We start from the raw sequence: 71,516 nt of genomic DNA, 5'->3' as shown, positions 1-71,516 counted from the left end.
GCCCGTGGGCCAGCACTGTGCTCCTCGCAGTGGGTGTGTAATGGGTTGGTGGGGGACAGAGGGAGGTTTGCAGGGACAGAGCTTGAATTCTAGAGCTCCCACTGCATCCTACCTGCTTTAAAAGCAGGAGTTGTTTCTAAGGTAAATGGCATGGGGCATCTCAGGAAGGTGGTTGTGGATAATGATGCATGTTGGAATGATTCCAGCTGTCTGCACCACGCTGGGTACCAGTAGGAGTGTCCCCCACTGCAGCCATCCTTATCAGTCTCTCAGGACACAGGGCATGCTCATCCTCATCTGTATCCGTAATTCTCCAGGCTAGGAGCACTGGAATATGGTACAGAGACACTGACTCCATCACTCCTGTGCCACTGGCAGCCTGGGAATTGCCTCACTGCTTGATGAGGGCTGTCTTTGCTACAGCTGCATGTTTTGGTAAATCTCTTGGTAAAGCAGTTTCAGTGGGCTGCTCAAGGAAACAAACTTCCCACATCCATGGAGGATACCACATAAGGAAAAAATTCTCATTTTTTTTTTCAAGATTCATTGGGGATATTAGGAAATTCTACCGAGAAAGTTCAGAGCTAAGAAAAAAAAATCCTAACAGCTCCTTCCTGCAAATGTATCAAAGACAGCAATAGCACTTGCCAAATGTTAGATACATGTGCCTTCCTAACAGAAAATAAAAGACTGGCTTTTCTGTAACATGCCTTAAGTGCTTTGCCCTGATCCTTCTCCCAGAGATGTGCAGGGAAGCTTTTAGACCCTTGAAGTCTGTCAAAACTGTTGTAAAACTCCAGTTTAGGCTACAATTCAGTAACAAATTGTACCAGTTTCAACAATTTTTCACTGCAACCAAACCTCAGTAGTCTTCTTGTACTGGACCTTCCCTTCATAAATTCAACAGCAATGCTCCAGTTGAATCCAGAGCCCACAGACTAAGCCTCAGCAACTAATGCTCACTGATTTATTCACATATTAACCACAAGGGTACAGAACCCTCAGCAGACACTATGCAAATAACATATAGTAATAAATGCAAATGCCTCACACGAATTTACAGCATCAATATTCATACTCTGAACATTAAGGCTTTCTGTAGTCTGTTAGCATGAAGTTATTAATGGCCAGTAAAAAGGGCTGCATCTGTATACAAACAAACATTTACCTTCTCAGGAAACCAGCAGCAGCAGTGCACAGAAACTGCTGCTCCCTGAAAGAAAACTGAGCTTTGGAAAACCTGCAGGGAGCATATTTTGTGTGCAAGTACAGAATGCATGATCTTGAAATATGTAATTATCTGGGGAAACCACCTCATTATTATGATGATGATGATGATTATTTGGTTTTTCGTGTATGAACTTTTTATTTTTAGACAAACCTTTTTTTTTTCATGAGAAATTTGGCCTGAAAGCCAATAGGGCTGGATCTCCTTTGCAATCCCAGCTCCTGGGCTTTCTAGAGTGTCCAAGAGCTGCAGTCTCATGTGTCCATAATCAGGTGAGCAGTTGTCCCCAGCAAGGTGAGATGCTGCCCTAGATTTTTTGGCAGAGTTGTTATTTCTCGTTGACAAGCTCACTGCCTGTTAAGCCTCCCGGCCAAATCAGACAGTGTCACTGCTCCCTGGAGGCTGGGAAACTCAAATCCCTTGGAAATGTTCATTTACGGGATTGAGGTATGGAGGGTCCTCCAAAAAGGGCCCATTGACATCACCACCACCAAGGGACAAGGAAAGAAGAGCAACGGTGGTTGGAAAACATAATTTTCTCTAGGGGGGTTAAAAAAATTCTTAAAGTCTGAGGTGCATCAATACTAGGACATGTGAGCAGGCTGACTTCTGCTCAGTTTGTTTCCTTTCCCCTTTTTGACACCAAACAAGAAAGCCAAAGGTTTTGCAACCTTATTTATTTGGTTGCTACTGTGAAATGCAGAATGCCAGGACATGTCCTGGACCTGAGACTTTGCACCTCTGGGAATATCCGGCCTGTTAGCAGGGAATGAACTCTTCCTAATACCCCAAATTAGCTGGGATGAGCCCTGGTGCCATCTTCATCTGCTCAGTCTCCAGATAGTGGAGAAGCTGACTCCTCATTCACATCTCCCTCCAGATTTTTAACCCAGTGGGCAGTCAGGTTGATCCAACATGGTTTACCTTTCTTCAATCCATGCTGGCTGATCCCAATCATCCTCTTTTACTTCCTGTGTCCAGAAAATGTTCCAAGGTATCTCAGTCCCTGAGTTTCCTCACTCCTGATTTTCCTAGGGATTGGCATGAGGCTGACTGGGCTGCAGTCTCCTGGATTGTCCTTCTACCCTCTGCTGAAGATGGGTACAATGTTTGCCTTTCTCCAGTTGTTGGGGTACCCCCTGATCTCCATGACCTTTCAAACATGATAGAGAGCAGCCTTGTGAGGACAACAGCCTCCTCCCTCAGCACCTTTGTGGGGAGCCTGGTGGGTCCCATGTCCAGGACACTCTCCAAGCTTGATCCTCATCCACTGCTGGTTGTTCTCCTTGCCCTTCAACCCTGTCCCTAAAAGGCCTGGGAGACCTCGCTGTGGAAGACTGAGGCAAATAAGGCCACAAATGCCTCAGCCTTACCTGTCTCTGCTGTCACTGAATCACCTGCTGACACTGGGGGCCCCTGTTTTCCTTATTCAGCCTTTTACTACTAATGTTGGGTCAGAGACTCTTCTTGTTGCCCTTGACGCCTCTTGCAAGTGTCAGCTCTAGGTGAGCTTTGCCTTTCCTAGCACCATCCTACACACCTGGGCAGTGTTTCTAAACCTCTAAAGTCAAGCCCAGCCTTGCTTATACCTCCTGTTACTGCCTTTTGTCATTGAAGGCCAGAGGTGAGTTCCCAGCTCTTTATCCACAGACATCATTCTGCTGTGCACAGGGTGGATCCAACAGCTGCCTTCTAATGGAAGAGAGGGAGAGATGGATAACTTGCATAAATGAGCTGCTAAATTAAATTGTAGCCTCGTAAAGTACGACTGAAGCACATAGTTAACTTTTACAGCCTGGTGAAACCCAGACAGAAAGCAAGCCAAGAATGGCATGTGAAAAGGGCATTGAAGGAGCAAGATTAGCTCAGTGCTGCTCTTCTGCCCACGGCTGGAGGCAGAGATCTCTGACAGGGAGCACTGTAAGATGAGATGTAAAAGTGCGCTCGCAGCTAATTTACAGCAACGGGAAAAAAGCACATTACATCCGATCCAAAATGCTGACTCTGCCTGCCCTGTAGACCCTCTCTGGCTACATAATTACAGATCAAATATCATGTTCATTCAGATCTTAGTGGATCAATAGCCTACAGCCTCCCTCTGCAGCTTCACTGCTCCCCACCTGAGCCTAAAACAAGCTGATCAGTCCTTCTCCTGTGACCTGCAGCAGTGAAGGGTCCCGAAGGAGGATCAAAGGAAGGGCATAACAGCTCAGAGGCAAAAGGACGACCATCATCCGGGGATAAAAATCCATTTGCTAAAATGTCCTGTTAAAAAAATACAGCCTCAGACAAAAACACCGAGCAAAAAGCAAGCAATGACCCTTTTCCCTCGCCCCTGAGCAATGAACTTTCAGATCCTCCAGACTCTTCTCTGGCGGGCAGTTTCTCTCTCACACCACAGCACAGCTTTTGTTACAGCAGAGAAAAATCTCCCAGGTGATTTTGTAATGCAGAGGAGTCTGAGCTTAGGACGTTTTCCCATTGCCCTTTATTCTGCAAGCAGATTACTTGAGGGAATAAACCTGGCTGAGTGAACAGGCGGGACTACCTGCAAAGGCAGCTCTGCGTCAATGGTGTTCCTGTGCTCGCTGGCTGGGGGGGAAATTTCGGAGCCAAAGTTTTTGGACCTCCAAGTGTGATGATACAGGTTTGGAAAGGAGTTGTTGAACCTGTCATAGTCTAGCAAGTGAGGTGAGCCCAAGTATGCAGGGAGAGGTGCCACTGATGGGGTTGGGATAAGGTGGCTTGCTGGGGGAAGCCAAGGGGAAAATCACTGTCTGCCCTTTGAAAGCAGCATGTCAGGTGAACCACAACTTTTTAAATATCCAGTAGAGACAGGAGAAAATGAAGCCATTTCATGTGGGGTTTCCAAAAGCTCCGAAGCAGAGCCACTCCAGGCCTTGAGGAGCAGGTGTAGGGCTGATGGACTTGCCTGGAGCCTGTGAGGGAGGCAACTGAGGAAGAGCTTGCTGTGAATTAAGGCATGTAAGAGACTTTCCCAGCTCAAAATTAACCATGAGTTTTGGCTCCAGCCCTTCGTGGGGACACATCAGTGGGTTTAAACAGGTATCTAAGGGTCCCCTCTGGGTGCAATCCTGGTTTAGCAATGAGACCCAGGGGAGTCAGGCATTGGTGAAGGCTTGCCAGGGCCACATTCTACTGAGGCATGTAATGGAGCTCCAGGAAGTGAAACCAACTAAAAAAAAAACCCAAACCAAAACTGGCAAATAAAAGTGCTATCAGTTCTCTGATCTGGTTCAGGGTGCAGCCCAAAAGGTGTTGGTGGGGTGACCCCTCTCAGAACAGGAGGGAGAACTGCAGCACTTGAGATCGGTGTGGTGATTGCTCTCCTGGCCCCTATCACCGGTGAATGCTTTGCTTTGCAAAACCCTGGCCAGAGGGTCTAATGTGGCCAGCTGCTCTTCCATTATAGGTGATAAAGCAGGGGATGGAATGATCCCAGATTGCCTGTCGGAGCCCAGGGCGGGTTTGCCAAGCCGGCAGCAAGAGCTAAGCCTCTCTTCCTTGCATGCTGCCTTCTCCTTGGGGCAAGCTGAGTGAGTCTGGGAGCCAGGGAAATAACCATGGCTTTGGAGGCCCTCCCGTGCTATGGTCCCCTCACTGGCAGCACCATTTTTGCCACAGAAAACTGCATGTTCACTGGTCATCTTTTACACCAAGACAGTGTTTCAGAAATATTTTTTCTTTTCATGTACGACTTGCAGAGAAGCGTTCTGGCTTGGAGGGCAATGGAGCAGCATCCCTTCGGTGTCTGGTTCCTACGTTTCCTCCAGCAGTGTCACCCAACCCTGCTCAAAACATGGCTCTGGAGAGATTATGTGGCGACGGACGTCATCGCTGCTCACAATTGCGCACTCTGCTTTGTGCTTATTCCCCTCCTCTTTTTTTTTTTTTCTCTCTGCCAAGTTATCCTAAGAGAGGCAGTTTCTGACTGGCGATGTGAAATGTTACCTTTATCACTTCTCCACAGCACCAGCAGTATTATAGGTTGTCAGTCTAAAAAAAGCAGCTTTGTTTGACTGTGCAGAGCAGCAGCAGCGGCGCAGGCTCCGCACATCAGCATCCAGAGGTGGAAAAGGGCCCCATTAGGTGTTGACACAAAGCTTCGCTGGAGAAAGCTCTCGTAAATCTGAGCCCATTCAGGTGTTCTGTACAAATATAGATCCATGCAAAGGCAGTGCTGTTCATCCAAGACCCACATGCACTGCCCCCCTCCTCCAAGGATACGAGCAGAAAAGTGGAGGGAGATTGCTCAGTGCTGAAACACCGCCGGTGACGCAGATCTCCTAAGTGGGTCAGATGGAAAAGTGATGTTAATGAGTTTACGTGTGAAGTTTGGAAAAAACCCCATCCAGTGATGAAGGTGAGGTGAAGACAAAACCAAGGGTTTTTAATATGCTGGGTTAGTGAGTGAGGAGCAGGGTACGAGCCTTCCTCCCCTTTCTCCTACGTGGGCTTTTTTATTTCCTTGCTACAGATATGAAACAGATGGGGGTGAAAGGGAAGACAGGCCCAGTTGGGGATTATTTAAAAGCAGCAACAAGTAAAAAGTTTCCATAATGAAATTTGATTCTTGCAGAGAGTGTGTGAGCACTGGCTCTTGACTATCTCAGGGCAACCAGCCGAGTGCACGGTGCTCCTGTTATCTCCACACAAAGCTTCCCTTTGCTGAGATGCCATTGCAGAGAGACTCACAATTCAAGGAGCACCACAGAAGGCATATCTGGATTTATGGCTGCCATATTTCAGGGCTCTGTGAGAGGTGTTTGCAGTTTCAAACGATTTCTCTGCAAAATGAAGCAAACCAAAGGCACTGATGTTAGTATTCCCATCTGTCATCTTAAAAAGACAGAGCTACTGCCCGCCCGCCTTCTTTTCAGCAAGAGGCCACACTGAATACTGTCAAAAGCAATCATTTTCTCTGCTAAATCTTTCCTTTGGGCTACAACGTTTTCTGTCTGCAAGGAATACGGGAGAAACTAAAATAAACCATATGGCAATAAAGAATCCCGCTATTAGAAGTGTAGAGATCATCTAGTCCACCTCCATTCCTCCCTGAAAACAGGGATACAGCCAACATGAGGCCAGCTCAGCCATGGTTACTGGAGTCTTTAAACCTTTAAGGAAACTCTGCCTCCTCTGGGCAACTTGCTTGAGTAAGGCACAAGACACAGAAATGGGTCAACTTGTTTGGTGGACCAGGAGGGTGTTTGTCTTTCTAGACTGAGGGAGAGGTGATGCTATGGCCAGTGAACCTTGGTGGGAATTGTCGGGCTTGTCACGTTTTGTGAGACCTGTGTCACTTGGTTATCCCTGGGGTGCAGGGGTGCCTGATGCCCTCAGGGTCTGGCCAAGGTGCAGTGGCCCTGTAAGCAGTCTGGTCTCTGTTGCAGCTCTGTGTGCTCTGGCTGTTCCCCATCTCCACACCCTGAGCAGCTGGGCTTAGTGATGCACAGGTATCAGGGGTGATGTCTGGGGGCAGAAAGTGAAAGAGAGGCCATGCACTGAGCTGCAAATAAAGCAGCCACAGCTCTGAGGGAGCAGGAGGCAGGGCAGAAGTACAGGTCTTGAGGTCGCCGAGTGGGAATTTGCAGTTCTGCAGAGGGAGGAATGGGCAGCATCATTCTCAAAGGACAGCCCTGACACTAATGGGAAAGGGACAAAGAGGAGGAGGACTGGAGGCAATGCTAACTGCAGCCTGACATCAACCCAGAGAACAAATCCTGCTCCCAGGGAAGAAGCATGTCCCCCCAAGAAGAGGATTTCATCAGAGGAAGACTGTTCCAGAACCCACACGACTGTGCTACCTTGTCCTCCCTGGACTGGACACAGCATGCAAAGTGCTGCCAAGTCCCAGCTATGCCTTTGCAGACAGCAATGTGTGAGTGCAGAGTCCCCCTGGGCTGTGCCAGTCAACTCCAAAGGCTTCACTGCTGCATCTTCCCCCTTAGCCATCCCTCAGTGACCTAGCTTTGCCCCTCTCATGCACACCCATGGGTTGCTGTGGTCTGTGTGGATGTACCCCATCTGTAACTGTGCTGCCTAGTGACTTTTGCCATGCTGTGTGTATACACAAGCACTTCCTGGAGCTGGGGAAGAGCTGCTCAGGGAGCCTGGAATATGCCTGCAGTTTTGTGCAAACCCTGAAAATGCCGTCTGAAAAGCAAATGAAATCGTGGCCTTTCTGAAGGGGAGAGTGCTGACTCACCCAGTGAGTTTCCTTCTGCTCTGGGTCCTCTTCACCTCCTCTGCCTGTCTGCAGGTGCATGAGCACATCATTCCTCTTTTCACAGTGCTCCTCAGTGATGGGGTAGCCCACACCTCGGAGCTGGAGCTGGTTCACTTATATAGTTTCTGGGCCTCTGGCACCTGCTTCCAGTGCCATCATTGCAGGGGAGCTGAGGGGGACAAGCACCCTCTGTGCTAAGCTTGGACCACTCGAGCCTTGTGGACATACAGTCAAAGGTCACTGCCCAGTCTTGGACTGAAACACCACGTGGGACGCTGAGAGAGCCATTTGCAGTGATGTCTCTGAGGGGTAAATTCATCAGTTGACTAGAAAAAAAACAAACAAACCATGGTTAAATTTCAAGAGACCTTTGGGAGCAGACACTCTTAAGTAGCTCTGGTGGCAGGTGCCCCAGTAAGAAGCTCATTATGTCCAATAAGTTACTCTTTGAAAAGCTCCCAAAGCTCTTATTATCTCTGGAGTGATATGCAGAAGTGGCCTAATCTCTTGTAGAGCTTACAGAAGGATTCAGTTTTTTGTTTCAGACTAATTACCTTTCCAAAAAGAAAATTCCTATCAGAAGATTGGAAAAAAAAAAAAAAGAGGGTAAATACTCAATGGAAGTGGTGTGAAATTAGGGTGAAATCCTGTCACACCACTGTTTGCAGCAGCAGAACTCTAGACTTATGCTGCCTGAAATGAGGGGAAAATTCTCTATCTCACCTCACAGGGAAAGACCCCCCTCCAGCAGACACCTTGTCTGGATTAAAATTGTGACTAAGAACATTTTCTGAGGAAGGAGAATAATAGTTTTGTAAATGTATGTACCTTACATATGAAATCTCATTGACTTTGAATTAACCATGCATTCGCAGGCCATTTTGGTCTGCTAGTCTTTTGTGTGAGAATATTTATTTTATTCCTATTTCTAAGAAGCTTTGTGTAATAAGGTGTTAAGCTCAAGACAGTTTAAACTAATTTTTGATTGTGGGAAAGAGTAGTATCCCTGAATAACGTTAAAAGTGGGTGCTTAAAAAATTAAAAAATTGTTCCCGTTCTGCTTTGGCAGATTAGACCTGTAAAACTATAATAGGATTTATATCTCTCTCCCTGTGTCTCTCTCTGGCTTTAGCTTTTCCTGGGGAGGAGCAGAGACAGGTGACAGACGAAATACTCAGCCTGATGTCCAAACACCGGGGAGCTGCATGTCAGGCTTTGGATCAGAAATCCCTCACGATGGGTTACAGCTTTGGCTGTAAAGGGCAAAAAAGTGGGAGCTGCAGCAAAGCTTGCAAATTAAAGCACTAAGGCCTGAGCACCCCTGTAAAGAGCAGGGAGCTGTAGGGAGCACCACGGCCTGCCCAGATGTGCCTGCTGAAGGGAATAACGGCTTCCAAACGCTCCGGTTGAGCACGAGCCACGATGTAAGTGAAAACTTGGATGGTTATTGAGAGACTGTTGTTTCTGAGAGCCAAAGCCCTGGCTGGGAACACAGGAGTGATTTGCTCCCCCAAGCACAATTACCTGCTTGCCTCCCTTCTCTCCCCCAGCAGCTGTCCAGCGAGTGCTGCTCAGAAGAGAGATGCTACTCCTGGTTTGGAGCGAGCCCGGGGGAGGCCACCAGGTTGATTAGAGGGATGGAGCAGCTCTCCTACGAGGGAAGGATGAGAGAACTTGGGTTGTTCAGCCTGAAAAAGAGAAGGCTTCAGGGTAATCTAATTAAAACCTCCCAGTACCTGAAGGGAGCCTACAGGAAAGATGGAGAGAGACTATTTATGAGGATCTGGAGTGACAGGACAAGGGGAGGTGGCTTCAAACTGGAAGAGAGTAGGTTTTGGTTAGATATTAGAAAAAATTCTTTACTGTGGGGGTGGTGAGGCACTGGAACAGGTTGGCCAGAGAAGCTGTAGATGCCTCATCCCTAGAAGTGTTCAAGGCCAGGCTGGATGGAGCTCTGAGCAACCTGGGCTAGTAGAAGGTGTCCCTGTCCACGGCAGTGGGTTTTGGAACTCCATGATTTTAAGGTCCTTTCCAACCCAAAACATTCTCTTATTCTATGATTCTATGATTTCTCCTGCAGCGTCTGTGCCAGGGAAACAGCCCCTGGCCCCTTGCCCAGTACAGGCTGGTCCCCTGCACCATGCCCAGCTGGCTTTGGACAGCCAGCACTCCATCCCTGGCCATGGAGGGGGAGTGGGGAGCAGCAGGGGAGTTGGGAGTTTGAATCCCATTTCGCATGACAAAGCACATGAGGTCAGAGAAGTGACTTTCCTGTGTGTGGCCACCTCTGGACTGCATTTTAGTCAGCCCAGCCTGTTAAATTTATTTCACAATGAAAAAATAAAGAGTGATTCTAAACCAAAATCAGTGCTGAGGTGGCAGCAGCGGCTCTGGGTGCAAGCACACCCCCCCTATGCCCAGTGGCTCCAGTCTGTGCCCCAGAGCAGCATTTTTTCCTGTGAAAGGAAACCACATCTCACTTTTTTGGAACCCTGAATGCCTCAAACCTCTGCCTCTTGTAGCCTTTCCACAGAGTCCCTTTTTGCTGTAGAGGCTGTAGCCAAACGTTAATAGTATTCAAGGTGGTGGGCAGGACTTCAGGATCCTGCCTTCACAGCTCACCTTGTGCCATCCAAAGCTCCCCCTGGAAGGCGGCTCCTCTCACCATTACTCACAGATGCTTTGAGTACTGTTTTTAACACACTGATGTGTGTGTGAGGGGCAGTTAAGAGAAAACAACATTTTCTTACCAGAAGATGGGGTGACCTCTTCACCCTGAGACACAATGGCAGAAAAAAGGGACAATCTTCTGGCTTGCCACAAAAAGGTGTCAAGGAACCTCCCTTCCTCTGTGGCAGGATTGTCATGGAGCAGCTCAGGAGCTTGAGCTCTGCCTTCACTTGCCAGAGCAGAAGAGCAAGAAGAAGCAGGGCCTTCACCCAGGGGCAGGGCAGGTGGGGGTGCAAGTGGGATGGCCATGGCCTGAAGAGACTGTAACCATCCCTTAGCTTGTTAGTGGCAGGTTGAATTTTAGTGTGGGGTAACAATAACTTAAGCCATTCACAAAGGTGAGTGGCTGAGAATGATTATTCCTGTTCTGTAGGAAGTGAAGGATCAGAAGAACAAAGTGACTTGCTGACAGCCATGCAGCTCACCCATGGCAGAGCTGGGTTAGCATGCAGGTCCCCATTGGTGTCCTCAGCCTTCATCACATTCCTCTTGGCCTTGTGGCATTTCCAAATTGAAACTGGAATAATGAGGGGGAGAGTGGCAGGGAAACAAATGGAGAAACTCAGTGCTGCTGCCCCAGCCTTGAAGTACTGGTAAAAGATGTGATGCTCATGGGCATCTGCACCCCACTGCTGCAAGAAGAACCCGGTTGGGATAGACTCAGTCTGCCTCCACCCCAAAAAACAGCCTCCTCATGCCTCTGGTGATCCCCTCTGCAAGAGGAGGGGAACAGCCCAAGAGGAATACGGGAAGTGACAAGATAATATCATCCCTGCTTCAGCACCGTATCAAGGCAAAACAAGCCCTTTCCAGAGAAATGAGATCAGGTGCTTATTTTGTGAGAAGACAGCACTCAGAGTTCAAACTGAGTGGTGCAGAGCCTTAATAGACTCCTTCTACCGTGTTGTTTGCCTGCACAGTTCTAGCCAGTGAAAATAAACTGAGATTTTTGGTACTGCCTGGACATGTTTTTTCCGAAGAGAATCAGTCCAGCAAGTGCGACTCCCCATTTCAAAGGCACCCACAGCGGTCAGTGAGAAGGCAGGCAGGCTGTCTGCCTTCTTGAAGCACCTTCCTGTCTCAAGTACCTCCCAGTGCCTAGTGGTGTTACTGTGTCCCCAGGGACAGCTCCCTGATAAGGACAGCAGGAGACGAGCAGCCTGACACGGAGCCCAGAGCGAGGTCTGTGTGCCCGCGGGTGACTGACCCACTTTCAGCGGTCAGAGCAGGCAGAGCTGGTGCTGAGGGCTCAGAGGCCACGTCAGGGAGTAGTGCAGGAGAACAATTTGGCTGTGCAGGTCCTGAGCAGCGAATGCAGCTTGTTTGCACAGCAGATATCATCGTTGTGCAACGCCTTTGAAGTCACAGGCAGTATAATGGGACAGGTGATGCAATCCCTCCTATTAGCAAAGTCCAGAGGGAATGACCAGCATTAAAGTCTCCAGGTAATGCTCTGGTTTTTGTTTCCTCCTCAGATATCTGATTATTGAGATTCAGTAGAAAGGCCTGGAAGGCATTAAGGTGACTGCTGCTCCTGGCTCCTTAGCCTGCAGACATGTGCCAGGCAGAGCAAGAGGTCTGGATGACAAGGGGCAGGCAGGCAGGGCTGCCTGATGCACTCTGGGCATCACCAGGCCTTGCCTCAGCTCAGTTTTCAGTAAGTGCCACCCATAACAACCAACAACTCCCGAAGCCCAGGGAGGGTTAAAAGGAAGCCTGACCCCAAAAGTTCTCCCTTTGGAAAGGAGTGACCTGCAGTGAATAACACCAGTGGAAAGACGTGCAGGCAACGTCAAGAGAAATGTGATATAAAAAAAATTATGACAGCTGAGAAGGGTCCAGAACAGGCAAGTGCTGAAGATATTAAAGCAAACAAGAACATTTCAGGCGCACAGGAAGCATGAAGCTTGCCAGAGGGTTGCTGAACTACAGGTCTGTAAATGAGCTGACAGGGCAATTTAAAAGGCTAAGGACATTACAGAGGATGTTTGGAAAGGTGTTTGCATGACAGGTATACAATTTTCAGGCTAAAGAGAGCTAAGATTTCATCAGGAATTGAGGTACGAAAGGAATGGAACTGGCCCAAACCAGTATAAGTAATAACAAGTTGCAAGAACCCAACTTTTTAAAAGTTTCCCCCTGGAACTAGATTCCATGTTATACCTATAAATTGTACCTATGACAAAACAATACGTGGTTAAGTTTTTGCAAAGGGATACAGAAATGTAATAGCTAAACTGGCAACAAAATATGTGATCTTTCCTTAAAGTGTGTTATTTTATCAGAGAACCAAAAAAATAATTAAAATCTTGCACTCATCTGTAGCAAGAATTCCAGTGTGGCTGCACAGAATCTTACTGCAGGCTCAGGAAAACTGGGTGAAAGGGTAATACAGTTATTAACAGTACATACTAGTTCAATATAAATCACAGAATCACAGGATGGTTTGGATTAGAAGGGATTTTAAAGATCATCTCGTTCCAACCTCCTGCCGTGGGCGGGGACACCTTCCATTCAACCACGTTGCTCCAACCCCCATCCAGCCTGGCCTTGAACACTTCCAGAGATGGGGCATCCACATCTCCTCTGGCCAACCTGTTCCAGTACCTTGCTACCCTCACAATAAGGAATTTCTTCCTAATATCTAATTTAAACCTACTGTCTTTGTTTAAAACAATTACCCTTTGTCCTGTCACTACCTGCCTGTTTGAAAAGTCTCTCTCCATAAACAGGCAGAGGTTCAGTACATTTGGATTCTTTCACCAGACAAAGCATGAATAGATAAAGTCTGTGACAACACCAAGATATTGGTGAGGTGAAAGGTGTGGCAATAATACAGACCAGAAGTGATTTGATGGGTTGTGTGGCAAAGGCATGAAGGGATGGTCAGTATGGAGGGGCACTGACATCTGAGGAGTCAGAAGAAATCTATGAATCCAGATGGCCAGTATTTCCACCCCAAACAATTAGGAAAGAAGGCACATGACATTATCTGCCTGACAACCAGACTTTTGGATCAGTCTCTGAAAGAAAGCAGGGGCCATGATTCTGGAAAACTGCTGAGGCTGCGAGGGTAGGGAAATTAATCCAGGTAATAATTGATCTGTTAGCTTAACCTTGGGAATGTGACAGGCATTTGACTAATTTTGAAGAGAGCAATAACACAAGACATAGAGTTTAATGCAAAATGGTATGAAATGCAGCAAGGAGGTTACCAAAAATAGATCTGACCTGACTAACTCAATGTATTTACAGCAAAAATAGCTGAGGCTCCAGACAAGAAAATGCCATGGGTCTCATCTATCTGGCCCCCTCTCCAGTAATAAGTGGAGGAGTGGATTACCAGGAATGAAGAGGGTAAGGAGTAGGCCAAGGATGAGATGCCTACAGATTGTGCTGAAAACCCTCTCCATCAGCAATGGCAGCTTTTACAGTCCAAACAAAGACCCAGACACCTCTGTGTGGATGCTTATGTCGGGGGGAATTGGATGTGCTGCTTTGTATCTGACTGTGTGGCCGCCTGCCTGTCGTGGACTCCTACCCTGTCACATCCCCACCTGTGACACCACGGACCTCCACAGCCACCTGGTGGGACCTCAGGCAGCCTTTGGCCTGTAGGAGGAATTGCTTCACAGACAGCACATTATCACTGGGAAAGAAAATATCCGATGGATAATCAAAATTTCCTAAATCCACAACGGCCCCTCTTCAGTTGTCCCACTGGTTATCAATTAATTGCACCACTACCATGGCAGGGCTTTGGTCGCTGCCTCTTTGCCAGGTTTCCCTGTGCACACGAGCAGGATCCAACTCTCTGCCCTGCACTGGGATTGATTATTTCTCTCTCTCTCTGGCCCCATCCACTAGTGACGCATGTTGACTCAAATGCCGTTGGTTTTTACTTCTCACCCTCCGTCTCTCTTTTTTTTTTTTTCCCCTGTTCCCCCTATTTTTATGACGCACGAAGTCAAGGTTGTCATTATTCTATATTTGCATGGATTAGGCTGCCTTCATCATCTATTAGCTTCCAAGTGATAAGAGCCCACATGCAGGCTCCCTCGTTATGGATGCTCCCTCTGCCCGCCGTCCCTGATTGCTTCTGGCCCATATTCCAGCTCTGGGAGCCAAACGTCTGTCTCATGCAGAAACGCCTCAAAAATTATTATTTTTTTTTTTTTTAAGACGTCCTTTTCAGAAAAGGAGATGTGTTTTCTTCCACATATTTTTCTGTCTTGGCTGCATCTTTCTGCATTGCCAAACTGTTCAAGGCTTCCTATCAAGTTTTCCTTTTTGGCTCAGTAAAATAGAGAGGTTAAACAACCTAATCTGCTTGTTGATCTGCTCCTTTTGTTTGCATGCCTAACTTCTCAGACACCTTGGTGGGTGGTGGTTCTCAGGTATTTTACAGTAATTAATGCCCTACCTTCCTCCCCACTTAAAAATCCTTCCTGTTATTTACTCTGCTTGATGGGTTAAATTAAGATTAAAAAAGATAAAAAAATATAGACTGTCCTGGAAGAGGAGTCAGAGAGATGGAGAAACCCAGGAAAACAGACAGAGATGATGGGTAGAAGGCATCTTTCTCCCCTTCCCTTAGCTTCTGGGATCCCATGGATTTGTCTGTATTAGAGAGGCTGCTGTGTATGAACATGGTTTTGTACCCAGTAACCATCAAACCTGGTAACATCCTTGAAGTCTGTAGCAGCAGTGGTTTGACTGCCCAGACAAAAATCTGTTTGATGAGTCCCTCTCTGCCACGTAGCAGGAGACAGCCTATTAGTGAGTTGGTGTCCATGTAGGCCTGGAGAAGACTGGAAAGGCTGGAGCCCACCAGAGATGCCCACAGGGTACAGATTCCCTGCCTCCTCACCAGTCTCAAGGTGGAGCTGCCTGGCTGGGGATGGTGTTGCCTGGTGGGCTGGAGCTCCAGCAGGGAGTTTGCAAGAGCTCAGTACAGAGCAGGGGTTGTGAGTGGTTTTCTCATCACACCCCTGTCTGCTGTTACTTCCATTTATGGGTGTTTCATGTGTGCAGCTGAATGATGGTTTTGAAGCTGAGGATAAAACAGCTTTCCCTTTCCTTTGGTGACTGTGCAAGCCAGTTAACCAATTCCATTGAATTCCATTAGCCAGTCAATGGCATGTGGACCTGGAGGAAAGCAGCAAGTGCCAAGCAGTAAAAGGCCAAGGCCAGCCAGAAAAAGGGGTGAAAATAACTCCTTTATTCTCTCTAAGGCTGATGTCGACACACAACTGTGCCTTTCTCCTCTGTCCTGCTGTGCCCTGAACTGTCTCAGTCTCCTGGGGTGAAACTCACCCACAGGGAGGTCCAAGGACCACAAAGCAGCCCAAAGAGCCACAAACATGGGGGTGTGACCGCTCTGCCTGAGGGGTTCACCACTGATCTCATTGGGGTGTAGGACAGGGACTTTATTTATCCAGCTGAGGGTGGGAAGGAGGATAAAAACATGTTCACATGTAAGGCATCACTTTGTTAAACTTGGGGTGGAGGGGAGTGGTGGCTGGAGAGCATTTCAGGCACAGCACTGCGTTAACATGAGGACGGTGTTCTGCCTGGAAGTTGCCATGCATTTTGTTTTCAGAATGAATGGACTTCTCACTGAAAAAAAAGGCCATTTTAGGTCAAATGAAACTCTTTTCAAATCTGAACTGAAGAAGCACAGAATTTCTCTGCTAAAACAATCCGGAGGGAAAAACAAAATCAGAGCTAAAAAACCTCAGAGCATTGTTGGGTACTTTCAAAATTTTAAACATCTGACTTCTCATTTTCCAGTCATGTTTTGTTGATCAACTGTGATTAAACCATGACTTAAAGGTTACCAAGGCATAAATAAAAACCATAAACCAGCTTCTCCAACAGAAGTCTCTTTCTTTGCCTGAGAAAGTGGGAAAAGGCAGCTCAGTCCCTGTCACAGCTGTACATGCATATACCTGGTGACTTAAGTGAGAATCAAAGAGGTTTTATCTGCTTTTTGGGGTGTCAGGCAGGCACAGGTAGGCTCACACTGCTGATGCCCTTTACTTTTCTCTCTTTGTTCAGGGCTTAGGGGCTGTACTACCATTACCACAGCTTTCCAGCTGAGGCCATCTCATGTGTGTGCTGTCCATATGGACATGCCCGCTGAGGCAGGAAGAATGTGCTTCTTCCCCCAGTTCCCACAGCACTGCCTCTGTCATTTGTAAAAATATCTGTATCCCGCAGGAATAAAGTCCCCGAGGAAAGGGCAGATGGATTCAGGCACTCTGGGGTAACGAGGTCTCCGTGTCAGGGACAGCAAGATGGAAATGACTTTGGAGCATTTTGGGATCACTAATGCTGCTGCCATTGCAAAAATGAGGAATTGAAAGGGCATCGGGATTGATGAATGGTGAGGAAATAAGGATGGAGGGAAAGTATCCAAGATTTCAACTGCAGAAAGCACCAGGCTGTGCAGGATATTTTTCACTGTACTGCCTGAAAAACACTTGTCCTTCGAAGTAGCTCCTTGTGTGAGGACTCCCTTGGAGTTGCCCTCCACCCTGTCCCAGGCCCCCTTGCAGCTTTGTCCTTCCTCGTGGGCAGCTGGGGAAAAATCAGTGGCTGTCACTTCTAATGCCACCTGAGGAGTGACTAATGGAAATCTTTTTTGGATGGAGGGAGCACTACAGGACCATGTCTGGCATACTGCAGCAATTACATATATATTGTCATCTTTGAACATTACAAATGGCTCAGAGCGTTGCTAAGAGCTTCGCCCATGCAATTAATGACATCAAATAGCCAAGTCCCTGCATTTCTGAGGGCAGGCAGCCACACAGGATGGAGACAACCACTCTGGCACCAAAGAAGCACTGCATAGCTCTTCCTCACCCTCCTCACAACACGTAGAAATACTGGAAGCCCACCCTCCGAAATAGCAGTGGGTAGCACCAAGCATCCACTCAGCACCTGTGTTTTCCTTGCAGGCTCATGCAGTTCCAGCTGATGGATGGCTGCATTGGATAAGCCCCTGCCTGTGAATGGACGGGGATTGGGAGCAAACGAGTGCCATGGTTTGTGGGTCTGCTGCCAGCTCCAGACAAAGGATTTGGAAATAGCTTACAAGCATGTTGCAAAGAGGCTGGAGCTTGGACTGCTAAGGAGGGGAGGCAGCAAAGCAATGGAGGAAGAAGAAAGGTGATACCAGTACGGGCAGCAGACTGGGAAGGTGCTGCTCAGAAGGATGAAGCAGTGACACGTTTCCAGGTGTGGGCAGCCATACCACAGCAAACAGCAATCCTCTGGTGATCATGCAGGGACAGGAGGCAGGCAGGCTCTTCTCCTGGGCTGAGGTGATTTTGGGGTACACAGGAGGTAGGGTATAGGAGAGGCAGAGGGCTGGGACCTGTCCCAGTTGGGACCAGCACAAGGGCAAGTATAAGACCTCGTGTAGCCTGTGGGTCTGACCCAGGACACAGGTCCCCCTGGCCCTCTGGCTCCTTGCAGCAGTTGTCCAGTTATGGTTAAGCTGTGCCTGGCAGGGTCACCCTTGCTGGTGGTTCTGCTTCCCTGTATTGATCCCCCGTCAGTGAAGATCCTTTGGGCAGGTGCTCACGTGCATCCCTGCACATCCACAGCACGATGCTTCCCACACAGAGAAGCTGTTTCCATGTCCTCTCCTTGCTGCTGGCTGTGGAACCCTCCTCGAGAATGTCCCTTCCCACCTGTCCTCCCTAAAATGCAGTGAGCAGGTGTTTCCGTGTTCCTCTCATTCCCCATCCCTTCCCTGTCCTCACCCACGCTACCAAAGGACATAGATTTCTCTTATTTTGAGCTGGTATTTTTTTCTGCATCTCCTTGCAAAGCTTCCCTCTCATTTGTTTCTCCACAAGAGGGGGGTGAAAGGGAAGATATCCGTGACTGGATACATGGCTTTGAATCAAAATAGTTTGCCAGATCTCCATAACAATGTGACAGCAGAGAATGGGCTGGACGGGCTAAAATCGGCAGGACCTAACATACACCCAACTTCAATGTATAAATGCTGTTTTAAATAGAAAAACTGCTGAAATGTATTTGACAGTTTTTGGGAAAACCCTTATTCCTGGAGAGGAGCAAATGTCTGAAAAGCATTTGCTAATTGCAGATGCTGATTTGCATTCTAGGGTCTGAAGGTTTCCTAAAAGTTAAAAAAAAGCAGAAATAAACCCTGAATATACTATCCAAACTCACGTTGGTTTATTGTATGTTGAGTTCAGTGAAACCAAGACTTTTGACTCTTACTGTAAAACTGTCTTCTGCTTTTAGGCTTAGAAATGGGTGCCTTATGTGGGCAGGAGAGTAAAACACCAGCAACCCCTGGTGCTGCCTCAGCTCCCACCAGCTGAGCACAGTCCAGGTCCCATTGTCTGGTGGGAAGGAGGGAGGGAGGAAGGGAGGAGAGGGGCTGTGAGGACCTCCTTGTTGTCTCCACTGCATCTGACATTGAGGATTAACACGAGCAGGAGAGCTTTTGCATGTTGGATAACTGCCTGGGTGAAGTGTTGCATCGACTCTGCCCTTCTGTCGAGGATGAGAATGGTGGGCAATCAGATCATGGTTTATCAGAAGAAGTCAGTTTCCAGATAAGCAGAGTGCAAAATGTGGATTGAAGCTGTCAGTTCACCAAAGAAGCCAAGTTTAAGCCACGAATAGGGCTGTGTTCAGTGAAGCAGTGGTACAAGAAAGAGCACTGTTCTGCTGAGTCTAGAGGAGAATAGTGTAGTGCAGGGTTTAGAGATGCTGGGTTAATACCAAAACTATTTACAAACACAGTGTTTGAGGGCTCCAGGCCAAGTTTAAAGCCTGTGTGGCATGGAGCAAGCACTGAGGGGCAGACCCCTGATCTGAGGATAGATCTTCCCATTCAGGTGCTGATCAGTCTTGCTGTAAGCTGTGCATGTTCCATCCCTGGAGGTGTTCAAGACCAGATTGGATGTGACTTTGAGCCACTTGGTATAGTGGAAGATGTCCCTGCCCATGGCAGGGATGATCTCTAAGGTCCTTTCCAACTCAAACTATTCTATGATTCTATGAACTAACATGACACCTTCTCTAAATCTAGAGAAAGTGATGGCCTGGTGGATTGGCAGGCCTTCCAAGAGGAGATAACACATTTTATTTGCAACCTAATTGTCCTTTGTCTCTTTTTAATGAGCAGCAAATTTCTGCCTCGACAGGAAGCTCTGGGGCAGAGCTGGCAGCACTTCTGGCTGGTGGAAGCAGCAAACCCCTGGGATGGACAGCCACGTGCCCCATCTTCATTCTCCAAGAACAAGAAAGACAGGCAGCAGTATTTTATCCACCTGGGCCAGAAAGAAACCCCTGGGGAGCCCTGCTTTGCAACCTCAGTCCACACATCAGAGCTGTTCAGACTTTTGTTATGGTTCTGCATTCTTTAAATGAGAGGTCGGTGTGAGGCTCACCAAAAAAGGCAGATGCCACTTTGAAGAGCTCACATTTGAAGCCAGGATCTCCTGACTCATCCACACACATTGTACCTGGTGCACTTTAATCCTCGTGGCCCTTCTTGCACAAAAGCAGAGCCTTCCTCAGTTGCACCCTATGTTTCCATGGGCAGGCAGTACAATTCACTTTAAAGGGAATAAGAAATGGATTCCCAGTTCTCATCGCTCCTGGATGGCAGCGGACAACCCAAAATGAGGTTAAGTCTGTTTCCAGCTTTCTCTTATGGCAGATTTCTCACAGCAGGGCAACAGCTCAGGCGAAGGACCACGCAAAGCTGTGCCCTCCAGGATGAGTCATGCCAGCTCTGGCTGTAACGGAGGTGGAACTCTGCGCTGGGAGTAAAAGAAGAGGTTGTAAACTTCAGAGTGAGAGAGTGGAGGATTTAAATCAGGGTCAAGTCAGACAAAATTCACCTTCCTTTCAATTAGATCATGAAAACCTCAAGCACCCTGCCAAGTCTCCCTCGGCTTGCTGCCCCTATTCTTTTCCAGGAGTGAGAGCTCTTCCAAATCACCCTACAGCCCACGGAGCAGTACATTACTTCTGAGGCTGGCTGATAGGGAAAAGCCAAGGCAGAATAACTGGTGTCAAAAATTGTCTGTTTTGAGCTAAGTATCAAAGAATAATTTAAATTGGAAGGGACCTCTGCCACCACAACCCTTCCTGCCATCACATGGGGAGGGTCTGCAGAGCTTTTCCTGCTGGCAGCTGCACAGCCCACACCAAACCCAGCCACTGGCAGGACCCAGCTCACATTTATCACACACCCACACTGCAAAGATCTCAGTGCCTGTGACGAGTGTCACAGCCAAACCAATCTGAGGGGGGAAAGCTCCAAGAGGTTTCCCGCCCAGTGCTCCAGGCTGAAACACTCCCAGAGACAGAAAATTAATTCTGTGCCTCTAGAGACATAATAAAGGTATTGCTAAGACTGGTAACTAAACCCAGAAACTTCAGTCTTATATCAAATGTATGACACATACATGGTACTTAGGTTGATCTGTCTGAAAAAATAAAATGTATTATATTTATATATGCTCTTAATAAAAATAAATAATATAAATATTATTAAATACACATCTACTACTATATTTAGATATTAACAGAGCATCAATAAAAAAACAATAAATAAAATAAAAATACCAATACTGATTTTTACCAATAAAATGCTTTTTGATGGAGTAGGAAATGGATACCAAACTTTTCCACTCAACACCCTTCTCTTGCAGTCCCAAAACAGGAGCTTTAGCTATAATAAATCCTAATTTTTAGGAATGGACCTCCTGAAACCATCCTGTCAGTTCCCGCAGTGAAATTCCAGGATCTGTCTCCCAGGCCTTTGGGCACAGCAGGGGCTGCAAGTCCACAAGTCCCAAGGCTGTCCCATGCCTGGTCCAGGCTGTTCCACTGTCCATGGGGGGCTGGGAGTGGCCCTTTGTGACATGGGTGCCTTCCAGGGCCCTTTGTGACACAGGAAATGGGGGTGCCCAGAGACCTTTGGGACATCAGAGACGCTGCCCTGCCCCAGGGGTATATAAGGGGTGCAGAACTCAGCCCATCCCAGCTGCTCCCCAGGAGTGGCTCCCTGGATGTCTCACTCTCTCTCTCAGTCTCGCTCTCTCCTCTCTCTCTCTCTGCAGAACGACAGAGATGGGATGGACAAGGAGAGGACGACAGAGATGGGATGGACAAGGAGAGAGGGGAACCCCAGCTCCCAGCCTGCCCAGGGCCAATGGCCGGGCCTGTGGAGGAGGCCAAGTGGACGTCCCATCGACCAGAGTGGCAAAGACAGATGAACACAGAAACCAGGATTAACATCCCATCAGCTGGATCGACGTTGGATTCTGGATGGAATATGCACAGGTGATCACTTTTTCTCTTTCTTTCCCTCTCTTTCATAGCAAATAATAACGAATAACAATATTAGCAAATAACAATAATAACAAATAAATGTTTAATAAAACTCTCTAATTGTTTGTGGACTCTCTGACTCTCATTGCTCCTTCCCACCACAAGCATTTACGACTCTCAGCTGCTCCCTTTCCCTTATGGCTGGGTCAGCACAACCTGGTCAGAAAAGAAGCTGAGTTTTCCAGTCCTGCTCCTCTGTTCCTGGTCCATCTCGGGAGCACGGTGGGTGTTGGCAGCAGAAATAATCAGGGAATCACAGAATATCCTGAATTGGGAGGAACTCATCAGGATCATCCAAGTCCAACTCCTGACCCTGCCCAGGACACCCCAACAATCCCACCCTGTCCCTCAGAGCGTTGTCCAAAAGCTCCATGAGCTCTGGCAGCCTTGGGGCCGTGCCCACTGCCCTGGGGAGCCTGGTCAGTGCCCACCACCCTCTGGGGGAAGAACCTTGTCCTGAGATCCACCCTGACCCTGCCCTGTCCCAGCTCCAGCCGTTCCCTGAGTCCCGTCCCTGCTCACACTGAGCAGAGATCAGGGCCTGAGGGAACAGAGACTCATCTCTAGATTTCCTGACCCCATCTCCCTCTTGTCCAGCACTTCTCAGGAATGGGACAGCACACAGGGAAACTGTAAAAAAATTCTGTGTTTATTCTTGAGTCATTTCCCTTGCAGAACCACAATCTCATGGGTGTCCAACACTGCCTGGCCCAAACCTGGCAGGTGCTCCTGTGGTGACTGAGGATGGAACTGCCCAATTCCTCACCCAAGGGGACATATTTTTAGGAATTTTGCTTAAGCGGACCTTGAAAAAAGAGGAAGCTGTATCATTTGTTTGGCAGCAAAAAGTGCACTAAGTAGTAACACCACTAGTGGGGAGGGAATTTCCCAATTCTGGGTATTAATGCAGAGAAAAATAATACAACTGTCTTTTTTTATCGCCCCTTGACCTCCACAAAACAGAAGGTTCCCATCACACAATCTGCAAAGGCTGCCAGGATCTAAAATCCTCCTCAGCAACTCAAGGACTGTCACAAAGGGCCACTCCTGGCATCCTTAACAACCATAGGACTGGCTGGAACCAGCTGGAACTGGTTGGATCCACCTGGAACAGGCCTTGTCTGGCTCTGGGCAGCCCCCAGACCTGCAGGCCCTGGTGTGCCCAGACCCCTGGGAGGCTTTCGACACAGTCCCAGATGACATCCTGATCTCCACATGGAGAGCCGTGGGTTTGGAGGGTGGGCTACTCAGGGGATGAGCAATTGGATGCAGGGATGCAGCCAGAGAGTTGTGGCCAGTGGCTCCTTGTCCAGGGGGAGGCCGAGGATGATGGGTGTCCCTCAGGGCTCTTCCTTGGGACCAGGGCTCTGGAATGTCTTTACCAGTGACACAGACAGTGGGATCGAGCTCACCCTCAGCACGATGGCAGGTGACAGGAGGCTGAGCAGGGCAGGTGAAATAATAAAGGATGGAGCCATCCAGAGGGACCTGAGCAAGTTTGAGAAATGGGACCATGAGAACTTCATGAGGTTCAGTAAGGCCAAGTGCACGGTGCTGCACCTGCGTCGGTGCAGCCCCAGAAACACTGAATCCCAGAATCATCAATGTTGGAAGAGGCCTTCAAGATCATCCAGTTCCACAATCAATTCAGCACCAGAATAATCACCCCTAAACCATGTCCCCAAGTGCTACGTGCAGATGCCTCTCGAACACTTCCAAAGATAGTGACCCCACCAACTCCCTGGACAACTTATTGCAATGCCTATAACCACTCTTTTAATGAAATTCTTTTTCTAATATCTAATTTGAAACATGAATTTCTCATAAACTAATTGTCAAGACAAGGGAAGACCCGGAATATCTGGGAAGGGAATTTCTCCTTCAGCTCCTGGACATTATCTGGACCACTTGGGATATCCCACCTCCTTGCAGAGCAGAGAAGGGCAGGGTGAGTCAGCATAAGCACAGATGAAAGGTCTGAGAAAACTCTCCCATGAGGGTTAAAAGAGATTTTCCTCCTTTATTATTTGCTGGAAGTACTCATTCTTTCAATGTACTGTGTTCATTGATATTGTGCAGTGTCAGAGCTAAAAAACAGTAAGAGGAAGCGAGAGAAGGAACAGCCCATAATTACAGAGATTTCAACCTGCCCAGAGACACCACTAAACAACCTAAAGAAGAAACAGTCCACATAAAGAAATGTAAAATATTCCCATGAATGGCTATGGGAAGGGATAAGAAGTGAATAACTGGTTTTTAACTCTGGTTACTACAACAGAGAAGAGGGAAAATGAGGAAATTGAGGTCAAACTGGATTTGCTTTTCTAGTCACATACAAAAATATGAAAAAATTGCATTTGGAGTTATTGCAAAATGCTTCACTGCATCCAAAATAGGACATTTCATTTGTTGAATGATGTCACTCTTCTTTACCCTTTAAAAGGTGGCCTATTTTAAAGCAAAAAAATAAATTCACAGAAGATTCTTCAAACTGTATTTTCCGACTTGTTTATTATATTCTCTCCCAAAAAGCAATTCTCATCTCTACTCAACAAGGGCCTGGGGAGGTGGGTGCAGGCATCATTTTGTGGATCTTTAACACGACCAGTTTTTTAACACCCTACATGAACTGGCCAAAACCTGAGCTGCTGAAGGAGGAGAGAACATTGTAGGTCAAGGTTGAGAGCCATGAAGTCACGGGGCTCATTTCCAAGCATGCACTGTGCTCTAGCAGCTCCCTGGAGCACGCACCGAGGAACTTTATGTGAACTTAATAGTACTGAAGTGATTTATTCGGAGACAGAGTAAGGAGAGGAAATGCTTGTGTCACTGTCCACGTTCAGGACTGAGGAGCACGCCAGAGTCTCCTTGCAGTCCAAGTTTTATCTTGATAGATGACTAAAATACACCAGAGCTAAACTTAGCCTCCTCCACGCAGTATGGTAATATATGGGAGCTGAGGTTTATTGGATTAGTATGGAGGAACAAACAATGCAGGGAAACAGTACCTAGGGACTGGGGGGCTCAGGGACAGAGGTGCTTAAAATATATAACACGTGAGAGAATAAACTACTTTTGTTCTTGTTTTCTGTTGCAAAGGGGAAAAGAAGTAGCAGGTAAAAATTTTGAATGGCACTGTACGTCGATGAGATTAACAAAGGAGAAGCAGACACAGCTAGTTTTACTTGAGGACAGTACTTACAGCTTGTTTTACTAGAGGACCCTCCCTTTTTCACAGTTCTTTGGCCTGGTGAACTTGCACAAGGTTTCCTAACATCCCTTATGTTTTCCTGGTGTGCTTCAGCAAGGCTGTCAGACTCAGCTGGCACCAGTCATGGATGGGATGGAAACCAAGAGTGCTCAGGGAACCTGCCACAGGAATTCAGGCTCTCTAGACATGGTGGCAAGAGAGGGACCCGCAAAGGAAAATAAGTAATTGTTTAGGTCAGAAATGACAGTCTTACCCCAAAGCACACTCTGGCAGAGTGAGGGCTGCCAGGAGGCACACGCAGCCAGCTGCCTGCACCCTGCCCATTTGGAGGGGAGGGGCTGTCTCCAACATCAGGAAATCGGTTTCCTTTTGCACGTGCCCCTTTGTGCAGCCCCATCCCCATCCCCTGCCACACATGGGCTGGGGTTCACCTGGGACTTCCCTGCTCCAGACCTCCCGAGAATGTAGGCACAACCCAGATCACCCTGTGCCCTATCCAGGGTTCTTGTCTCCTTCTGGCCATGCTGTTTTGTAAACACTAACTTCAGCAGCTGCTTTTCCATTGCTCTTCAAACCAGCATAGCCTTGGCAGGAAAGAAGACACTGGTAGTTAATCTATCGAGAAATATTCTGGCACTTCGTACTTGCTGGTGTGCTTAAAACAGCATCTGCTGCTCCTTCACAGTTACACCAGTGTAAGAGTGCTTCCAGCAAACACAGCTCATTTCCACTTGGGAAAGAATAACCTCCCAGCAGGTAGCAGCTTTCTTCATGCCTGTGGTATTTGGGGATTCTCTGAGACTTTGACCCCTGCAAAAAGCCCACCTTAACCTGAGGGTTAGCACAGGGCATCTCCTGACATCAGCAGGAGATAAAAGCAGAGGCTCCATTGACCATTCCCTATGAAAACATTTTAGCTCATCATTTTCAAAGGCTGCAGGTAACTCTGGAGAGCTGCACTGCGAGCTTGTTAAGGAAAATCTGCCAGTGACTCACGGAGCTCTGCTCGCCACTGGCACCCTCTGAAGTCACTTGTTCTTCTGCAGTGACGGTGGCACTGTGCACCCCCTGTCACCAAGGTGGGGGGTGAGGGGGGCTGTGGTCAGTCTCTGAACATCACTGTGGTTGAGCAAAGTGATGAAGCCTTTCATAAAACTTGGGATGTGCTAGGTGCGGGAAAGCAGTGCGTTTGAGAAAAGTGAGGAGCAGCTCCATGGAGAAAGGGAGGGTGGTCCCACTGCAGAGGGCGAGGAGTTGTCAGGGCAAGGAGGTACCAGCTCCTGCAAAGCTGTGCCACCATCTCCCCTAATTCTCTGCCCTGCTCCCAGGCCAGTGGACTTTTCTCTACAGAGTTAACCGGGATTTATAAAGTTCCCAAGAAAGAAATTGCTTTAGGAAGCTGAGCTTGGTAATTGGCTGTGGGTGACTAATCACTGCCTGATTACAGAGTAGCGGTTGCACAGGTATGAATCAGAACCTGCAATTGTCAACTCTCCCCCAAAACAGGGGCTCTTTCTTTCCTGGTTTGATGAAGTCGAGCCATTGTGTACCAGTGACAGTTCGCTCCTTACACTCATCGAAGGAAAATATAATTATGGTGCATTCAGGGGAAGGAGAAAAGGATCAATACACAGAAAAAGAAATAATTACATACAAATGCACAACCCCTGCGAAGAGAGATGTTTCGGAAACCTCAGGGAGGAGGGGCTATTGCAATTTCATAGCTCTTTCTGATATCAGCATCTACAAATGTGTTTCTACCCTGGAGCAAAACTGTCTTCAGATGAAGCCCCTTAAAAGAGGATGTCTTTCCTTGTGATCCAAGGATCCATAAAGGAGCATGAAACCACCATGGCCTTCAGAGCACCTTCCTCTCCTCCCCCACAGGGCAGTTTCACTGCCTCTTCCCTATTCCTGGCACTGTGCCGGAAGGGCTGAGGGTGCCGATCCAACATTTCCTCAAAAGCATTTATCCATTTGCCGAAGCTGAGTTTACAAACCATGGGCTCTCGCTTCCCATGGAGGCTCCTGGGAAGAAGAAGAGTAGCCCCCAGCAGTGCCCCCTCACAGTGGCTCAGTTGCCCTTCCAGGGAACCCATTCCCTCCCTGGACACAGCGGACACTGACAGGTAAAGCTGAGAGTCTGCCTGCCCAGGGAGGGGACTCCGAGGGAAGGAGGGAGAAGCAAGATCCACCCCCCACCCAGCCAGCACTTGCCTCCACTTTGAGTGCTGGGAAAGCTAGAATGGTAGGTAAATGGAAGAGGTCACAGCTTGGCCTTTTGGGGGATGTTTCCCTCCAGAAAGGGGGCAGGATTAGTTGTTACCATCTAATTTCCCGTGTAGATACAAAGGAAGATATGCTTAAAGGAAGCCTAAAATGCACCCTGTGAGTAGGTAGAGCTGGATATTTGACTGCTAAACTGGATTTCTTTCAGGACTTCTGCAAACACACAGAATGGAGACACTTACTGTAAAATGCATTTCAGGAACACTTCCCTGTTCAGACATTGCTACAAATGCTAAAATGAGCGTGTCAGCTCCCTGCTTTATTTCTTTTGAATCACACAAACTGCTCTCTGCTTGGAAGACACAAACCCCGGTGCGTAGCCTTATTTGCAGATCTTTGTGCTTGCCATCCTGGGATTGTCATCCTGGAGCTCTGCAATAGCTAATGAAATTTTAATCCCCCCGTACTCGGTGCCTGTGTACACAATGAGTGTTTGCGCAGACTCACGGATCCGTGTCACCCCAAAGCAGCAACACTCACCTCCTGTACACACACATACGTGTTAGTCAGTGCTGTGACTTGCTGCTTTAGGCCACTGCAGCGTGTCCATTCTCCAGATCCCAGTCCTGTGACTCGTTTGTTAATTGACAGACTCAGGGATCAGACAAGTTGGTGCTTTGTCACACAGCCTCATGCCTCGTCAATAGCTGGTGCTTTGTCATGCAGTGCTAATATTCCCACCAAAATCCATATGCAGTTTCTCTCTGTCAGAGGGACCAGCCCCTCAACGGGAATTTCAGTAATCCCCCTGCAGACAGGCAAGAGGAGAATTTTATATCTGAGCTTAAACTGATAATTTTTTTCTTCATGGAAGCTCTTGTTTTGTACAAGCTGGTTCCTTATTCCTACACTTAGTGCCTTGCTAACATTTTCTTTCATGTGCGGATGCCTAAAACTCGGGCTTTAAAACTACATTTGGTATTTTATAATAAGGAATATGTTTTTCTTAATACCTCAGTCCTAGGAAACTTCTATTGAAGTTGACAGATGTATTTCCAAAATTCAGGTTGTTTGTAGGCAGTGGAGATAATGAAGGCTGAATTCCTAAGAATTTTGTTGTATAATTTCACAGTTCATCCTTAGCATTATCCCCACTCTGAGTATCTGTCCCTACCACAGCATACCTAGTAAAAGGCAGGTGTTCTTTTCTGAGCAACAAATACATGAACAGATCAGTGAGATTCGGATGCCAAATGGCACCTACATCAGCATTCCTACCTTTGCTTCACATTGCCCTGGCACTTCTTTGAGGATATCTCTTTTCCACACAGCCACAGACCTTCCTAAGGCATGCAGGAGCTTCATTCCTTTGAGAGACGCCCTGTACCTCTAAAAAGTTTGATTGAACTTGGTCAATGAATTGAAGGGGAGATGGAGAAAAATTGATTTTTTTTTTTCCCTTTGGAAACAGATTAAAAAACTTGGCACTTGATATAAGCTGTACTCAGCTGCTGCCTGGCCAGAGCATAGAGACACACCAGAGCCAGCTGTCACCCATCAGTATGACAGGAGATGTCACCTGGTCCCCTTTGAAGCCCAGGAAGGTTACAGGCTTGCTTTTAAAAATTAATATCCAAGCAGGCACATGTGAACACACTGTTAATGATAGCAGAAGTTCTAACAAACTCCCTGCTGAAACAAGGTGAGCAATAAGCTCAGGCAAACTGCAGAAACCTCTGCTTCTTCAACAACATGGAGTTTATTCTCTCCTGAAGGTCTCTTGCTGTTTAGTCCAATGTGTGTTTCTCCTGGTCCATCCTCTCTCCCTTATAGGGCAGTTATTGATGTGAGCAGAAAGCAGAGATCAATGGATTTCACCTCATTTTTTTCACCTCTGAAAACCATTATGAAGCAGAGCTTCAGGAGCAGTTCCCTGTCCTTGACAGTCTACAGGACCTTCAGAATATGGGATAGTGCACACAGTCACACAGGCATCATGAGTGAGGAATTTAAGCCTCATTTGTTCAGAAGATGCAGGTTTTCAGCCTGAAAGAGGTGTGCAACTCTGAAAATGTCCTTAAAAAACAATAACTTCCAAATCAGGCAGCAATAATATGTTTTCCCACTCTGGGGCCTCTGAGGAGTTATTAGATACGATTTTCCAGGCTCATTCAAATGTCAACTCATTATAATCTGTGCAAATGGGAAGGCAGACCATGGGATTTTTGTTTTTGTTATAACTATTTTTATATTAAATCTATAAAATGTATAAAGGAGCATTAAGGCCTGTTACTGTCTCTTTTTTTTTTCTTTCCCCGTAGCTGCCTAACCTCTTTTTGAAAAGGATCATTCAAAAGCAGCTGAATAATAAAGGCTGGATGAGGACATTCCAATCCCTCCTTATCCACTTAAAAATACAATATTTCAAAGGTGATTCTGGAGTGCTTCTTTTGGCAGCTAAAACTGGAGCCACAGTAGAAACCTTTCAGTGGGTCATCCTGATGGATGGCCTCTTACATCAATGACCCAGCAGTCCCCATTAGGAGTGGGAATCGTCTGAGCAGTCCGAGGAGACTTTAAAGGACCATTTATCATATAGAGGAGAAAAGGTGTCTTGCACTTTGCAGCAGCAGATCTCCAAAGGTCTGCAGAGAGGAGGTCGGTTTTGTTGCTAGGCATGGAGAAGTGGAGACCCCCCAGCCCAGAAGGGCTTGTTGAAAATCACTCAGTGGTCTGAGCAGCAGAGCTGAGACTAAGGCACTAAATTCCAGTTTGGTGCTGGCCCTGTTTCATCACCATCATCCTCCTCCTTAAGCATCTTCTTCCTCCTCCTACTCATTCCTTGTAGAGTCACTGTACCTAACCAAGACATGAACTCACTTGTGTTTATTTCTCCCTCTCCCACAGACACTTTTTTTAAAGCATTTTTGAGTGGTGATTCTGCAGCTGACAGCAAATGTCCTTTTGATGAATTTGTCAGACTGCCAGGGCTGGGAGGACATCTCCATCATCCTCAGCTCTCCCTCTCTGTCCTTGCTCTTCCTGTGCCGGTTCCCACTAAGATATCCAAACGTGCACCACCTCCTCCACAGGAGCTCTCTCAGATACTCCAGGGCAATCCTCACTTCTACAAACACCACAGACCAGACCACAGCAAGGGCTCACACAGTCTCATTGTCTTTATCATGATCCCAGACAGAAGTCAGGGAAAGCCCAACATCGGTTTATTTTAGGGGTAAAACGAGTGTTTTGTTTTATTTGTAAGGTTTTGCCAGTCTTCATCTGCTTGAAAACAGATGAACAGATTTAGTGTAGAATGGTAAAAACTGGATTTGCTGCTGAAGCAGAGCAAGAAAGCAGTTTTACTTGAGCTGAAAAGTAAATTAATGATGAAGTCCTAAGCAACCAAAGACAGCCTTGACTGGAAAAACATGCCCAAGTCCTTGCAAGTCCAAAGGACTTACAGGAGTCCCTGGGGCTTTGAATTCCTCAATTTCTCAGAAGTCCTGGGTTTTTAAAATAAGTACAGTAGCAGATAAACAGGATTAGGGACTTTAAGAACAGATTTATAAACCTTTCCAGGGCTACCCAGGCTGTGCCCACTAGATGGTTCCTAGAAAATTAGTCTCCCTTAAGATTTCCTGGCCTGATACTGGCTTAAAATTTAATTTTCCTTAATAACAGTCCCACAGAGTAATTGTTTGCACATGCATGGACATGCTGAGATGGATGTGGTTATTTGGCTCATTTAATTGCCTTTGCGCCAGGGATCTGGCAAGAGGACCTGCTGTGTCAAGCGGTGTCTAATCTCCCATAAAACCCAACACTCCTGGTACAAACACTCCAGCTCACAAGTTTTAAGCACCCTTCCTTGCCAGTTCCACAAGCAACTTGTGATATTCCACGTGCTTGCAAAAAAAAAGTCTGCAGGTTGTCTGACCAGCCCTGTCCTTCCAGCACCTGCCCTGCCATCCCACAGGGACCCAGGGCAACAGTGGCAACGCAAGCATAGGTCTCCTCACAGCTGGTGGCTTTCTCCAAATTCCACTTGTTGGGGATTTTTAAGTGTGGATCTCAATTGTGTCTACTTAAAAAAAAAAAAAAAAAATAAAAATTGTCAGGAAAGAAAGGCTGATGCCAGAGAAAAGCTTGAAAAACCGATGATGTGACATCTAAAGGCAAATAAAATCAACTCAGAAATATGCACTTTTAAAAAATTCATAACTTTTAAGCACCTGTCATGATTGTGGGCATCAGATTTGTGCTTAGAAGCCCTTTGAGTGGGCTGAAGACCACGTGCCTAAAGAGTGCATCACTCGGCCATCCAAGCTTCTGTCTCTCAGAGTTGTGATTGACCACACGGATACAGCCCAGTGCCTGACTTTGTGCTGTCATCTCCTCCTGGCCTTAAGAAGAGCTCCACAAAAAAGGGAAGTTTCACCATCTCTAAAGCATGCAGGAAAAAACTCAAAGAGTTTGTGCTGATCCAAGTCTGAAATGATGCAGAAAAATGCAGCCTTGCCTTCAGGCACCTGATCTCATTGAAAACCAATATTTTCTGGGGAGATGAGGACTGGCTTTCCAAAAGAGGTTGCTGGACTGGTTCTCTGCCTCAGCTGGCCAAAGGCTGTGTCAGTGCTGTTGCTGGCACGAGGGAGAGGAAAGGAGCACGTGGCTGGGAAGGTGGACAGAGCTTTTCCTTTTTCCAGCAGCCGGGGACTGTGACACCACTGGAATTGCCAACCGGCTGGTTGCAATCACAGGCAGGGAAGCTGGCTTTGGTCTCCAGATGCCAAGAATAGCCCCTGAACAATAGGTCATTGCTCCCCTCTCCCCAGGAGACAAGCACAGGTCAGAGGGAAAAGCAGCCTTGTGCCTTCTCCAAGTTCCCAGCTAAGTCATTAGAAAGAGGGGAAAAAAAAAGAAAAAGAATGAATGAATATCTGGAGGCTCTTCTGTCCCAGCTACGTAATCAACAAAATGCTATATCCTTCCCCACTGATGAGCATTTAAATGTTCTATCCCCTAGCTGTAGCCTGCTAATAGGGAGCATGAGGCCTGGCTGTGCTGCCAAGAAGAAAGCTCCAGCACGGCTTTTTCCAAATCTCCATGGACGCCTGATCTGTGTGCAAATGCTTTCTGTTTCTTAGTGTTCTGTTTTGTTAGGTTTTGCACTTCCAGATAGTGCACGTAGGCTATCCCTGGATAGCCACATGTTGGCCATTAAAGGCAGGAGGGTCATCACTGGGAGATCTGGATGCTCCTCTGCTGCCCCCAACCAAATTGGGTTGGGAGGGAACTAAACAGAACAGCCTTCATGGTCTAGCTTTGTAGGTTAGGGGTTTTTTCTGGTTTTCATTTGTAAGCCAGAATTAATTAGCATATTTCTCTCTCCTTTTACGTGACTACCACTAATTATTTTATTAGTTGCAAGAACAAACCAAATTTTTGGTTATTAATGTGGGTAGAAATCTCAGTGTGCTTTCAGACATATTTGGGTGGTCTTAACACTATCTTTTAAGATAAGAAACAAGTGACTACAGCAGTGATTATGACTATTACTTTAATCTTTTGCACAGCTGGAGAGTTCATTGGTCCCATTCTCCTGTTTCCCTGCTGAAAGTTCTTCTAGTTCAGTACATATCAGTGGGAATTGGGACAGTGAGTTCATGTACCTCCAAAGGTTAAGATGTCCAGTATTTCTTTTACGTACACAGTATTGTTACTCTGATTTCACAATCAGTCAGACACAAAAATGTTAGGTAGTGTGCCAGGGAAAGAAAGGGGATAGAAAAGAGGACAAGGAATCTGGATAAATAAAAAAAAAAATAGGAAATTCAGGAAATGAAGGAAAACATATCGCTAAGTGTATTCAAGAGAGCAAGAAGGGGTCAGTTATTAAATGTTACCTGTAGTGCTCGTATGTGAGTCATATCTGAGCTCTGTCCACATTTGTAAATGGAGGCAAAAGATGAAATCTTAAATTCATATAAATCCTTTTTACATAGTCAGGACCTAACTCGTCCAGGTGAAGTTTAGCCACTGGCAGAGATGCCCAGTTTACAAATCTGAAGGGTGAAGGTTTCTGGTATGGCTGAAGCAGGAGGGATGGGCCCGCTCCCTTCTGTGTCCCATCCTGCTGCCCTCCCACAGCTCACGCAGATGGATTCGAATGAATTCAGAGGAGAAAAGAACTCTCATTTCTGCTGGTTTCATGAGCTGAACTGGTTCTCCAAGGGGTCAAGTCAGTGCCAGAGCCGATGCAAGAGGAGGAGCCGGGAGAGGGCAGCTGTGGGCAGGGGATGGGGCTGGTGAAGCTCTGCCCCTTTGCAGCTGCAGCCGCATCCAGCAGAGCCATCAGCTGAGCTGCATCCACCACCCTCGCTCTTGTGTCAGCAGCAGAGGAGGGCACATACACCCCCAGGAGGCATTTCAACCCACCTCTCTTCCCTCCTGTGAGCCCCTGTTTTCTCCACTGATGTAAGGCAGAGCAACTCATCTCCAGCATCAGCTCTGGCACTTCAGTGGAGGGGCTGAAGAGAGTTTGGCTGAAGTCAGATCTCAGCCTGGTCACAGTGAGAGTGCTGCTCTTGCAGTACAACTTTGGCTGATAGCAGGCACGCTTCAGTAATCTGAAAATCAACCACTTCTTCCACGACGAGAGATTTGCAGTGCAATTAGGCACAGACAAAGCATCAGAAGAGGAACGTGGGCAATTCAGTCGATTACCCTGGTATGTGCTCTTGAATCAGTTACCTTGTGTCTGTATCAAAGACACTGATACCATGGTTCTCAAGTGGAAAAACGTTGTAGCAGCTCGACAACTTGATGTCCTAAACTGATACACAGTCTGAACAGGACTGGAAGATCTCCCTAGACTTGTGCCTGTGCTGAGAGGGAGAACGTGCTGAGTGCGGGTTTGTCTTTGGCACAATGTCACGCCAAATGTGGCAACATAACCACTCTGCTTAGGAGCTCTTAGTACTAAATCTTGGATCACAACCTCCATGAAGTTGTTTCAAGTCCCTCTAACCGAAGCCTGATGCAGATATCAAGTGTTGCACACGCATCAGAGTTGCCTGTGTGAACATGTCTGGATAACACAGAAACAATTGATGCAAAGAGACACCCAGTTTCAGATCCCCAGACTTTCCTACTCATCAGTCCAAAGACAGAGGAAGGAGGAAGAAAACCTAGAAAAAGAGAAGCAGGGCTCTTCATTAGCAGCATGAACTTTCACAATGATTTTATCAAAGGACAGAAAAACCACAGTGTAGTCATTGGGTGGCTGTGAGTTAAGAAAATATTGATCTCAACCTTCAGCTAATTAAGTTCTCTGGAAACCACAACTGCAGGAAGGCAGATACTTGTTAAATAGATTACACTTTTCTTTGCTCATGCATTTTTGATACCTGTCATCTCCATTTCTACACTCACATTTTCTTTTCCTTTTCTCGGCATGTGGACGGTCCACAAACACAACACAATTCTCACCAGCAAAAAGCCCACACCACACAGGGCCCAAATGACCACTAGGCCCTTTGTAAATAATTCAAGATTTTTCATCAGGAATGTTATCCTGTTATTTGATGTGGAATTTTTCAAAGACAGTGAATCTCCATTGCTGCTGAGCACTCCTGCTGTGCAAAGGAAGGTACCTGGCACTTGGCATGCAAACACCCATCACAGAGAAGAGCTGGGCTCAGTGCAGAGCAGCCCCTAGGGACTGCCTAGCACAGGATTTTCCTGACCAACAGCCCAGCATCTCTCCAGCTTCCATGTGTTGTCTCCCAGAATGCCCAGGGTATGTGGGTGCTTCCCATGCAGGTGAAATGACGCTGCTGCAGGACCTGCCAGTGTCCAGCCCGAAAAGCTTAGCTTGGCACTAAGGTCCAAGCAGTCCCTTCCTTGGGGGAAGCACAGTGAAACTGCAAAGCACAGTGAAACTGTTGCTCATAGCTTGAAAGCCTGGCCCAGCTTAGGGCCGCAAGCTCAGAGCACCTTCCTGGTGTTGGTGCTCACCATGGGGTGCCCGAGCTGTGCCAGTTAAAGAAAATACAGCTGTGGGCACTTCCAGCACTACCAACACAAGGGTGCAGCTCTGCACCACAGCTCCTGAAAGCAGAACTAAATACAACCACCACACAAATACTTCAGTGTGCTGGCTCCTGCCAACTGAGCTGGGGATCTGGTCAAGTGCCTGGGTGGAAAGCCACATGCCTTGAGAACCGTGACTCTTGCGGGGTGTTTTTGGTGTCTTTATATTCATCAGGTGCATTTCCAGGAGCTCTGCATTTCAGCAGCAGCTGAAATGTCAAGGGGCTGTTGTCTCACAAGGCCTATTAACATACCACAAACCCCTTTTGTGCAGCTGGTGTGGCTGAGATGTGCCTTACACCTGATGTCAGCGGCAGCTCAGTGGAGTTTCAGAAGACGCACTTCCTCTCCCTAAAAGGAAAAAGAAAAGGGTTTCTGTTAGATGTGCTGAGAAAATCCTTCCCTGGCCAGCTGCACCCTGTAGGGCTCTGTTTGGTACACATAATTATCTGCTTTGTAATGCGCATTTGCTGCACATGTGATGGTGTGCCCTGTTTATAAAATACCTGTGGAAGGCGGCACCTGAGCGCACCTGCAAGCAGCCACACTGGGTGCCTGTTCCAAGATCACTGCCCTGCAGCCCCTCTGGGCCCCTGACCTGTTTTGATAAGCTGTCCATCCATTATCCCTGCTGTCTCACAGGCGCCAAAAGATAAGAGCGGATGTTCCCCGCCCTGGCGAGGAGCTGCAGCAGAACAGCTTTGCATAATGAAGGCAGAAGGTGCACATACGGAAAGGATAATTGGTGATGGTGAGGGGAGTCAGTCCAGCCAAGGCACATGACAGCCCCAAAGCTCGCTGTGGTTGTGTCAGGGACGGGCATGACGGATATCTGGCTCCGTGGTGCCTTGGCTTCCTCTGGGGAATGCTTACATCCAGCACAAGATGTAACACATATTCATCTGTATGCAAAACTGAGGCTGGGCTTAGGAGAGACAAAGGAGGCAGCTGTGGAGTGCAGCAGGCTATGGAAATGGTAAAACCCCATATGGTGAGGGCAGAGGGGTCTCGTGCGTGTGCTGGGCGTGAGCAAGCGCTGCTGGCAGGGAGGGAGATGTAGGTGGATTTTTGCTTGTCCCCCCCCGCCAGAAGAGGCAGGTGTCCTGCACAACATATCCCCTACACAGCATAGGAGCAGGACAATGAGGGCACGTGTGGGTTTTTTTTTAACCTGGGTTTGCTGTCACAGCTTCAGCAAGAGCAGCCTGCCAAACCAAACCCCTGCAGTTTGGTTCACCTGCACCCTTTTCCTGCGTAGCGGTTTTAAACTAAAAGAGGAGAGACTTAGATTAGATGCCAGGAATAAATTCTTTACTCATAGAGTAGAGAGGTACTGGAACCCATTGCTCCAAGAACCTGTGACTGCCCCATCCCTGGAAGTGTCCAAGGCCAGGTTGGATGGGGCTCTGAGCAACCTGATCTAGTGGAAGATGTCCCTGCTCATGGCAGGGGTGTTGGAACTGGATGATATTTAAGGTACCTTCCAACAGAAACCATTATCTGATTCTATAATTCTATGCTAACTGGCTGAGGCACAGAAGGGGTTAAACTATCAGGGGACTCAGGACATGGAAAATCTTTATCTGTCTGGAAGTGGAGTCAGAGGGGTTTTTTTCCAGGGTGAGAGGATCTGCAAGGGGCCCTGAGGAGCACGAGTCTGGGTTTGGCAGAGGATCAGAGCATAAGCTAGGAGGTGCCTGGCCCATTCCCTACAGATGACCCTGCTGCTCACATCCAGAGAAAATTTGGGGATGTTTAAATGTAGAATTTGGGTTTAGTCCCATCTCTGGTTCATCCACATGTGCCCCATCGCACAGATATGGCAGAGAGCCGAAGGTCTGCAGGAGGTGCTGCTCTGGGAGCATCTGGCCTTCATTCCCTGGTGCTGGGGTCACTTGTGGGGGCTTTTGTGCAGGGGTCCTGTGCCTGGTGCTAAGACAAATGAGATGCTATAGGTTTTACTGACCCTGATAGACAAAACAGATGGATTTAGGTGGTTTGAGGCAAAAACTGAGTAGGTAACCATCAACCTCGAAAAAATGCCTGTCTGATACAGAACTGCCTCACTGCTGAGATCCTTCAATTGGGTGCAGTCCTTAGGCTGACTCTGGACACTCTCCAGCTTAGCAGAGGCAGTGATGGCTCCAGACATTTGCCAAGCCTCCATGGCATGCTCTGCTTTATCTGCTCCGTACGGTATTTTCCTTACGAAAAGGTACATCAGGCCAAGACGTTTTTCATGCTCCACATGGCAGATGGCAAATGATCAGGCCAGATGAGTGGAACTATTTGCATGCAGTTTAGGTAGACTTGATAAGGCTTGTGCAAATAAGGGGTCACCAGGCTTAGCTGGATAGGGACAAAGCTGGCAGCCTCTTCGCAGGACTCTGTCAGCTCAGCCCAGTTCAAACCTGATGCAAGGGATGCTGCAGACTCATGGTATTTTCACAGAGTGTTGTATGAGCTTGATAAGTGTGATTTGGATCTTTACGAGTTTGTTAGCAATTGTAATCCTGCCCAGATGGGAGAGATGAGGGAGCCAAAATTCCAGGCAGTGAAGGGTAATTAGTGCACATCTTCGGCGCCAAAACACCACCAGCAGAATTTGTTGGGAAACTGTGGGCCCCCGTCCCAAAAAACGAGCAGAGCTCCGACTCACTTGGTTAAAGTCCCCATCAATAAGAGTCATGAAGTTGTATAAACAAGGGCTAAGCAAGACCTGTCACCCTGGCACTGGGCTGTGGCCAGAAGATGGAATCCAAGAGGGGTTGCACAAGAGCCCTGAGCTACCTGTTTCCTGGAGATGTGACAACCCACAGATGGGCTCTGAGAGGAAAGTCCTCTTTTAAACACAAGCAGAAGAGGTGCAGCACAACCCTTGGTGGGACATGATGCCAAGCTCTACAAACACTCAGTACTTCTTAAGAGTGTGGATTGAGGAGGAGGCAGCACATGCAGAATATTTGGAAAACATTCATACTACACTGAAGGGCACATTATAGCAAGTAATTTTTCACACTGTCATTTAAAAATTTGATTTAATTTCAGTTCATTTTAAAATTATGTTTCTTCTACAGTGAGTAAGCAGGCATGACATAGTGGGACAAGTGAGTCCAAACTCCTGTCATTAATATCTTACAGAAATGGTCAAAGATTAAAACAAATGACTGAAGTCAAATACATGCATTCATTACAAGGAACTGCCCTAAAATATCATGCATTTTTCTTTTCCTTAAAGGAGAATCACTTGTTTAATCAACTTAACTCTATTTTTTCCTGGAAGGAGAATGCTTTCTTTCCAGCAGTAACCTGTCTTGTTTGGTGGTTTATTAATATTTTTTTCTTAGTGACAACAATTTCCTAGGAATTTCCTTGTACTCATTACAGAGGGGGTGTAGGTAAGGTAGAAAGGTTATGATAGAGTAAAATGGTAGAAAAGCACGCTCTTAAAAGTAGCTTCTTCACATTATTATTTTAATCAGTGATATTATTTTTAAAGGGTGGAAGACTCTCCACAGGTCCTGGCTTATGCCCAACTAGTTAGTCATAAATCTTAAAAAGAAAACACCAACTGTTACCTTGTTTGAATTTTTTTTTCCTCACTTTTAAAAATAATCTGTTTTAAAATATTTGACAATTGCTGATTCTGGAGGAGATAATGAATGCATTTAGCATGATAAATAGTATACCCTCGCAGCTGTAAGAAAGAAACAGCTATTTACAGATCTTTGCACACATCTGTAATCCATTCCACTACATTTCACGTACACAAAGGCCAAGTTAAACAGCAAAAAAACCTAAAAACCTAAAAAAACCCACCAAAAAACAACCAAGCAAAAACCTAAACAAAACAAACAAACAAACAAACAAAAAACCAACACGACCAAAAAAAAAACCCTAAAAACCCAAACCCCATTTATCGAGAGTAGGATTGCAGTGTCTTTAACTACACCAGGAAAGGATTAATATTTTATCCAGCTGAGCTTTTCAAGCCACAATCACAACTGCATTTTCCAACTTCAGGGTTCAGAAAAGAGGCCCAGACCAAGGAGGGAAAACCAGGTTATTGTGACCAGAGTTTTGACCTGTTCCTCCCAGCTCAGCTGTCCCTTAGCATGAATTGCAGGTGCTGAGAGGAGCCAGGGCTGCTGGAGGGACAAGAGTGCTTGGCATCCCCCAGCTGTCTGGAGGAGAGGAACACCAACATCTCCTGCTTCCCAGTCTTGTTTCAGTCCGCTGGACCATGCTGCTTCCCTAATATGTTGGGAATTACAACCTTCACCTCAGCAGGACACTGACCCCCAGAAGGGACCAGTGTGTCTGGCTGTGTAGATGTCACATTCTCCAGGCTCTTCGAGCTGACCTGGGGATGCAGAGCCACCAGTCAGGACACACCAGCACCTTCTGATGGACACTGCAGTACCTGGAGTGGGAACTGCAGGAACAAGCCAGCCATCCTTGCCACACCAGAGATAACAAGCAAGATGAACGTGTCTTCACAGGGATCTGCAGAGGCAGGTGCTACTCTCCCAGGGATGAAAAATAAGATACAAGGCAAGGCAGGAGCAGAAGGAGACACAGACTGCCAGCAAGAGGGAGGCTGGAAGACAGACCTCTGGCAGCAGAGGATTGCTCCTTGTGAATGCCAAAGGTGATTGTAGTGACCAGGTTAATCCCAGCAGATGTGACCATGAGGAATTGTTAATCAAAGCACAGCCCCACCAGCGGGTCTGAAAGCACCAGGGTGTTCTTGCAAAACACAGCAGGCACTTTGTGTATCAGAGACACTGCTTGGTTGCAGTCTGGAGGAACTTTCATGGTGCTAAACAAGCTACATCACAGCACTTCCTATTCTTCCTGCCTCTGCTCCCTCCAAAATGGAGTAAAATGGCCCAAGCAGAGAATATGAAGACAATCAGGATGCTGAACTGTTCTTTCTGTTTGTGTCAGACCTCCTAGGCACTGCTTGGTTTTTAAGCAGCTCTCAGATCCTGAGCTGAAGTGCTAAGTTTTGAAATCTTTATCTTGCTACTGCTCCCCTCTGGGAGGCGTGCAGAGCACAACTCATTAAACCAGCATTGGTTTCCGTGGACAAGCCATCTGCTGGGGAATCGTCATGTCTCTGTCCTGTTCCTTCTGCTCCAAGGGAGACAGGCTTCCCTCTGCCTTCATCATTTCACTTGGTTTCAGTCAATGAGAGTGTCTGCTTCAGACTGGGGTCAGTGAGAACAGCTGTGGTGGCTGGGCCACATTGGACAGGATGGCAGGAACCCCCTAACTCAGTTTTCATTCCCAAGTTACTCTTGACCATCCTCAGATACGCAGCAGAGAAGAACAAACCTCACTCTGTGAGAGTGTTCCAGCCTGCTTTCCGCTTTCTCAGTTGGGTAGAAAAGACATTTGTAGCTGATGTTCTTTAGGTACCACTAAAGAGCTGTTAGGATTGAGAAATACACCTGAGTGTCCCTGTTTCTTCAGCTTCCTAAGAGGGAAGTTGTGTCATCTTCCTGAGTTAAGCGTGGGGGAAATTGGGGTTTATCTCTGACCTGTGGACACCTGCAGTTCACACACCCCTGTCTATATTAGACATTCCTTGCAAGAAAGTGGAGTGAAATGTAGATTTTTCAAGCTCTGTTCACCCAATCTACCTCGATTCTGCTTGAGGGTATGGTGAGCTGCATCAATATTTTGGCTTTGTTCACCCAACAGGTCTCCAAATGTTCTGAATTCTTGATGCTGCCATCAGTGGTTTTACTTGAATGTCAGCCCCTAAAGAAAATATTTGACCAGGGGCTATCACCCTGACTGAGAAATTTAAAGTATGCAGGGGCATCTGAGCTGGACAAGGCTGTTGTGGATCTCTTGGTAAGATTTGCTCTCAGCCTGAGGGGTGCCGACCTTGGCAATGAGCAGCTGTGTGGGAGCCCAGGTCTGTGAATGGCTCCCATCAGCTTGAGCGAAGGCAGGGGTATACTGAAGCTGAGAAAAAATCCATCTTGCTTTTCCCTGAAGTCCCACATATTTTTCTTATGGCAGAGAGGGTTGGGTGAATAATCCTGGTTTCCCACAGTGGAGTCATTCACCTCTCGAGCAAAACAGAAGACAGGAGCAGGGTGCACTCTCAGTCTGTGTATTGACACTAGGGAAGTCGACCTTTCTTCTCCTTCCTCTCCTCTCCCCCTCTAGCCCATATCACATCCTTCATCACATGGGAGAAAAGCATCTCTAATTACAAATCATTTGTCAGGTAAAGCACCTGGTCCAAGGAAATCTCTTGCTGCTTCCATCGGTTTAATGTAGTGAGTGTCAGGGAGCTTTTGAGCTTCCCCTCCTCCAAGAACAAATGGAGCATTTGACCTTAATCCAAAAATGTGACATTACAAAGAAGGCCTAAAAGGAGAGGAAGGGATGATATGGTAAAAGTTGAGAATTGTGCTAGTTTGGATATTTCCAAACTTGAAAATTTCCATCTCATTTCACTGTGGGATGTTCCCTGTCATTTCTCTGTATAAAGGCTGAGGTCGAGTGCCAGATTAAGTGTCTCCCTGTGCTCATAATCTGAATCTAATCACAAACACAATCCTGGAAGGAACACACAGCTTTAAATGAAGCTTTTCTTTAAAACCAAAACCAAAACCGGAACTTCATTGCTATGGACAGAGTAATGAGCTTGTTTTAAAGGCAGAGGATTAAGGAGTTTTCGTTTTGCTAGGGGCACAAGAAACCCAAAGCCTCAGACCCTGCAACATGGGACAGACAGTTTACAATGAGTCAAAAAAATGGGACAGTCCTCTCTGTCTAGCATTGGTGTTGTAGGAGGGTACAGCAATACTTTGAATAAGACCAGAGGCCTGCTGTCGATGGATCCTGGGAACGTGCAGAGTTTTTCTCTCATGGCTCTCATTTTTTGTGGTCAGGTCTTTCCAAAAGGGCCATGTTGCAGCTGCAGGGTACAGATTCTTTACCTTGGTGACCTATAGCAACAAGATTTAGAGAAGGTACCTGCAGCCTGAATCCACCTGGAGGAGATGGCCAAACTTACACGGCCTGTGCTGAGCCTTGTGGCAGAGCTATTTACATTAAAACCAAACAGGTGTGTCTTTAGCCTTGTGTCTTCTTGTAACAAAGAAACAGCCCAAAGGTCCTGTACCCAATGAGAAGTCCTTGTGCAGGAGGCACTGCATAAAGCACCGGTGTGAGGAGACAGAAATGAATACCCAACTTCCGAAGTGTAGGTACATCCATATAATAAAGTGACAACATAACAAGAAGGGGTGGCCATAATATTCTCTCACGCTCTTTGGGAAATGAGTGACCTTTTCAGCAGGCAGCTTTATATTAGCTGATTTCTTAGGTATGCAAGTTATCTAAAAACAGTTGCTCCCTAATCTGCTCTCATCAGCTCCAGGTTACGGGAGTTCATAAATCCGTGTACGTTTGACGCTAATGGAAAATCTGCATCGTGACTCCCCGGGGTGGCCCGAGTGTGTGACAGCAACGGGTGAGCCATGCATTGCTTGGTTTGCCCACAAAAATACAAATTAAGAGGAATGAAACAGAGACAAAGGAAAGAGGTCGGTGAGATGGCAGCATTTATATTTGTTCTGCCTGAAGCAACCTTCACTTCCCAGAACCAGACTGTCCTTTCAAAGTCCCCGCTGACTCCAACTGCGGTTACTGGGGGACTCTCCTCATTTGTTGCAGAGCTCTGGCTGGGCAAGAAACCATGATTTCAGACAGCTGGAATGGCAAAGACCTGAGGGGATGTGAAGTCTTTGCTTTAATACGTCTAATTTATCATCTTCTCCCTCCCCAGCTGCAGGAGAGGGAGAGAGATACTGAACAGACCAGTCCAGAAGCATAATGGAACACGGCAGATGAAGTGGGACGTGATGCAGTTCACTGTTCCCACAGACTGGTGCCTATGTGGAAACAAACTGTTTCCAACAGATCCAGTTTGGAAACTGTCTTCAGTCCTTCCCCAAACTCTGGTTCCAAAGGGTTCGAGGGAAATGGGAGGAAACCAATGGCAGCTGGGAAAGGACAGAGCTCTTCTTGCTCTTCAATTTTACGTCTTCTATCACAGTTTTATGTTGGGAACCACAAGAACAGGGCATCCTTGTGACACTCAAGTTACCTTAAAACATGACCAACAGCAAGTTTTGTCAAGCAAGTGAGGTCCCCTGAGCAGAACCTATGAGCTGCTCAGGTGCAGAAACCTGCCTGTTCTTTCTGAGGCAGAAAAGGAGAAAGTCCAAGTGTTCACTGTGCCAGGTTAGTTTGCAAATGATCAGACAGGACAGCTGGAATAAGAGAACAGTCAACATGCAGGCCAAGGAAGAAAAAAAAACAAACACACAAATAGAAATCTTTTTACCAAGTATTCGTGTTTTGCACAACTATAGATCCATTTGGAAAAGTGTCTCTAAGAACTTCATAAACATCAGTATCTTTCTGATGTTTCCTGTCCCATCTGTAGTCCTGGCCACTTGTGTCAACTGGGCACAAAATGATACCAAATCAAACTGGTGCTGCTTTCAGTCACTATTTCTTTGCCTTTTCAAACCCAAAAAGATGATGGTGTTTTCAGCGTGGCTCAAGTCCCCAGACACCGAGTCCTGTTCAGGGGTGCTAAGGAAAAATTTTTTAATGTATAAGGGGCACAGATGTTTTCCATCTGCCAACTATGGCACAAGGAACAACGTCCTCCAGCTGAGGCCATCTGAAATGCTTCTCACACACCCCAGAGCCATGCCCAGCTGCAGATCATACCCAGCAAGAGGGTGTGATGGAAACTGTCAACAGGTACCAAGTGCCCCTGACATGAGACAGCAGGCTGAGAGTAAGTGACAGAGGGGTCAGAAAAACAGAAGTGGTGATGCAGCAGCAAGAAAACCAACACCTAGTTCACTCAGACTTACCTAGAAGGGTTTTGGTTGGGTTTTTTTCCTTTTTTTTCCTACAGGGGTGCAACCATTTAAAGCTAAAGTCTGAAACAAGTCAGAGCTACTTCACACACATCCAGTGCAGAAAGCACTCCTCTTAACACCCCAGTGTGTGTTTAGACTAGTATTTTATTAGAAAGGGGAAAATGGAGAGACAAGGAGGGAAGCTAATGGCCCCCTGGATGGAAGAGATCCCATTAAGACCCCCTGCTGTATAAAGTGTTGAAACTGTGCTGGGATGAGGGCTTCCTGAGCTGCTTCTATTAATACAACAAAAATAAATGGGGTTTTGTATGGATGGTCTCAAAGGGCTGGATAGTCTTAGAGCAGAGGATTTCAAGCCCTTGTTAACAGTAAGGACAGTATATGCTACTGGGCTTAGCCATCTGTGGTATAAATGCACACCCCACTCACCCCAGTGCTGGGGTTAAGGAGAATTCATTTTTCTTCCTTCTGTGGACTGGGGTTGTTGAGCTGCACTTGCCTGTCCCACACTTCTGCTGCTGTCATTGGCATCTCTTTTTAATCACCTACTTCTGCCTTTTCCTTTGCTCACAGCTCCGCTCCATTCTCTTTTCTTCTTCATTGCCTCCCCTTGCTCTCCTCTCCTCCAGTAGTTTTCACCTTGATGTTGACACTGTTGCCACAGAATATCCAGACAAAGCCTGCATTCATATAAAAAAATAAAATAAAATAAATTTAGGTAGCTTGGTGAGTCCCAGCAAAATTCTTAAGTACCAGGCAGACCCTGAGACACCAAGAATCCAGAAGAGACATGGGGCATTTGCTTTGCAGCATTTGGAATTTTGCAACAGTTCTCATGAATTGAATGCCAATTTTCTCCTACTGGTTCGTGACCCAAGCATTGTAAGGAAAACAATGACTGTCGCTGGTGTCAGTGTGTGTTCCTGGTCCATAACCTGAATGTCAAAGCAACAGAGTTATGGGATAAAAGGCAAAATGGCACAGCTGACTGAAATTTCCTAAAGGGCAATAGACAAAAGTATCAGAATAAAAGGAGACTTTCTTCACCATTTCAGAAAAATTCTGATCAGAACTAGCAAAACAGAAAATCACAGATTTGTGGGTGACACACTGAATTTTTTCTGTGTCTCATACTGTGTGTCTGAGCACACAGTATTTACTGACAAGATATTAAAAGGAACCTCTGGTCTCCCCTGACTCCTCTTTTGAGCCGGTTCTTTCTGTTCGGGCTCTGGAAGCAGAATCCATCCCAGAAAAAGCCTTCTCAGCAATGGAACTGAGGTGGGCCTTTCATTGCCAGGATATTTTTCCTTATTCTACTGATAAATTTCAATGCACAACCAAAACTAACTTCACTTCTTGACCTCAGCACAGCCTGGCCAGCTCAGCATACCACGAACATGAGATGGACATGTTGAACAAACTCTGTGTTTAAAACATTTCCTTTTGTTCTTTAACCCCCAACCACAAAAAGCAGCGTATACAAAAGTCAGAGAGATGTGGGACAAAAGGAAGATGGTATCTTCTGAGCCTGTTAGCCCACAAAGCCTGGGCATTCTTCTCCTCCCTGAAAGGACATCATTCCCACATGGGGTCAGGACCAACTGTTGGGTCAAGCCTAATCACACATCGACTTGCCAGCTGTTCCCTCTGATGTGACAACTGATTTTAAGCAATCTGCCTTTACACCCCTTCCCCCTCATCCCTCACAGATGCCTGTCATCTTCACAGTCTCATGCCAGAATGGAGGGAGACATTTGCTGTGTCTCTGCTGTTCAGGGAAAGCCCTTCCCACACTAAATTTTAGGACTGAGTCCAGACACCATGGCACAAGCCAGGTTCATGCTCAGCTGCCTCCCAGTCCCTCCCTCTTCACAGCTCATGGCATTAGTGGCTCATCTCAGGGAACAAGCCATGCCAGGCCTCTGTATTTCTGAAGGATGTGGTGGCAATGGGAGGATAATGATGTCTGAAGATGAATGCAGCCATCATTTCTGCTTCATCACAGCCCCCAGGAGAGTGCACAGAGAATTGATCTCCAGAAGACAGGCTTGGGACAAAAGAGTGGGGAGAGGGCTGCTGTGAGGGGTTAGTGAGTGAGGAGAGGGTGTTTTTTTAGCTAAGATTCTCCTAAAGACATTAAAGATAATTCCTCACCCTGCCAAATCTTTCCATAGGTGCTGTAAACCATAGCCCAGTTGCTTCAGTAAGGAAGGCAAGGCTGTGTCATGGCCAACAGCTCAATTAATTGCCACGGGTTCTTTGTAAATCACAAATGCTTAGCTTTTTCCTCAACCAATATTCATTGAAAGCATTTTTCCATGTCTGTGGTCTACTGCAAGCTCATAGAAGTTGTACTATGGGTGCGCTTCAGGATCTGTGGTTCGTTTGAGTGCTTTCACAGATTTCTTTAATCTGTCCGAAATTGCAGGTTTCAAGTAACCTTTAGTATTTGAGCCAGACGCCTCCAATTAACTCTGCTCCCGTAGCTGAACGTACCAGGGAGGCCCAAGGCATTAAAATGAGTTGCAAGCAGAAACCTACCCAGAATAAATATAATTACAACCTAAGCTTTATTGTTCACAACGGCCTGACCTCCAGATGGTAACTCGCACAATTAAAGGGCTTTTATTTTTTCCAGAAAACAGACAAGGGGGGGAAAAATGAGAAGAAAATAAAAAGCCACACACAGTGCCTCCCTCAGTTTCCCTCCAGCAACCCAGAACTGCTGCTTAGTGCCAGGCTGTCCATGTTCTCCTGTATTTGGGAGTCATGGTCCCTGTGAGACATCCAGGAGTCAGGGGTGTGAGGTGGCATCACCCCAAAGGCTGAACCAGACGAGTGAGTGGTTGCTGGTTGGGGTCTGGAGCTCCTGTGCTCCCCAGGGGAGCACTCCTGCTGCTCCTGTAGGGCTTGGGATTTGGGATAGCATTCCCCAGCTCAGCTGTCAGCAGCCTGGCGTGCCCAGCGCCTGTCTGGGTCAAGGACACGCTGTTCTTGTCTGCTGCTGCCACTGCTGGGGAGATAAACGCTGTGCTGACCAAGGGCTTATCACTTTCCACAGCCAGGCTGCTCCCTGCCTGCCTGGAAATCGGGACACCTGCCTCTGGGTCGAGCCCAGCGGGTCTGGAGAGACAAAAGCTTTCTGTGGGCACCCAGCAAGGGCTGATATTGGAGGGGGAGACCTAGAAATGGCAGAGTTTTAGCAAAAACGTGTTTCAAAGCCAGGCTGGGCTCATCTGGCTGTGGTTTGTGTGAGCATACAGCAGCTCTGGGCAGCTGGGCTGAGCCAGCCCTCCAGCTCCAAGGTGAAATTCAAAAGAGGAGACTTGGAAAAAAGAAGAAAACAATCTGGCAAGAGGAACTGCAGGAATTAAATGCTTAAGTAAAAACTGCATATTTTGTCACTTTGTCTCGGCACTATTGTGCCCTCCCTTTCAGTTAAATTGGGAACTGCTTATCATAGCAATACCCAGCACTGGCATCACAGCCTGGGATGGAAGTGCAGCCTTTGCATTACCTTTGTAAGTCAGATGGTGGAAGTGGCAAGAGCAAAAAATTAGTAGACATACAATTTATTTTCCTCTTTTTCTTTTCTACTTCCACTCGCATTTTGGCCACTTCGTGTCAGTTGGATGACACTTATAGAACAAGACTCTTTTCCTTCACACTCTGTAAGGAAAAAAAACACCATAGACACACAAATCAAGTCTTCTGCCATTGTCTGAACCAAGAGCACTGGCTCTCCTTTTTAACTTAAAGCAGAAACGTAACTTCCAATGAAAAACACTGAAATTACAGTCCTGCAGATGAAAGTCTTTGTATACCCACAGAAGAGTTATGTCATGAGGAAAGCTGCACCCACCAGAGAAGTATTTGTTCTTGCTCCAGACTGACCTGATTTGCAGCTTTGCCTCAACAATGAGGGTCATTTCTCTGTGCTCATTTATTTGCTGAGGCAACTTTCAAGGGTACTACATGCATAAGAATAGTTACTTTCTCTCTCCCATTGTAGGCAGATGTCCTGTGAGATTTTTGCCAGCTCTACAGACCAAGCAAGAGGAGAAGCCTGGAAAAGCCATCATCTGAGCTGTGCATGAACCATACCTATCCTTTACCCCCTGGAAGGAGAATTGCACACTTGCTGCTGCCTTCACTGATCCAAGCCCTGAGGTCAGTTCTGTGTGCATATGAATCCAGGATGGAACAAGCCCAGGAAGGAGAAAATTCCTGAAATTCTGTATTGTGCTCTGTAAGCCCCACATAATTAAGTGTAGCTATGTGTCACCCAGGGTTCCCTGGAAGGAGCCACATCCCAATCTTCCATCAGGTTTTGGGGGGGCCCCACCACACACAGCTGCCAAGGAGGGAGGCAACAGGCCATCCTGCTGGCTGCTGAGCAGCTCAGCAGCTCTTCTCCTACCCCAGCTCTCATGACTTTGCCTCCAGGATTGTGGCAGTGAAACATCCGCTCAAGGAGGGTGGGCTGGAGCTGAAGCTTCTCTGGTTCTCCTGCACCACCTCTCTCCACTTTTGCACAGTCCTGTGGCAGGTACTGAAATACAATGCACAGTCAAGACCATAGCACCTGTATCTACTTCCCTGCCTCTTGCAAATCTCTCTCCCTCCATGCCCAATCTCCTTCTCCAGCCCCTCAGTTTCTCAGCCTTTCCCTTCCCAGCACAGCTGGCTGTTCCCAGTGGAAACACTAGAAATGTTTTGACTGAAAACCCAAAAGGAATAATCAGTGTGGGCAATTTCGGTTCAAACTGTTCACTTCTGGCAAAGTTGAGATGTAGATGAAAAAAGTCCTGTGATGGAAAGAGCCAAGGAAGCAGCCAGAGGCTGAATTCTGCCTGTTATGGGGAGGAGAGCTGAACTCTGCTGGCTGGGACTGATGGGGATAGGCCACATATGGCATGTACCAACTCCAGCACAGCAGATCAGAGTTGGAGAGAGGGGAAGGAAGAGATTTCACCCCCTGAGATGCTCTCAGAGCTACTCATGATCCTTATGAACTGACAGGCATCAGCCACCAACTCTCAGAGAGCAAAGGAGAGATCCCAGTGCTCATGGCAGCTCTTCCAGGAAAAAAGAAATACATTCCGACTATGTGGTGGGGTTGTCTCTATTCCTTCTGTCTTTCTTCTTCCCTGCTGCCCTTTCCTTTCCAAGTTTAGACACCTGCAGCTGCCAGTTCAGGTTGTGCAGGAAACAGTTTTGTTGCCTCTGATTGGAGATGGCAAATCCTGTTTGCCCAGTGCCCCTCAGTCTGGGGAGAGAGGAATAAAGGGCCAAATTAGGAGAGATCAGGTCAAGCGCTGCCCAGCTCAGGGTACTGCTCTGGCTGGGGAAACTTACCTCACTTGCACAGCCCTGTTAGCAGAAACATCCCCTGAGGAGACACTTGCAGAGGAGACAGCAAGCCCGCAGCTGCAGCGATGCTGATGTGGGTGGTGCTGTGAATCCTTCAGGGGAGGTTCTGCTTCCCAGCTTCCCACTGTAGCAACCTGCAAGAGTTTGGTGCCCAGACCTGGACCAAAACAGCAGCAACAGTGAACTCATAAACTCCATATTTAAATAGCCCAAAGGCTGCTTCTGCTGATGCCAGTATTTCTCCTCTGACACAGGCTCAAGGCTCAAGCTCTGATACCATCTTAGACACATCAGTGCTAAGCAGTGTCACTTACCCTAGAAGGCAAAAGACACCAATAGCCCAGTAATTGCCCTTTTGTGTTTATAACAACTGAAAACTACATTTAAAAGTAAAAAACACACACTTACTTGCATGCAACAAAATTACTTATTTCTGGTCAAAGAATGATAGAATGGTTTGGGTTGGAAAGGACCTTAAAGATCATCCAGTTCCAACCCCCCCTGCCTTTGGCAGGGGCACCTTTCACTAGACCAGGTTGCTCAAAGCCCTATCCAACCCTGCCTTGAACATCTCCAGGGAAGTGTCATCTTGTGTCCTTAAGAGAGAAGCTGGGATCATGGAGGCAACTGTTTCAAAACTGCAGGACAAATTTTCAGGCGTCTGAACATTTTTGAAATGTCAGAGGGAAAAAGGAGACAGACGAAATCCAAAGCCACTTAGGGAAAGCTAAAATGCTTGGTAGGAAGCTGTGGTTGTTGGCTCAGCGGTCCTGCAATGCCACATTATCTGCCCTGAGCCCACTCCGTTTTCAGGCGAGGAGCCTGTGTGCAGACACTGACTCTGGGAGCAGCAGTTTGCTGCCAAGCAGAAACTTTCCTCTTTCCAAGCCAGAAATTGCCTGTTTTCTCAAGGCAAAAAAGTGATACCCCAGCTCACCAAGGAGCCTGACCATCCGCAGGAGGTGGGAACAGCTGAGCTTCATCTGGCACCAGAGGAGGCTACAGCTTTGTCCTTGCAAGCATCTGTCATTGCGTGGAGTTGGGTGAAAAACCAGCAGAAAAGATAAAAAGAGAGGGAATTAGCTCAGAAAAAGATGACTAAACTCATGCAGCCAAGAGTTACTGTTCACTGGAATGAATTTGGCAGGCCCACCATTGTTTTTTATCATTTTCTGGCGATCATAAAGAGAAGCTTGTCATGCTCTGCAAAGCCAATCTCTGGAAGACTAGCAGATGAAGAATTTAACTTCTTGACTCAGACTTTGATGAGGAGATATGCTGAGCCATATTTTTTGGCCGAAGGAGCACTGATTCATGGAGATGGGAAAAGAAAAAGAAAGGGATGGCTCTGGAGCTAAAGCTGCGGGTGCTGAGATGGAGCTGGCATGGCAGGCTGACCTGGGTGGCAGTCACAGGTTGCAAAGGGCTGTACTGTCCTCCCATGTCAGTGCAGATCAAAATCTGGACCAGTCCCTCGTGGTGGCTGTGCACAAGACTTGGTCTGACAAAGCCTTTTGGAGCCAGTGAGTGTTACCACGTTGCGAACACACAGCCTCCCTCAGACCTTCCTGAGTGCTGAGCACCCTCTGCCCCTTTGTGCCCTGAAGGTGTTTTAGCAATAGTTGGCAGGTTTGCCCCTGTCAGATATATAGACAGAGACGTAGGTAGGTAGGTATGCATATTTATTTATTTGCATACATATGTGAACGAAGTAATCTCATTCAAACTCCTCAAATTCGTGCCCAGACTTGGCAGGGCTTTCCCGTGACAGCAGCAGCTGTCTGGCCCACCACCCTGCACCCCCAGGGGCCAGGTTATTTGTGAGGGGCTTTTCAGTGTAACACCATGGTGGAGTGCCATCTGCTGGGCTTGTGCAGGGCTCTTCTGGCACAGGAGAGGAAGAAAGCGAAGAGAAACCCCGGAGCAATAGGCTGTGCCTGTGCTTGGCCATTAAACTTCCCTGAGAGCCTTCCCCAGGCAGCTGCCAGGGAGCAGCCACAGCCAGGCTGGTTCACCCTGCAACTTGGCATGGCCTCTGCAAAACGCCTGATGGAAACACCCACTGACTCCCACCAACTCCCAAACCACACGGGAGAATTTCTGGGGAGAATCCCAGTGGATCAAGACCAAAAGCAGCACCCTGATGGTGTGGATGTATCAGCAGCAGGGATGTACCAGCAGCAGCCAGTGCCTAGGGATATCCCCTAGTACTAATCAACTCGTTAGCATGGATATTTTCTTTGTGTGATGTGCATGTGATAGACCAGGCCAGTTCCAAGGAGGAGGAGGAAGATGAGCAGATTTCGTATCTTGCAATCTTTACTATCTTGTGAAGCAGCTTTGAACCCTACCTGGAGGTATTTGCTTCCATCCATCAGCTACTCAGGGAGTTTGCACCCCCCCCCAGATGTACAGGCACTCCAGTTGACTCTCTGAAGGAGGCTGTGTGAATCTCTCATGCTCAAAATCTCTAAAGGGAAAAATCACCTCCCTTTGAGCCATTCCTGCCTGCTGCATCTTCTCTGATTCATCACAGATGGTGGAAGTTACTTGATTCACAGTTGCATTATGTTAACCCACCTCTGATTACAGTGTGAATGAGGAATACAAAAGGAGGAGGGAAAGAAGCAGGAGAGGGCTGGAAGCAAACTGCGAATTAAAGGCAAATCACAAGGTTGGTTTGGGGCTATTGTGTGAATGGGGGTGGCTCAATTTTTTGCCATGCTGGTAAATTGAGAGACATACCATAGTGCCAAAGACCAAAGATCTTCAGGATACGAGCTAGTAAGATCCATGCATTTCTGTGCAGCTGCAGAGTGTTTCTGTCCCACCACTAAGGATCCTGGGAACCAAAGGAAAAATATATGGGGACAAACTTTGTTAAGAGCTCTCAGATAATGGTTATGAAAGGACTGAGTCTAAATCCATAAATGCTTTGCCAGCATTCAGTAACCACTAATTCTAGTTTCCTCAGCGAAATACGTCAAAACTAAGCTTCCTCTTCATCCATCAATCATCTCCCAAAAGCAGGAAAAGAGACCTTGATAGTAAGGAATGGTTAAACTGAACAAGCAAAAAGTAACATGTCCTTCAAAAGAAAGCACATACTTTCCTGGCTGTAGGGTTTTATTCATGTCCTTCCAGCCCACTCCAAACACAAACTTATCACCCTCTTTTTATGTGCCAAATCAATAACAGCTTGTGCGGGGATTGCGGAATGCTGCATCTGAAAGCCTCTCACACACTTTGCTGGAGTAAAGGGCTGATAATAATTAATAGCTGCCAAGGACATTCAGCCTTGCTGAGTGGTTGTTAGCATGGTTTTTTTCCCTGGACACAGCTTAGAGTGAGCCTTCCCAATTTTCCTGGACAGTATCTGCAGAACAGGAGGTTTCTCAGCATTTTTGTGCGTATTCCCTGGCAGAAGGTGAAGAGAACATCCCATGAAGCCCTTGGATTGAAAACCTTGCTGAGGACTGGGTCTTAACCTCTTCTAAAATCTCTTCCCTAGCTGCACTAGGAAGGCACAGCTTTCCCACCCATAAGGACATCCGGGCTTTGGTAGGTGAAGTAGCTCTGGCTGGACTTTCAGGTCACAGGGGAGTATTAAAACACTGCGTGCCGGAGGCTGAAGGTTTTGTTCCAGACTGTTTCTGCCTCTTGCTCTCGTTATTCAGCTGCTCTGATGGGGTTAGAATCCTTAGGAATTATGCCTGGATCGTAAGCTGCCTTTATTTTGCAGTCATTCTGGAGCTGATCCTAAAAGCGATGCTTTTGGGAGCAACAAGTCTAATAACATCACTCAACACAGTAGCTAAAGGAAGCAAGAGAGCTGAAGGGAAGGGTTCAGCTCCTGGCTCTGCAGCTGGCTTTTGTCAGCTCCTCTCAGACCAGAGGAGGCAACTTTCTGAAGCCTCCCCATTTTTAATTTTTTTTTCCTTGGGCCATCTGGAGGCAGGAGAGCTGCAGGGCCAGAGGGCACCAAGCACCTCAAAGGCAGCGGTCTCACAAGAGGAAGGGGGAGCTGGCAGGCGGCCAGGAAAATAAATGACCCTGTCTCCAAATGCCTCGCAGGTAAACCTGGGTTCTTTAACATTTCTCGGCAGGCAGGTGTTTTCACTTCATCACTTCAGCTTCAGTTGCTGCTTCAATTTTTCATCAGAAGTGCTTGTAACAGCACGGGACACACCTCGACAGGATGCAGTGGGGAGCAATGAACCAGCAGCTGCCATTTTCCCTGTGGCTTTCTCCCTTTAATAAAGGCAGGGGTGCCCTTTTGAAGGTGCCAGTGCTTGTGCTTGGGCAGCTGGAGCAAAGACCTTCAAACAGGTTGCACTCCTTGGTTTTCCCAGAGTTGTGTGGTCAACCCCAGGCTCTAGGATCAAGATAAGGGATCAGACCGAGTTCTGGCTAAGTGTGATCAATGGGAAACACATGCCCAGCAGCCAGAGGATGTTGGCAGGCTGCAACAACTCTAGTCCCGGGATGAGTTACTGGGAGAGAGAGCTGCTTATAGCAGGGCCCGGTCTAGTTCTTATTCCCAGCAGTCAGGGAGACCAAAAATGCAGTCTAAACAAATGCAATTTATTCCATTAGCAGACATCAGAGAAGCTACCTGCCTTGACAAAACCCAGCAATGTTTCTAATTAAGCAGGGATGGCTCAGAGACTCTATTCAAGACACTGTGGCTGCAATCCCAAATCCCCACAACAAATTACCTGCACTTCTCACTGTTAACAGATGTACCTGTTTATCTAACATTGTTGGTCAAACGCTGGAGCACATCCTCACACAGAAGTGTTATTGTAGCTGCCACCTGAGATTTGTTTGATCAGGGCTTATGGGTTTTGGTCCGTGGATATAAGAGTCCGCTTACAGCCTGAAGGGCAGGAGTTTCTTTTTAAGGGTAAACAAAGAGAGGTCAGCTGGAGTTTAGGCTTCCCTCTCCTCATATCTCTTTGCTGTTCATGGCACCAGCACCTAAAGAGACTTTACTTTGCTCCTGGCTCACTGGCAGGAGTGAAGGAAAGCCATAGGGACACAGGTGCTCCTGCAAATTGGCTAAGGCAGGTATTTAATCCACGGCTGCAAACGAAAGTTGCTTTACCTTAGCAGGATCAGCCTGGTTGTTTGTGCTATAACTGAAGCACTGATACATAATAGGCAGGCTGGTGTTAAACCAGCTCATGTGGGTATGAGCCACAGCAGAGCCACGGCAACAGAGCTCATTGCCAAGCCCCCTGTAGACCTCAGGTCCTGCTGCCCAGGTCCCACCACACCGTGCTGTGGACCTTGCTCTTGGTTTTCCTCCTGAGCAATAAGGACATTAAAAATGCCATATTTCTCTACTGGCTGCTTTTTGAAACCCTTCTCCTGGTTCCCATCTAGCTGCCACAGCCATGAGTGGCAGTTCCAGGGAAGTGGCATCCGGCCACTGACAGAAGTCTGACCTTCTCTCTCACACGGGCAGTGGCAGAGGGCAATTGCTCTGTGAGAGGGAGTGAAGGAGGAGTAAAAGGAAAGTAAATCCTCATCTGCTTGGTCTCAGATGGATAATACTGTGAGACAGTAAACTGACATGCCCAGGGACCCAAAACACAGCTTGGGCCTGGGTGGCACCTCATCGGCAAGAGACATTGTGACAGCACTTTTCCTTTCTGCTTAGTTTTAAAAATAAGCACGCTTACCCACTGCAGCAGTGGCCACTCAGGGTTCACTTGCTTCCCAGCTGTCCAGTTTCACCCTTGCTGGCAGGCCAGAGGGATAATCCTGCTGTTGTCTGTCCTGCCAGTACTTCACCTCCTGATGTGGTGGAGCATCTTGCCTGTCCCTTGTGCCCTGTGCTGCTGCACAAGAGGGAGGAGGGTCCTTGGAGTGCTGTGACCCTTCCACAGGAGCCCAGAGCGAAGAGAGGAGCAAGTGCTTTGCCAGAATCCCTGCCTGATGCAGGGTCCCTTGGGCTCCGTGCAAAAAGTATCCTGTGAGTTGTGAGGTGGCTATTTCCACCTTTGGCTGTAGGGGTGGATGGATTGGAGCAGCCTCCCTGCAGGGCTGAGCCCTGCATCCCTGCTCCATGGCTTCTCACAGAGGGAAAGGAGGAGGGACTGGCTGCTGCTTGCTGGGCCAAGGACAGGCACACAGGCAGCATGGATGGCTTGGGAAGAGACGTGTACCAGCAGACCTGGGTTTCTGCATCTCTGTACAACAGGGAAAACATTCACCTATTCACAGCTGGAAACCCAGAGGTGCAAGGAATTTGGAGCTGAAGGGGGGCTGAGGAGGAAAGGACAGAGCAGCAGGGACATGGACTGGCTCTTGGGAAAGGAGGCAGAGCAGGCAGGGGCAGCTCCTCATCGGAGCAAGGTCTGGTGTGAGTGAAAGTGCTGACTGGAGGGGACTGGGAACACAGGATGGACAAGGACAGAGGGGATGCTGGATGAGGAGTGGAAATGGTAAGTGGGGCAGAGTGAGGGACTTTAGGCAAAGGCTGGGGTCAGAAGAGGAGTGCTGGGTGCAAGGAAGGACAAAGAAGGCGAAAGAAGATGCGCAATGGGGATGAGGGAAGGCACTGGGGAAAATAAGCCTTACTCTTATAAAGAATGTACCTTGGGGGTTTTTTGGGGTTGTTTTTTTTTTTCTGTTAAAGCTTCTTTAATTTTAATTGCAACTATTCAGTTTTTCTCCTAGCTTTCTCTGCTCATTCTTTCCCTCCTGGTCTTTGACCCTCCATTGGTAATTCCCCTTCAGTGTTTGCTAATTTTCTGTCTCTTGCCCTGCCAGTGCAACTGTCATCGCATGCACTGTGCTGTGTCCTCTGTGAAAGGATGTAGAGATAGCAAACTGTATGTACAATACAAAGGCTGCTCTTACCTCTGCTCTGGCAAACAGCTCAGACTCCCTGCCTGCAATTATCCTTTTGGTTCTTCTCTCTGTCCTCTTCTTGTTCCTTCAGGCTTGGTTTTCCCATGTGTTTTCTGCAGTCTGGCTTCTTGCCAGCTTTGCTTCCCCACCTGGAGCTGGGTCTTTCCCTATTTGTGCCGTGGGTATCACTTGCAGCACTTCTCCCCCTAACCCAGACCAGCCTTGCTGAGGCAGCTGGAAGGGAGAGTGTAACAGGGAGGACGTGAAAGAGCATCTACTGCAGATCTCTGCGGTCATGGCCAGGGTCAGAGAGCCAAACGTTTATGGTTTGTGCGGGGGTGTTATGTAAATAACAGCAATTATTCATTGTCAAAACCTCACATCTGAGCCAAAACTCAACCATTTTTGCTGGACTCTTCACAAAGGCTGCTACTTCCAAAGGCTCACTTGCAGCCAGACTTCAGCCTTCCTCTCACAGCTGTAGAACTACGTTACTACTATTAAAGAAGTCACAGTTATAGTGAACTTGCCACATTATCTTCTTCTGCAACGGGAGATGTGGCTATACTGACTATGGTCTCAAAAAATCATATTCTCTTCCTTTTGTGAATCTGTGCATTTATGAGTTCTTCAGCTTTTTGCAAAGTGGCAACAGTGGCCTGAAAGTGCATGAGCACAACAGAGCATCACTTCTGGTGTGTTCAGTGTGTTTGAAGGACTCCCACTGAAGCGAACAGGAGCAACTTCCCATGAACTCAGCAGGTTTTAGAGCCTCTTGCACTGAGGTGTGTCAGCCTCTGTGTACTGCTCATCCTTTTGTTTATGAAATCTTGTGTGGATGAGAAACTGTATTTTGACTACAAAGGAGGAAGTGGCCAAACTGTTTAAGTTGTTTCAATGGAGACAGACACTTGGCTTACACAAAGACGGCCTCATTTTCTTCCTTTCCACTAGAGATTTGGAAATGGTGTTGGGTGTCCCAAAAGGCAGTGAAACCCGTGTATGGAAGTAATTAGGTCAATAGAGCAAGCAACAAATACTTCAAAGGGTGACAGAAAGCCATCAGGATGGCTTCTGATGGCCCTTCACTTACCCCAAGTGTAAGGTAGAGGGTGGAGTTCTTTTGCTATACCTAGATCCCCAAGAAAATCCCTCAGTAATCCCCATCCATACACCCCTTGCAGGAATGCTCCTCCATCCTCCTTCTGCCATCACATGCAGAGTAATCCTCCTTTTCCTGCGTCACCCATTCGGTGATCCTTCTTACTCTGCAAGATCACATGCGTTGCACAGAGAGACCTCCCTCTCACACTCACAGGGTAAGCACTGAGCTGCGTGGAAAAAACCCTCCCCTTCTCCTACACATTGCAAAGAAAGCCTCCTTTCCCCCCCCCCCCCCCACCACCACAGGAGTTTAGATCCCCTTTCTTTCACCTTGATGCCACAATACCACTCTTTCTCTGAGTGGTACCAGCTGTTAAGGTGGTGTTTATTTACTTTTCCAGATAGCTTTTGCCACTCGTTCCTCTTTGCTGTGATAACCTTTCCCACCCACCCTCCTGCTCCTCCGAGGCTGTGAGCAAGGCAACACCACGTTCTTCTTCTGTGGTATGGTGCTGAAAGAACAGAACAGGGCTAGGTTACCCTGCCAGCTCCCCCGTGTACTCGTGCCCTTGCAGCACACAGAAAAAGCATTGTGTTGCAAACCAGTGTGCTGCTTACTCACAAGGGAAGCCTGTGCTAGCTTGTAGCCTCAGGTAAAGAGCTGCATTCTTTCAGTGTGAGAAACAGAGGGCGAAATCAAGAAAAATAACCTGCGAAATCGCCTCCCTCAGCACATAAAATCCCAAAACATCAGGACTCACAGATCCTCTTGCTCCTGTGTCACAAACCCCACTGTAGCCAGAACGACTCCTGAGCACCCAAGCTGACCAGAGCAGAGTAAGTGGCCTCAAAAGCTGCAGATTTCTATATTATTGTCATCTTGTGACTACAGGGGAGCACAAAAATTTGAATGCAGATGATAAGACCCAAAAGTGATGGCGACTTGCCTATCTTTCCCTTCCTCTCCCCAACACCTGTACGAGAGCCTTTCTGTGCCTCTCCCAGGGCAGCCTCTCTCTTGTTTGGTGGAGATGACTTAATCCAGAAAGGGTGATGAGAAGGAGAAAGATTTAAATCAAACCTGATTATTGGACTGATAGGCTTCCCTGGCAAGCTGTTCTGGGATGGACCCAAAAGTTGTCAGCTCACTGCCTGCTCCTCTGACAATGCTGTTTGGAGTGCTCAGGAACTTTATGAAATGCAGCCATCCTCCCAAAGCTCTTCTCAGCTCCAAAAATCAGCCTCTCCTCCCCCCTGTCGAAGGGCAGGTGTGCACTGAGGGTCACCAGGAGGCTGAGCAGTGGGTGGCTCTGAACTAGTCCTTTTGGCTACTGGTGGGCAAACAGATGGAGAAACAGGCCCGTGAGTGCTTTGTCTGGGATTCTTGAGGTGGCATCCTCTTGCTGTGGCTTTGGGAGTAATCCACCTAAGAAATTACTCTGGTCTGGCTGTGAGATAATCCTGCCAAGCCATTGCATGTGTTCAGTCCCCATTCCTCAGATGCCGAGGCTCGTGATGGCCACCAGGACCTCAGGGCTGGCACCAGGCAGGATCCAACCTGTAGCCATTCCTCATCCTGAAGAGTGGGGAGGCACATGCCAGCCTGAGGCTTGGAATGGTAAGAAGGTGCCTTCACATCAATGGCAGTGGCCATCACAGGCACCAGCCTCCAAGGCGGGCACGTGCCTCCTGGCAGAGGCAGGAAGCAAATCCCTAACTTTGGAGCTCAAAAAGTTTATGGGAAGTGTGGTAGGAGAGGGTTGTGACTGTAGCAGACACCTGAGCTCGATGGTTGTGGAGATCTCATCCAGTCCTATGCAGGGAAAGAGAGGAAAAGATAACAGGCACGATGTGAATGGTGGAGGGACAAGTCCAGGGGAGCTGCAGTGTGGTGCAGTGGTGAAGCTTTCTGTCCCAGACCAAGCTACAGCAAGGCAAACACCGGCCAACACTTGAGACCTTCAGGAGTCTCAAGGCCACTAAAAGTGATGAAGAAACATTTCAGAAGCTATTTTGAAATGAGCCGATTACACCCTTTTTCTTCCTTGATTCAATCATAAATGCAACTATTAAATCAGATTGGGTTATAAATAATAATAATAAAAAAAATGGGCTAAAGCAGCATGAGTGACTTATTCTATTAAAAAATAGAGAGTAATAGAGTAAAGCTGTAATAATAAAATAAAAATGTTGACTAATATCTGTGAAAAACTTGGAGGGCCATAGAGAGAATGAGCTATTGTGTTTTGTGGCGGGTGGGGTGCTGGTGAAGTGTTTGTGGTTAGGACAAAGACACCGAATTTTGCAAGCAGAGCCGATGAGTTTCAGGGTTTGCTTTCTGCAGACTCCCTGCACCAGTGAGGAAATTGCTCATGTTCAAGAAAGGCAGACTTATTGAACTCAGCACAGTCGCTTTTGAGGGTCTTTTTTTCTCCTCTTTCTTTCTTCCCCTTCCACTGCCCGGTGCCATTGGCAAAACAAATTTTAATATTGCAAAAAGAAAAGCAGTGACAAAGAGCTCCTTGTTTTCAAGTTGTATCAAACCTGTTACTGCAAACCCAACACCACTTACCATTTTACCTTGCTGAGCTGGCTCTGTGGATGGGAGCTGGTGGGACCTGGCTGAGGAAAGGCTGCGTCTGTGAAAATTTCAGTGAAGTAAAAGTTCAAAGGAGGAGAAGCAAATGGGAGATAAGAAAGCTTCGAGTCTTCATTTAAAAGGAAAAGAAAATCTGATTAAGATGTGCTGGCTAACTCAAAACATATGAGCCTGAACATCAAAAGGTTCATACTTCGTACACGTGCTGTAGATAATTATCAGTTTAACTCGATACTTCCTACAGCGACAGAACTGACGTCAGTGACCGACTTTCAAACCAGCCTCTGACATTGAGCGAGGGCCCTGCTGCTGACATGCCACTCCTTTCGCCACCCCTTACATCCCCTGAGTGCATGTGCACCCCAAAAAGTCTGCTTGGACCCCCTCCTGGCTGCCCGAAGTCTGAGTGAGACCCCGGAGAGATGGAGAGAGGAGGTGAGTGGCTCCCAGGCAGCTCCTGCTGCAAAGGACCTCTTGTAGATCCCCTGTCCTGCAGCATGTAGTGAAAGGACAATGACAGAAAACCTAATTTAAACAGGGCTCCTGAGACTCTGTCAAAACATGGCCTAGAAAACAAATGTCAGGCTCTGCTTCCTCCAGTCCACTGCAGCCTGTGAATGGCTGCAAAAATTGAAGCTGCCAACCAGTGAGGCACGTGAGGCAGCTGGTGGCCCATTCCTGCCCCAGCTCTCCTTGCCCTGCTTGGCCAAGAGCTGCTGGGATGGTGCAGGCAGGGACAGGGTCAGGGGCACCAGGAGCCACACACACAGCCTGTTTCTGCCTCATGGCCAACTGCAGTTCCATGTCACAGTTTGGCCGCGGGAGCTAATCTTGAAACTCTCTGCATATTTCCGAAGCCAGAAGGTTAGGGCAGAAGGCAGGTAATGAATCCCAGATTTTCCAAGAGAGTCATGTGTAGCATGAGCACAAGAATAATGTGACTTCGGGGAATGGCAAAGCAAAGCATTTTCCTTCCACATCCAAGAGACTTCTGTGCAGTACCAAGCTCTCCCCAAGAGCTGAAATGACCTTCTGTCTGCCTGTCCACGGGAGAGAGAGACAGACAGAGACAGGGCGTAGGCAAGGGAGAGGTCATGTTTTTGTTAGAGGGGAAAAAAATCAAAAGCCTGCTGGTGAAATAGTCCTAATCCCTATGGCTCTTTGTATGGTGGGGCTGGGAGTTTTCTGTCTCTCTCTCCCCCCATGCATAGCCCCATGACAGTTTTCTTTCACGAAGTGCTCTGTTTGCTTCATCCACAACCCCAAGACCACCTTCTCTACATTCTTTTTTAATTTAAGGATTTTATTGCTTTGAGAGAGAAGGGGGAAACTCTAACAATTACAGCTAAGTTCCCCACTGAGCACTCTGTCATTACCCCATCCCCATGGAATATGTTTTTTTTTTTCATGTACTTAATCATTTATTTGATGGACAGCCAGCTGCATGTGAGGCTTCAAGTTCTATAAAGAATGAAGCCCAACCTGCAAGACACTCTGGTAAGTCAAATGTTTACAGTAAGCACAGCAATCCACCAAAAGTCCTTCTGAAGGCTCGCTCCTAAAGATCAGCCTGAGGCCAATAAAATAGTCTGGAAATATTTTATTTTGGATGGAGAAATAGAGTTACAAATCCCCCTTCCTTTCTATGCCAAGCCTGAAATGCAGGCAGCTAACAACCTGGGAGAGTAAGCCAGCTCACTTTATAGCAAAGTGGATTCACACTCTGTTGAATATTAGACACACATAGACTGACTGACCTCCCCTGGAAATTCAGTTCTGTCCCACCCAGCCATCAATCTCAGCACTTCAAACAGCATGAAGCATCATGTGTTTATTTCAGCAAAAGGAACTCCAGGTACAGAACTCAAACCTATTTCTACAACAGTGCTTTAATTACCCCAAAAGGCTGACAAGAAATTTACATTTTAATTAAAAGTAATGAATTATGCATGATTGTGTAGCATTTTTCTGTGTAGGTAGTAGCTGAGCACAGAGGCATGGTATGGTATGGATTGCAGGAATTTATCCTGACAGTACAGGGAAAAAGGGCATTTTGTTTGCAATCATAAGCTGTTTGTGAAAGGGGTCGCTTCAGGTAAGCAGCAATGTGTGAAAATGGTCCTGCAATAAGCTACATATTGTATTATAATGTATGAGAACTGAGTCCAGCTTCTCCCTGTCACAACAACACAACACTTGAAAACCACACCTCTAGAAGTTTACCCCTCCTGAATGCATTTGGACTGCATATGAAGGAAAAGAGATGGCAAAATGTATGCCAGCAAGGATGTGGAAACACCAAAGTGAGTGGTGGTGTGGCAGACTCCCATGATTTTTGCCATGTTTTGGCAGCTCATCTGTCACAAGTGTCACTCATCCCCACACAAAGCTACAGTATTCATCTGAGGAGGAGGAGGAGGGAGGAACTCAGCTCTTCTGGATGCAGAAACCAATGTGCAACTATGTGTATATGCAGACAGGAATCCTGAAAAACAAAACCACTGTAGGACAAGCTGGACCTCCAATGGATGTTTGATTTGTGACTTTGGGGATTTTTTACAAGAGGGGGCAACAGAGCACGGCTATGAAGTTATTTGAGATTTTCCTTCCAGTTCTGCCTCTTAGAGCTTTGACCTTCAAAACAGTTTCTGTTTCCAAGCAAAAAGATGCGAAAGACAGGAAAAAAATTTAAAACCACTAAGAAGAGAAAAAAAAAAAAAAGAAAGAATTGCGTCTGATTGGCACCATCCTGTCCCTGTGTCAAAGTAATTTGACTGAGTTCCTTGACTTTCATATTTTAGCTGTTTGCTTTGGCATGATGATAGCAATTTCCTTCTTCAACTGCAATGTGGTGAGGGCTCCAGCCCTTCTCTGCGTGTTGCTGGAGACATCATCCTTTCATTCCCTTGTCTGAGGGGAGACACAACTTTGGAGATCTGGGCAGTAGCACTTGGGCCTCGTGGTGAGGAGCCTCTGTGAATTTGGCATGGGTGAAAAAACTGAGTTCTGCAACAGCCAGTAAGGCTGGTGGGGATCGAGCAAGGAGTCAGGACAGACAATGGAGCTGAGCTAAATCCCACTGTTCTGCAAGGGATGTTATGGTGTGAAGAGGACCAGGACACAGCTCTCTGGTCTCACTGCAGGAGCTCCTGGCCAGGGTCTCACAGATCCCAATAGCCTTCAGCTAAAGCAAGGAGCAAATGTTAATGTAGTGGGGGTCTTGCAGGGACTCTTTCTGAGCTGAATGCCAATGTCTGGGTCCAGGACTTGCTGTGCAAGGCACCTTGTTCTGTTGGAGCACATCTCAGGAGTGCAATTACAGCAACAAAGCATAGTAGAGTTCTGTTTTGTTTCCAGTGTTGCCAAAAGCAAAGAACAGAAACATTTCCAGTAACGAAAAAATTGACTTATCTGATATTTATCTATGACCAGGTATTATCGTTTTAGCTAACAATTAATTTTGAGTACTCGTTGATCAATATATATGATCACAAACAAAACAAAGGGCAACAGTTTTAGTATCTTCTTTCATCCTGCTTTATAAAAATGAAAATTTGATAGGTCTCCTTTTGGTCTATCTGTTGCCAATACCAATGGCACGTGTAACTTCTGTTATCTGAAGCTGAGTGAAACCAACCAAACTAAAAGTTTACTGCAGCGTGGAAGTCTGGGGAGTATTTCAAAATATTTTAAAGTGTCAGGGAAAGCCAAAACTGAATGCTACTGATACTTTCACCTTTAAGACAGTGAACTCAGCAAAAACAGGGCCCAGCACCACAGGACCCATCCAAGTCCTGCGCTGGGAGTGCTGCTTCTCCCCATCTAAAGGTACAGAACATAAAAACAGCTGCATCTTCCCAGACAAGGTGTTCTTAGTAAGTTGTAGGAAGCTGTTTGGAAAATGGCCAGCATTTGGACACTGCTGCTACCTCATGGCCCATTTAAAGTTACAGTCACCTGTAATGCCTTGCTGACAAAACCAAACTTTTGATTTTGATATGTTGCAAATATACAAAAGATACTTTGCCAAAAACTATGTCCCAAAGCCCCACGATCCAGCTCCAACAACCAGGACATAAGTTCAGGACTGAAGAGGTCTGAATACCTCATAATTTAATAAAGTATTACAAAAGACTTCATTGAACTTCGTTCTTCATTTCCACATGCATCAGCTCATCAACAATTTTAGAAGTTTTATTTGGGGATATTTTTTACTAAGCATACAGCAATTATCTAGTTAAATTAAATGGCTACAAGAGACTACCCATTAACTTCATATGGGCCACTGAACAGCCACCAGTAGAAAATTTTAGCTGCTGCTACCCTTATCTGAAGTCAAATCTGTGACCTTGAAGCATGTCAGTATAGTTCCATTACCCGGTCCCTAGCAGTAAACTATCCAGCTCCCTACCTGTGTGTGTGTTTGTTTCTCTTTTCTTCTTTGAATTGTCCTTCTTTGTGTGTGTGTGTGCATGCTCCTGGTGACATTGAAGGGCAATTTTAATTGGTTCAGCCAACAGAAGGTACACCTAAGGTCCCTTTTGAATGGTTGCTCTCATCAAGGCTGGCTACGAAAACACACGTGGAAAGAAACCTCCTGAAGCCCTTGATGATGGAAGTGGTGGGAGGTTTCAATATCTTTTTGCTTCTCCAGAGACCTCTAGGTCTTGGATCAGGTTTTGATCTCAGTCAGAGCCTTCTGCCATGAAGAAAGCAGAAGAACATCCACTCTCAGCTGCTGATGCGTTTGCCTTTGTTGTGCTCTTTAGCCGAACTTTCCAGCACCAGAGGGGGATGCTTGACTCACGCTGGTGTGGCTCTGCATTTTGCACAGCATGGTCCATTTGGTTGCTGGGGCTTTGCTTGAAGCAAGTTATGGGGAAGAATCCAGCTCCTTCCTTCAGAGACATGCAAAAGCCCTCCAGTTCAAGCAGGCTCAGCCAAAGGGAGAGGAGCCTGTCTGTCTCCTTCAGTGCAACTCTAAGTGTGGAGGGAGCCTCCAGGAGTCTCAGTAGCAAGACACTGCTCTAATGACCTTCACAAGCCTCTTGATCCTGAAATGACTTATAAGATCTCCAGATGAACTGGGCTTACAACCAAAAAAAGTTAGTATTTTCTCTCCCTTCCATGAACCCACACTCACATATTTGGTCCTGGCAAAGCTCACACCCTCTGGTTCAGCGGAGGGCCCAGCTGCACCAAGGTCAGAGAGATGATAAAGCCAGAACAAGAGGCAGGTTTTGTACAGGATTCACAGCTTGGTTGTGTCCACTGTCAGGGTGATTTGCAGCTACAAATCTACAAATGGTAGGTTTTCCCTCTGGCTGGACAGGACATGCCAGCAGAGTCTCACTGCTTCTAGTTTGGGTCTGCTCCTACACATGAAACCCTGTCCTAAGAAACTCAAAGGCATCAAAATATGATGTGGATGCCCCATCAATGGCAGTGTTCAAGTTCAGGCTGGATAGGGCTTTGAGCAACCTGAGCTAGAGAAAGATGAACCTGCCTGTGGCAGTGGGTTGGACAAAGTGATCTTTAAAGTCCCTTCCAACCCAAACCACTCCGTGATTCTGCGATTCTGTGACTCTGTGATTCTGTGATTCTATGAATGAGTCAGACTTCCTCGGCTGGAGAAGAAGTACAAGAATTAGTCAAACAGATAATAAGAGAATCTGGAAGAAGACAGAGTTTATAATGGAACCATGAAAAAAAGTAACTAGGATGAGGTGAAAGGCATTTTAAATATCTGGGCTCATTGAGAGAGTGTGTGGACAGAACAGCTGAAGAACTGGAGGACATATTTTCAGCTGCAAGGAAACTCTCAACTGGGCAAAACTGGAAGCACCCAGATGTCCAAGATAGTAATACTTATGGCTGAGAGAAACTGAAAGAAAATATTTGAGAATTGACCCAAACTGCGGAGTTGGTACAAATATGTTTATTGGGAAAAAAACCCTACACCTAAATCTTCCATGAAAGTATAAACACAACCTAATATGATTTACAGTTCTTTTAATGAAGCATGTAAGACATTTAAGGAGACATTTAGGGAGGCAAAGTCATACCCATTTTTTGTGTGTACTGTGCACAAAGTGGGAAGAAGTAAGCCTGAGGAATTTGACTTATCACACATGCCACAGATATTAGACCAAGTCAAAGGAAGACTATGGTTAAAGTAACAGAAGAAAATGAAACATAGATTTGCTCACATTCTTCTGAGAAAGCTGCTTCTACTCCAGGATATTGCTTTAACTAGCCTGACCACCAGCCCCAGCTGAGCAGGTGGCTCTCAGACTTGTTCCTGGTAGCTGTGGTGTTCCAGGCAGAGCCATTCCCAGCCCACCACACCACTGCAACACAGTGGCCACAGGCAGCTGGCTGAGCACCTTTATAGTACTCGTTCTTGTGGAAGGTGTCCCTGCCCATGACAGGGGGGTTGGAACTGGATGATCTTTTAGGTCCCTTCCAGCCCAAACTGTTCTGTGATTCTTTGATTTCAACATTTTGGTTGAAGACAGTGTTCAGGTGAGGAAGCTCTGCTTCAGGTGGTGGGGTTGGATACTGATCCTCACCCAACGTCACAGAAAGGACCCAGGTATGGGTTGTTGCTGCATAAAACCCCATAAGAGATGTCAAGCTTGATGGTCCTGCCACCTCCACCCGCTCCCCACCAGCTCCCAGTGCTTTGCTTGCTGGGGAAGGAGCAACAGAGGGACCCTGTGGAGGGGAACAGCCCAGTGCTCAGCCCTGCTGCCAGTCCCTCCTCTGCCACGTGGCACAGCCCAGGACACCCACAGGTGGCCAGCAGAGCGTGGACAGAGCCAGGGCCCCACCATGGTCGCCATCCCCTCCACGCCAGGCCCCATGAGCCTGGCACAGCTGGTTGCCAGCTGAGTGCAACACTCGTGAGGCAGGTTTCCTCCTGCCAGTGGGTGAGGTGACACATTATGCCAGTGACCAAAACATCACAAGCATCTTCTCCCTGCTGTGAGTCCCGCAAACAGAATTAGTCTTGGGCAACTTGCCTCTTTCCTCTAGAATAACCCAGATAAACCTGTGGTTCTTCACCATGGACCTCCTGCTACGTACTCATGGGGTGCTGCTCCCCACCTGCCCCAGACCTGCCATCCCCCATCTCCCTCCATGTCCCTCCACATCCCTCTTAGGTACCTCCATGTTCCTCCACTTCTCCAAGGTGCTACATTCTGGAAAAAAGAGGGAGCATTAGATCAACTGTTCTCTTGAGACAGGTGCAAAATGTGCTTCTTTTATCTTTCCCCTTTTACAAGGACCAGGGAGAAATGCCAGGAACAGCCAGTGTCACCCTTGCCCCTGGGGGCGGGGTACAACCCCTTCCTGCTGTGTTTCTTGAGCTCAGTTGTGTTGGCTGCCCAGCAGGATCATTCCTACAGATCCTGGCACTGAGACCTGTCCCTGTTCTCAGTCTCTCAGTACTTACAGTGGTGTGGACCTGTACATGCACCTCAGGAATGACGAGGAGCTGGAAGGTGGAGCTGATGGGAAGTGATAGCAGGCAGAGAAAGAGCACAGCAGCGTGCCAGCTCACAGGGAACGCAGCTCAGCCTGTCAAAATCAGGTGCAAAACAAGGGATAAACAACCAGATGAGTGTGCAGGGAGGATGGGCTGATTGGGCAGTGCAGCTTCACTGTGATGTCTGGAGTCCAAGGAGAGAAATAGGACACAAGAGTTGCACTGCACTGTGTATCCCATGTGGAGTGAGCTGCCATCCTAGTACTCATCAGCATCTCCCTGACAGTCTTGAAGCAGTGACAAGACAGAAAGTGAACCAAAAATGGAGGCAAAAAAATCTGTGGAAAAGGAAAGAGGGTGCAGGGGTGGTCACAGAGAGAGCTGAGCCTCCAAACTGCAAATGAAGCACTCAGAAAATGGTTGCCCACTGAAGGCAGGTCCTGCTATTCTGTTGATGATGGTACAGCAGGGACATGGAAAGGAAAGTGAAAGGAAAGTGAAGGGAGAGGGAGAGGGAGAGGGAGAGGGAGAGGGAGAGGGAGAGGGAGAAGGAGAGGAGAGGGAGAGGGAGAGGGAGAGGGAGAGGGAGAGGGAGAGGGAGAGGGAGAGGGAGAGGGAAGTTACTTAACAGGATTACCCTTCACTGAGAAGGAATTCCCCAGCTAAATAAACCCTGCTACAAGGCAGGGCTTCTTCTACCTTCTCCCAGCCACTGCTTGAGTTCCCACCTGTCCAACATTCCCAGCTTTGCCAGCTGTGCAGTGTTTTGAAGTCCAGAGTGACTCCCTTGAGGCCACTTAGGAGTAGGATTTTTTTTTTTTTCCAAACTGAAGATGCTGTTTGCCAAGGGAAAGATCATTCAGGCTGGAGACCATGCTCAGCCAATATCTGGCATTCCTTCTGGGATACAAGATGGAAGTACAGCTCTGACTCCCCAGGTAGTGTTAGAGGCACAGCTGGGTTCAGTGACACCCACCTTGCTCACAAGGGGTCCAAGAGCTCTTGATTAGGCTGATATTATGCTGTGAAATAAGGAGCTGAACAGATACTGTACCACAACTCTCTCCTCCTTCCCATCCCCTCTCCAGTTCCCCTCCATTTTTGTACTGGCACTCACAAGGAAGAAACTGCATTGTGTAACCTGGATTTGCACTCTGAATAACAAGTGGAGCTTTTCAAGAAAATGCAGGGAGGGAGGAACAGAGCAGAGAGAGCTCCTGAGATGCTCAGGAATTGGAAAATCAGAAGTGCACAGTTTCTGGGAGCACTGTGGTATGAAAAGGACTACCTGGAGAGCTCAGCAGCCATACACTGTCTCCAGGTGCTGCCTGCACACTGTAGGCCCCTCTTAGGGACTCATGAACTTAAGCCTTTTCATCACTGTGTCTCTCCTACCTTTCAGGCAGTGTCTGGGGGCAGGGGGGGGTCCTCTCAGCCTAAGTGTAAATCCACAGAAACACCAAACCCAGCCCTGATTCCAGACTGGGGGAAGGAGTGCCACTCACCTGGTCTCCTGAGAGCCTACACATCTTCAAAACCAGTCCCAAGCCCTGGAAGAAGTGCTAAGCAGCAGTGGTGTGGGTGATCTGGGCTCAGGGAAGGACTCCCAAGGCTCCTTCCTAGAGGACCTGCTCCTTTGGTGTTTCCCTGCTCAGCTGAGGCCGTACAAGTGACTCCTGTGGCAGAGGGCATCTCCCCACACCATTAAAGCCCTCCCTGTGCCAAGGGCATGCAGATTGCAGTCTTTAGGCTTGAGAACTTACCATCAACTCCGCTGCTTAAGTGCTGCAACAGGGAAGATGGATCCTCCTGCACCAGCCAGGACCCCAGGCACACGTCTGGGCAGATCTACCTGCATCATCCCCTCCCTTTGCCCCGTTGGTGCACACACCATCCAGGCTGCCCTGTGTGAAGTGTAGACATCCTTTTAATCATGTTGGGGAATTTTTTCACCTCCACATCACCCTTTTCTGCTGAGGCATTTGAGCTTTCCTATCTAATCCCCTGGGAAGAGCAGAGCTGAAGGGGGTAGAAGATAGAGAAGACACGACAGAATCTAAACATTCCTTGGGTAAAAATGTAGGGGTAGATAAAGCATCTTGATATTGAGAGGGAAGAGAATGCCAGGAAGAGAGAGAGGAAGGAGATGTGCATGTGGAGCTGTAAGATGAGCAGAATCTAAGAGGGATGGGAGAAACAGGGAGCAAAAGTGGCCTTGGTGAGGAGAGAACTGGTAGGATTTCTGAGAGCAGGGAAGAGAGACAGCATGTGGTGTTCAAGAAGCTTGGGGGGGGGAAAGGCATCCCTGGTATGGGTAGCCAGCTAGGTCTGGAACAAAGCAGGATACACACAGACTTGTACAAGACCCAAGACACACATAGATGGACAAGTATCAGCCACTAGAGAGGAACTTCAATGTACAGAAATCCCTCAGAGTTTTGCAGTGGAGCTCATTGGGGCCCAAAGCTGGATCTTCCTTGTATCTTTGCAAGAATTTTCAGCCTTCTTTTAGCCTGGAGACCCCAGCGTGGTGCAGTGGGGGAGGCTGCTGCTTGTGTGCTTTAAACTAGGAGCAGTTCCAACAGTGCAGAGCCTGCTGTGGACAGCAAAAAGGTTTGACCCTAGGTTTGACCCTTTTTACTAGGTACTCTACTTCATCCTCAGAGGAGCCAAAGCTTTCCTCTGAAGCATTTTTCTTCAAAGGACAGCATCAGAATGTGTCCATATTTATGTCTCTCAATATGTATATGTATGTATTTATATGTCCCTCTCCATATATATATACTTAAATGGTCTTAAGTACTTACTGTCAGCTCTTTGGCTGATGTGCATCACCAACAGAGACAGGAGAAATAAATTCATAATGTCTCATAAGGATCAGACCATTATATATGTAGCTACAACCTCATCTTACTGAACTTTATTCTTATAGGCCACCTATCACCTAATGATGATATATCTGAACAGATATGAAGCTTTGAGATAATAAGGTTAAGCTACCATACTGAAGAATACAGTATAAATCTAGATGGGTAGAAAAAACAGAATCAGATTAGTGTTGTTTTAAAACTTGTGGAAGACAAAAAAATATACATCAGTAATTTCTAAAAAAGCTGTACAAAGTTCCAGGTTAAAAAACTGGTCTTACGCTTAGGGAGGGAATTTGGTGGGACAGATGGAGGCACTTAAAGCCCTACAGGAGGTAAGTGGTGCATGCTGCTGGGCTGAGGTGGGGAGATGGAAAAGGCTGTGGTGCCCTGCTTAATCCAGCAGTGAACATACGAGAAGATAAGGCCAAGAAGGCTCTAGAAATGGCTTCCTCCAGTAAGGTGACGACTTTATGTAAGGGTCACTCTGGCCACAGGATGTCCTTGCTTTTCTTGCCAGCACTGGAAGAAGCATTGTACAACCCTGTCCCCAGGCCTTGCTCCTCAGCCTGGCCTCTCCAAGCCTCTGGAATGGCACGCTGCTGGGGAGGCACTGGCCCAGCCCCTGAGCCTGCACCTCCCAGCACAACACCTTCCAGTCAGACAAGCCCCGACCCGATAGCACAACGCTTTCGCTTCACAAATTACTCATGGCATTTCCTGTAAACACCACCATCACCTACGGGCTGTGAGCAGGGAAACAGAGTGACATTATAAAACCTCTTCTGAAAGGGCAGCCTGCCTCATTTTTTCCATTGTTTCCCAGTTTCCATGTTTGGGAGAGCTAGAAATTGGAGCAGGGAGTGGAGCGTGGGGAAATCCAATGTTGTTTGAGGGGAGGGCAACCTTATCAGAACCTCAGCACAGTACTTTCCAAAGTTGTCCGAAACCTTGGCATGGAGCAGCTCTTTCCCTAGAAAACTTTGGGTAAGAAAAGATGAGGAGTGCTCTGACTGCTTACCAGTTCCCCATCCAAACTTCTGTACTCACTGTGCCTGAGGAAAAAATGCTTGTGGTTTAAATGTTAGGACAGAAATCAAACCTGAAGAGGACATATAGGCAAAACAGAGCTGCAATCTAAATAA

The 71,516-nt window shown here is 47.3% G+C and overlaps 1 long non-coding RNA gene across 3 annotated transcripts; it reads right to left on the bottom strand.

The window, feature by feature from the left end:
* Window positions 1-32,438: 32,438 nt before the first annotated feature.
* On the bottom strand, window positions 32,439-56,587 carry LOC127462336 (uncharacterized). Of its 3 annotated transcripts, none has more exons than XR_007900411.1 (4): window positions 56,319-56,587; window positions 52,194-52,290; window positions 49,434-49,605; window positions 32,439-35,493 (listed from the first exon to the last, which is right to left on the bottom strand). It is a non-coding gene; the product is annotated as an uncharacterized LOC127462336 (long non-coding RNA). The 3 variants fall into 3 exon arrangements; XR_007900412.1 differs by lacking the exon at window positions 32,439-35,493 and adding an exon at window positions 47,112-49,344; XR_007900413.1 differs by lacking the exon at window positions 49,434-49,605.
* Window positions 56,588-71,516: the final 14,929 nt, after the last annotated feature.

The sequence above is a fragment of the Manacus candei genome, unplaced genomic scaffold, assembly GCF_025592945.1.
Source record: "Manacus candei isolate 608988 ecotype Guabito, Panama unplaced genomic scaffold, ASM2559294v1 h1tg000126l, whole genome shotgun sequence".
NCBI lineage: Eukaryota > Metazoa > Chordata > Aves > Passeriformes > Pipridae > Manacus > Manacus candei.
The sequence above is the reverse complement of the archived record's forward strand: the minus strand, read 5'-3'. Positions and strand labels throughout refer to the sequence as shown.